The sequence below is a fragment of the Puma concolor genome, chromosome E4, assembly GCF_028749965.1.
Source record: "Puma concolor isolate L17-30 chromosome E4, mPumCon1.1.hap2, whole genome shotgun sequence".
In the NCBI taxonomy this organism is placed as follows: domain Eukaryota; kingdom Metazoa; phylum Chordata; class Mammalia; order Carnivora; family Felidae; genus Puma; species Puma concolor.
The window spans coordinates 11,849,981-11,916,102 of NC_141683.1; the positions used below are offsets into that span (position 1 = coordinate 11,849,981).

General features: G+C 46.6%; 1 protein-coding gene across 2 annotated transcripts; it reads right to left on the reverse strand.

The window, feature by feature from the left end:
- Positions 1-4,829: 4,829 nt before the first annotated feature.
- On the reverse strand, positions 4,830-45,614 carry MTARC2 (mitochondrial amidoxime reducing component 2). Of its 2 annotated transcripts, XM_086694420.1 has the most exons (8): positions 45,119-45,607; positions 39,242-39,415; positions 34,901-35,063; positions 33,806-33,946; positions 16,966-17,027; positions 16,807-16,878; positions 14,901-15,031; positions 4,830-5,723 (listed from the first exon to the last, which is right to left on the reverse strand). In XM_086694420.1, exons 1-7 carry the CDS (start codon positions 45,403-45,405, stop codon positions 14,905-14,907), a joined length of 1,026 nt encoding a protein of 341 aa, XP_086550546.1. In that variant the 5' UTR covers positions 45,406-45,607; the 3' UTR covers positions 4,830-5,723; positions 14,901-14,904. The 2 variants fall into 2 exon arrangements, with proteins under 2 accessions (XP_086550546.1, XP_086550547.1); XM_086694421.1 differs by lacking the exon at positions 16,807-16,878 and having other exon boundaries at positions 45,119-45,614.
- Positions 45,615-66,122: the final 20,508 nt, after the last annotated feature.

A 66,122-nucleotide genomic window follows, 5' to 3' on the forward strand; every position in this document is an offset into this window, starting at 1 on the left:
GTCCGACTTCAGCTCAGGTCATGATCTATCTCTCAGTCTGTGAGCTCGAGCCCCGCGTTGGGCTCTGTGCTGACAGCTCAGAGCCGGGAGCCTGCTTTGGATTCTGTCTCTCTCTCTTTGCCCCTCCCCACTCATACTCTACCTCTCTCTCAAAAATAAACAAAAGTTTATTAAAAAAATTAAAAAAAGTTTAATTATCCTGACACTTGAAAAAGAATGAAACTGCACCTCTACCTTAAATCAGACACAAGAATCACCAAAATACGTGACAAGACACCAAAAGCAAAAGCAAAATAAAGAAGTCGGACTAGTCAACCTAAAATGCTTGTGTCTGGCAAAAGAAACCATCAACAAAATGAAAAGACAACCTACAGAATGGGAAAAATTATTTACAACTCATGTATCTGATAAGGGGTTAATATCCAAAAATTATGAAAAACTCCTACAATTAAATTGCCAAAGAAAAAAAATCCAATTTAAATATGAGCAGCATTGGGCACTTGGCTGGCTCAGTAGAGCATGCAACTCAATCTCGGGTTCAAGCCCCACATTGGGTGTAGAGATTACTTAAAAATAAAACTTAAAAAAAATTTTTTTAATGTTTATTTATTTTTGACAGAGAGAGAGAGAGACATAGCATGAGCGGGGGAGGGGCAGCGAGGGAGACACAGAATCCAAAGCAGGCTGCAGGCTCCAAGCTGTCAGCACAGAGCCTGACGCCGGGCTGGAACTCAGACGGCGAGATCATGACCTGGGGCAAAGTCCGACGCTCCACGGACTGAGCCACCCAGGCGCCCCTAAAAATAAAATTTTAAAGGGGCGCCTGGGTGGCTCAATCAAACTACTGACTTTGGCTCAGGTCATGATCTCCAGGTTTATGAGTTCAAGCCCCACATGGGGCTCTGTGCTGACAGCTCGGAACCTGGAGCCTGCTTCGGATTCTGTGTCTCCCTCTCTCTGCCCCTCCCCCACTTGCACGCCTGCTCTCTCTCTCTCTCAAAATAAACATCAAAAAATTTTTAATAAAAATTAAAAAGTGAAATCTTTTAAAAAATGAAAACTTAATAGACATTTTTCTACATAAGACATACAATCGCAAACAGGTACTTGACATCACTCAGCAGGGAAATGGAAATCAGAACCACAGTGAGGTATCACCTCACATGTGTTGGAATGGCTATTATCAAAAAGAGGTAAGTGTTGGGGAGGATGTGGAGAAAAGGGAAGACTTGTACACTGTTGGTGGCAATGCAAATTGGTGCAGCCACCATGGAAAACAGTATGGAGGATCCTTAAATTTAAAAACAGAGCTGCAGGGCGCCTGGGTGGCTCGGCCAGTTAAGCATCTGACTTCGGCACAGGGCACGATCTCACGGTTCGTGAGTTCGAGCCCTTATGTCGGACTCTGTGCTGACAGCTCGGAGCCTGGAGCCTGCTTCGGATTCTGTGTCTCCCTCTCTCTCTGCCCCTCCCCCTCTCGCACTCTGTCTCTCAAAAATAAAATAAACATTTAAAAAAAGAATTAACTAATAATAATAAATAAAAACAGAACCGCCATAGATTCCAGCAATTCCACTTCTGGGTATTTATCCAAAGAGAGTGAAAACACTAAGATTTATGCACCCACATGTTCACTGCAGCATTATTTCCAATAGCCAGGACATGGAAACAACATAAAGATCCACTGGACAGATGAACAGATACAGAAAATGCGGTGTGTGTATACAGTGGAATATTACTCAGCCTTATTAAAAACAAATGAAATCATGCCATTCAGGACAAAGTGCATAGACCTTGAGGCTATTACGCTAAGTGAAATAAATCAGAGAATGACAAATACCAAATGATCTCATTTACATGTGGAATCCAGAACAAAACAAAAACATAAACAGCTCACTGATACTGAGAAAAGACTGGTTTGCCAAAGGCAGGAGGTGGGGAGGTGGGCAAAACAAGTGAAGGTGTCAAAAGACCCAAACTTCCTGTCATAAGATAAATGGGTTTCTGGGGATGTAACATACAGTCTATTGACTATGGTTAACAATGCTGTGTTGTGAAGGTAAAAGTTGTTGAGAGATTAAATCTTAAAAGTTCTCAACACCAGAAAAGAACTTGTAAACTGTGTGAGGTAATGGGTGTTAGCTAGACTTAACTGTGATCATTTCATAATACACACACACATCATTATGCTGCACACCTTACATACAATGTTGTATGTCAATAAGAAAAAATAAGGCAATTACCCCCTCTCTCTGCCCCACCCATTTGTGCTCTCTCTCTTTCAAAAATGAGTAAACATAAAAAATTAAAACATAAAAAAAATTAAGACATAAAAACAAAAAGGGGGCACCTGGGTGGCTCAGTCAATTGAGCATCCGACTTCGGCTCAGGTCATGATCTCGCAGTTCGTGAGTTCGAGCCCCGCGTAGGGCTCTGCGCTGACAGCTCAGAGCCTGAGGCCTGCTTCAGATTCTGTGTCCCCCCTCTCTCTCCACCCCACCCCTGCTTGTGCTCTGTCTCTGTCTTTCAAAAATGAATAAACATAAAGATTTTTTTAAAAATAAGGCGATTGCAATAGAGATATTACAATAGGTCTCAACTCTGAACACAGCAAAGACAAGTGGGGATTTACAGCCAACATGCAGAGAGTGGGGATCAGTGGATGGAAAATTTCTTAACAGGGACCATCAAGGATAGGAGGATTCTTGATAAACCGAGTTCGCAGGATTCTTGCTGAAGGCAGGCCGAGGTCTTCCACAGCAACGGTGGATGAGGAACTCAATCCAATAATGAAAGTGATCAGAGATCAAGGGTGAGGGTGCTCTCTCAACTGATTTAGGAGGATTCTTGCTAAACTGGGCTATGCAGTCCTGGCCAGGGTCAAGGTTGAGGCCTAGTGGAGAAGGGGCTTCAGAGGAACCTGACTAGTTTGGTCAAGGAGAGAGGCACTGTCAGGTTAGGACGGTACAATTCAAGATCCACCAGAATCGTCAAAGATTAGGGGGAAAAAAAGAAAAGAGAAGTGAAGAGGAAAGAAGCGCCTGGGTGGCTCAGTCGGTTGAGCGTCCAAACTCCACTCAGGTCACGATCTCACGGTTTGTGCGTTTGAGCCCCGTGTCGGGCTCTGTGCTGCCAATGCAGAGCCTGCTTCGGATCCTGTCACCCCCTCTCTGCCCCTCCCCTGCTGGTGCTCTCTCAAAAATAAGTAAACATTAAAAAAAAAAAAGAGAGAGAGAGAGAGAGAAGAGAAGGAGAGAAAATTGCCCACACGAATGGAGATTACCTTAAATCGATAAAGGGAGAGTCCCCAAAGCACAGCGAATCCTTTTTCCCCGTTGACAATACACACTGGGGGCCCTTTAGTGCTCTGGGAAGATCTGTCCTTGAACGTTGTTCTTCACCATAGTTATTTAGGCCTAAACAGATTCGATGTGTCCTATTCTCTCTTCCAAATCACAAGTCACCCTCTCCCTCCCTGACTCCAGTGAAAGCCAGGAACTGTGTTCAGAGTACAGAGGTCAGAATTGCTTCAACTGCTAACGGTACATCAACGACCTTGCTCCTTCTAGGAATGAGCTGGAAGAAGGGGATTCAGTAAATCTAGCTTCGTACGAAGAAACGTTGATTGATGGTGAAGTGTGCCATGAGAATAGAGTGAAGGGCAACACTCCCCGGCATGACACAGGACTCACCCCCATCCTCCACGTTCTCCACAGACGAGAGAGCTCATGGGCACTAATTTTGTGTATTTCTGTTTATCCCCCTCCCTGATTTCTATTCAGAAATTTATTTTTTAAATTTGTATTTATTGGGGCGCCTAGGTGGCTCAGTCGGTTAAACATCCGACTTCAGCTCGGGTCATGATCTCGCAGTTCATGGGTTAGAGCTCTGCATCGGGCTCTGTGCTGATAGCTCGGAGCCCGGAGCCTGCTTGGGATTCTGGGTCTCCCTCCCTCTCGCCCCTCCCCTGCCCGTGCTCTTTCTCTCAAAAATAAACATAATTTTTTTTAATTTGTATTTATTTATTCATTTAAATAATCTCCACACCCAATGTGGGGCCTGCATTCACGACCGCAAGATCAAGAGTCACATATTTTTCTGACTGAGCCAACCAAGCACCTCTCTTCTAAAATTTTTTTCTCTTCAGAACTTTAAAAAAAAAAAAAATTTTAATGTTTACTTATTTTTGACAGAGAGAGAGAGAGAGAGAGAGAGAGAGAGAGAGAGCATGAGTGGGGGAGGGGCAGAGAGAGAAGGAGGCACAGAATCTGAAGCAGGCTCCAGGCTCTGAGCTGTCAGCACAGAGCCCGATGCAGGGCTTGAACTCACAGACCACGAGATCATGACCTGAGCCAAAGTCACTTCGCCGACTGAGCCACCCAGGCGCCCCTCTCCAGAATTTTAAAAGGAAAAATCTGCTTCTCCATTTCAATGGCCGACTTTACAGTTGGCATGATTTTTCAACGTCATCATTTCCAAACCTTAGCCGGGGACAGAGCTAACTTAACCCTTTCTCCTCACAGGGCGCTGGGAATGGAGGTTCATTTCAGTCCCAGAACCCAGACAAGGAAGAGCTGCTCTTCACTGGCCACTGGCCAGTCTCCTCGCCGTCACTGGCCGTCGCGCCTCAGGTGGATCGTGTCGCTCACGATGCACCCCGACCCCCACCAACCGCAGGAGGTAAACGTCCGTGGAGCCCGCTCATTCCTTTGCAAGGAAGCTCTCTGCCACGCTACTCAGAAAAGGGTCAAGAAAAATGCATGACAGTGACCGAAATTCTAATATAAAATGAAAAAAAGCCATGGAAGCAGACTCAGAACTACCAAAGGGAAAGTACAACTGAGATTCACATTTATTAATAATAAACCCCAACACTGTAAGTGGGTTAACGCATCCACACATTACTTCAGTGAGGATTTTTGTTTAGTCATACCAAAATAGTTCATTTCTTTTTTTTTTTTTTTTTTTTTTGCACCGGATTATTTGTACCTAAAAATTAACTGCACCTAAAAAAATGCGCTCGTGCCCCTCATGCCTGCTCTCAACATTCCATTCGTTTTAAAAGCCCATGTTTTCTTTGTCATACTTGAAATTCCAGGCAGTGGACCTGGTGGTTACAGACAATCGAAAATTGTCAGGGCTTAATCGAAAATGAAAACAAGATCTACAAAATAACTTCCATACTCAAGTACAACCCGATTCCCTAATTTGGGGTCCAGAACACATGAGCAAATGTTGACAGGATTCAACCGCCGTGTGAAGGCCAACATCAAGGATTTGTGGGAACACGTATAAGGCACATCAGAAAACAATGATCTTGTTTCCCATTTCTCCTAAAAATACGAACGACAGGGGAGAGGATGTAAACACGTGGGAAAAAGAAATCTGCGGCTTTTTGACTGATTCTTTAGACTTTCTTTACTCACCAACAGTAACGTCAGGGGTTAAAAAGTGTCATCGCTAGAGCAACATTCCAAATAATTTCATAGACAATTTTATTTATTTAAAGAGTCCTCATTACATCCAATCTATATACCTCCTTATTGCTGAATCACCTCTAATACTTTGCCTGCATTAACGTGGAGCATGCGTAACTTCAAAAAGTTACAAAGAGATTCGGCTCCAGGGTGAAGACGGTCAAGGGCTAGGTAGCACAGGACGTGCCGAGGTGGTGTTGGCAGCTGTCGGTAAAGTCCTCATCAAAGCCTCCGGGACGTGGAAACCTGAATAAACGACAAGGACCTCTGATTATTTGGTTTTTTCTCCTACAGGTCATAAATAACTCACACACTCACAGAACAGTCACTCAATATAGTTAAAATGCAGGAAACGTGAACCCATTTGTCCCGGGCCAAATTACCTTAATGGAAAAGAGCAGCCTATTAAGACTGAGTGGCCCGCCCAGTTCTGGCAAGGGCCCAGAGCCCGGATCTCTCTCACATGACATGAGGTGGCACACGAGGGAAGAACACTTTTGAAAGCCATTAGTCAAAGGGCGCCTGGGTGGCTCAGTCGGTTAAGCATCTGACTTCAGCTCAGGTCATGATCTTACACTCCGTGGGTTTCAGCTCCGCGTTGGGCTCTGTGCTGACAGCTCGGAGCCTGGAGCCTGCTTCAGATTCTGTGACTCCCTCTCTCTCCGCCCCTCCCCAGCTTGCACTCTGTCTCTCTCTCTCTCAAAAAATAAATAAACATTAAGACAATAATTTTAAAAACATTAAAAAGAAAGCCATTAGTCAAGATGTTAAAGAATATGTCTGTTTCCCACAAGTCAATAATTCCACTTTAGCAATCTACCTTACAGAAAACTTGATTTGAAAGTGACTCTGCATACAAAGATATATATTATAATATTATTTACAACAAAATTGGATGTAGTCCCAGTGTCAAATACTCTAAAATGGTGCTTATTTATTTCTACAACGTAATGCTATGAAGCCATCAGAATGACCTTTGAAAAGGCTGGAGGTCTTTGGAAATGTGTATGATACATACTTCTGCATATATTTATCATATATGTATGATATATATCTGCATACATATATGATATACAATATATATCTGTATGATATATATTATACATGCATATATTATGAATTATATGTACATATTACATATATAGACACACACACACACACACACACAAATTATGGCTACATTAAACAAACAAAAAAAAAAACAGAATTAAAAAAAAACTTTTTTATGAGAGAGAGAGTGGAGCAGGGGTAGACAGAGAGAGAATCCCAAGCAGAATCCACACTGTCAGCACAGAGCCCAACGTGGGGCTCGATCCCACACACCATGAAATCATGACCTGACCCAAGATCAAGAGTCGGACTCTTAACCAACTGAGCCACCCGGGCACCTCCAGAATAAAATTTTTAAACAGTGACACGGGGTGATTTCTTTCCTCAACTTTGCTGGTATTTTCTAAATCCACCATGAGGAGTATGTATTGCATTCATAATGGAACAGGTAAACTCTCATATAATTAAGTTTTAAATTTTAAATGGATAAGTAACCCCAGTGCAAATATTAACTGCTATTTTTGTAAAGCTTTAATCAACCTGTCATATTAAGGATTCAGAATGCAAAACCATAGTAGGCTCACAAAGTAGATAAGTAACGTTACCATTATTTTTAAAGCCAAACAGAAATGCCCAGCAGAGAAGAAAGTTCTCTATGCTTCCGGGGCATGGACAGCAGGACAAGTGCCTGTGGTGTGTAGGGGCGGGGGGCGGGGGGCAGTGCTGGATAATAAAGCTGAAAGGGAGTTTGGGGCCCAGTGGCCAACAGCATCTCTGTCACATGAAGGGTCTGGGCACTCACACATCCCTCACCACACCCACAGCGTGCACCCTACGTACATCTTACGCCGGTCACCCCTGCTTGGCCCTTCACATCCCCTCTTGGCTCCAGTCCACCCCACGCGTGTGTTAAAGAGCAAAATTTAACTGAGTGAAATGGAAGATCTAATCGACTTTATTAAATGATTCATAAATCAGGCAACATCACATCTAGCAAGTAGAGGGGACTTGTGCTAAACAAAGGAAGGTTTTTAAAGGCAGAGAGAAGATGAGAGAGAGAGAGAGAGAGAGAAAGAGAGAGAGAAAAGAAAGAAAGAAAGAAAGAAAGAAAGAAAGAAAGAAAGAAAGAAAGAAAGAAAGAAAGAGGACGGGGAAGGGAGGGGAGGAAAGGGGAGGGGAGGGAAGGACTTTATTAGCAAGGAATGTGCTGTTTAGGCAAGGGTGCGCCTGTTTAGGCAAGGGGTCTATCCAGCAATTTGCTGCTACTGACCAAGAAATTCCACGTTGCCTGGTTGAAAATTACATTCCTGGGGGGTTGAAACTGCAGTCAGGTTAGGCAGTAAGTCTTGGTTTACTGACTCGAAACCTTAACCTAAGTGAAGCCATTGTGGGGCTGTGGTTTTCTTGTTAACAATTCCCCCTTCTTTTTTTCTTAATTTTTTTTTTTAACGTTTATTTATTTTTGAGACAGAAAGAGACAGAGCATGAACGGGGGAAGGGCAGAGAGAGAGGGAGACACAGAATCGGAAGCAGGCTCCAGGCTCTGAGCCATCAGCCCAGAGCCGGACGTGAGGCTCGAACTCACAGACGGTGAGATCGTGACCTGAGCCGAAGTCGGACACTTAACCAACTGAGCCACCCAGGCGCCCCTACAATTCCCCCTTCTTGATCAGACCCTCAGCTTAACAGAGTTGTGCTCAAAATTTAAGGAATTTGCACCACTGTCAGCTGTGCTCTGTAGTTCTCGAACCTTCTGTTGACCCTCTGTGTAGCATTCACAGGTCCGATGTTTTTGCTTTTTCTCTGTGATATTCACACACTCGAGGTTTACATACTTCAAGTCTATCATCCTCTTTGGTCCTTTTCTGAAGGGGCACACTGATAACCCATACCGACTGGCCGTCGAATGATTCCAAGGTACAGGTGCGCAAAGGGTCTAGAGAGAGGGAGGTCTGGGGTCTCTGGGAATGAAAACGGTTTCATTTTGTTTTGTTTTATTTCAGACTTTTGCAGTTTTATAGATGTCTCTCCACCAACGTCTGTGTGTAATTGGAGTCATCTTAAATGTACTATGGTGGGTGAAAGAACGCAAAAGCTGAAACATGGGGCTGGTCAGGGAGCCCGGGAGAACCAAGCGGCCTTCTTGGGTTTCCCATAATTCCGACTGTTCATTTTGTCTACAGCCACTGTCTGCCCGCCTTCATTTTCCTACGTCAGGAGTAGACCGCTGCCATGTTGTAAGGACATCAAGGTGGCAAAAGCCTGGCAATGAGGGGCCTTTTTGTTTTTTTCCAGAAGAACAATGGACCTCATCCACTTGCCACAATTTTACAATGCAACATAAAGAAGGCTTAGTATTACTGCTTATTTGACAATGCTTCTCATGTAATGTGACGTATCAGATAAGTCCAATTAGTTTATTAGCAAATCTGTTAGGAATGTTCCAGCTCAAAAAGACTTAAGCAGACCAAAAGTCCAGGGGGAAAAAAGAAAAACTTTGTCTTTTTAACAGACAGAACCCCAAATTCTAATTTTGCACCAACTTAGTTTTGATATTAAAACTTATTTGTAGGGGCGCCTGGGTGGCTCAGTCGGTTAAGCGTCCGACTTCGGCTCAGGTCATGATCTCACGGTCCGTGAGTTTGAGCCCCGCGTCGGGCTCTGTGCTGACAGCTCGGAGCCTGGAGCCCGCTTCGGATTCTGTGTCTCCCTCTCTCTCTGCCCCTCCCCTGTTCATGCTCTGTCTCTGTCTCAAAAATAAATAAGCGTTAAAAAAATTTTTTTAAATAAATAAATAAAACTTATTTGTAAATAAATTAATTTTAATGTTAGCCAGGTTGACCACATTAAAATTCCTTTTCAAGGACTCCTTTTCCACAAACCTTCTACAACTTTATCGTTACTATTATTTTTTACATTTTGATTTTGTGCTATGTTTTTCTTCTTTAAACAATGAGCCTCACCTTAGGACAAAATTATTTTCTTTTCCCTCAACAAAAAAAATAGATTTCTATTTCTTATACCTTCTGTTACTGAAAACACATCCTACATTCCTGGCATATGGAGATGTTCTCTTATTAATTTTAGTAACTTTAATTATATATATGAACTCAAATTTTTAACCTTTAGAAACATTAACTAAAATTAAGCAGTAAGCAATTATGAACTGTTACACCAGTGTTCTTTAGATATGTAAATTTACCAATACATTTTTTAATTTCTAGACACATGGGAGTAGAGGCCCCTTTTATTATTATTATTATTATTATTATTATTATTTTAACCTGTATTTATTTTTGAGAGAGAGAAAATGAGCAGGGCAGGGGCAGAGAGAGAGGGGACAGAGAATCCAAAGTGGGCTCCGTGCTGACAGCAGAGAGCCCCATACGGGGCTTGAACTCACGAACCATGAGATCATGACCTGAGCCAAAGTCAGCCGCTTAACCAACTGAGCCACCCAAGTGCCCCTAGAGGCCACTTTCAGGAATGAGAGAGCAAGACAAAAGGGTCCCCAGCGACCACCTGGCTGAATACAGACAGGCCCATCAGGTGACCCACCTCGAAATATCCATAAGCCCTAACTGACCAATAGGCTACTTACAACCAGGCACAAGCACCAAAAAAGGGAAAAAGGGAAAATTCCATGTCGCCACACCTCTTCCTCTTCCCCCTTTAAAAACAGCCCCAGCAAAAAAAATAAAATAAAATAAAATAAAAAATAAATAAATAAAAACAGCCCCAGCAAAAAAATAAAATAAAATAAAATAATATAAATAAATAAATAAAAACAGCCCCAGCCCACTGCTTCATTGCAGACAATCTCTCCTCAGCTGTCCTTCCTGCTACCCCCTTGAAGTGTATTCAATAAACTTGTACCTTTGTTCTGCCTCAGGTGAACTCTTTGTTTGTTTGTTTTGTTTTGTTTGTTTGTTTGTTTGTTTGTTTGCCTCAGGTGAATTCTTGATCATGGCCCTTTCCACCAGCTTCCACCTAATCATTCGTTCCGCATTTGGGGGCCCCCATCCGATTGACAACAGACACCATGATGTGCTTTTTCAAAGTACAGCCTTCCAATGAAGCACAAACATGCTTATTAACAGACCCAAATTTATTTTTAGTTTCTCTGTAATAAGGAAGCCAAAGTAGATAAACCTAGATTTAATCATTAATGTTCCAGTATTTTATCTCATTTGGAAATAATCTAGATACTCAAGAAATTTAACTTAGCAAAACTTGTTTCAGTTTACAAAAAGATTTGGGGAGACTAATTGTAAGTACACACACCATAATATAGAACTGTTGTGAAAAACTGCATCTACAGGCTCTTATTTCAAATTTATATCTGAATTTATATATAAATCAAATTTATATCTAAGTCATTTGCTCTGTTACAAGGAAAACCACAGGCCCAAAATGGTGTCACGTGGGGTAAGGCCTCAAGTCAGTAGACTGAGGCTTAAAACCTAATCTAATTGCCCCAGAAATGTAGTCTTAATGAATCAGTCAGGAATTTTCTGATGGGGACCAAGGAATCACCACCTAGGCCCTCTCCATCCCCCAAAGGAAGCTGAAGTGATCTTCATGTCAAGACCTCCTGTTCCTGCCTGGAACTATCTATCCTTTTCTTTTGCTAATAACTTTCTTGCCCACCCCCCCACCCCCACCATTTCTATAAAAACCCTCCATTTTGAACAACTCCTCGGAGCTCCCCACTACTTGCTAGATGGGCTGCTGCCTGATAAAGCTAGTTAGGTCTTCAAATTTATTTGGTTGAACTTTGTTTTTTAACAGCTCCCAACAATTATGTATAGATTAGCCGCGAAGGGGTGTCTGGGTGGCTGAGTAGAATTAAGCGTCCATTTCTTGGTTTCAGCTCTGCTCATGATCTCATGGTTCATGGGATGAGCCCCTAATCAGGCTCTATGCTGACAGCTGTGGAAACCCTGCTTGGGTTTCTCTCTCTCCCTCTCTCTCTCTGCCCCACCCCCACTCATGCTCTCTCCCTCTCAAAATAAATTAATAAACAGAAAAAAGAAAAAGATTAACCACAAAAACTATGAGACATGAGGAGAACTCATTCATTCTCCCAAGCTATTATGCTTTTGTTTACAAATCCTCTAAGCGATAACAAGTACTTATTTAGCTAGTAAACTCAAGTAGGACAAAAGTTTTATATTTAATATTGATAACTCTAAAAGACACGTCTATTTTAATAGACCAACAACCTTGGGTTAGCTTTAACACCAAATATTTCCTCAGATCACGTGAAGCTGGAAAACATTTGGGTTAGTTTCTATCTTTTTGAGAGTTCTAGAATGTCCAATCCTTACAAATGCTTGCCTTCACACCAACCAAATGGAGCTCTTTTACAAATTAATTTTAGCACTACCATCCAGAGGTAGGAAAATACGTCACATTCATAACATACACACAAAACACACAGATGTAAAAACCTTAGAGTTACTAGTATTGCTGACGAAGAGCTTTAAGATTTGTATCTGTGTCTGGAATTAAGGAGGCCTGCTAGAGTTTGGGCACAAGTGCCCTTAGAGTAGTTTATATTTTCAAAAAGGCCTCTCTTCTTTTTTCTTTTCTCCCCTTAGTCTCAGGTACCTGATTGTGGGCTATGCTTAAATTTCAAAGACATGATAAGATGTGTACAACTTTAAGGAACACAGAAAGAATGGAAGGTCTGCCAAGGACTTTTGTTTCCTTAGGCCAATAATTTATAGGCTTTTTAAAATAGACAGGAACAGCTTTGGGACTGGTAAAGGAACAGGTGAATTTTGAATTGCCTCTAGAGCTGACTTGTATTTTGCAAAAGATCTGTCAGATAAGGACAGCTGTTTTCAATTCCTTAAAAAATTTGGATTGCAACTTAAATGATAGTAGGGGTTGATCCATGCATCCAACTACATTATCCCCAATTTGCTTTTCTCCCTCTTGGTTTATAGTTTGAATTTTAAATATTTCTGGCAGGAGCGCCTGGGTGGCTCAGTTGGTTAAGCATCCAACTTCAGCTCAGGTCATGATCTCGCGTATTGTGAGTTCCAGCTCTGTGTCAGGCTCTGTGCGGACAGCTCGGAGCCTGGAGACTGCTTCCGATTCTGTGTCTCCCTCTCCCTCTGCTCCTCCCCCCACCCCACGCTCTCTTGCTCGCTCTCTCTCTCTCAAAAATAAATAAACATGAAGTATTTCTGGCAGTACTGAATAACCCCCCTTGGATAAAAGATGGTCCTCAATGAGGGGGCAATGGATATTACCTTCCCCAAAGCTAGAGTCAGTCTCAAGGACAGCTAAAAGAAAGAACCAACAACCCCAAATTCCAGACAGGCAGAAAGCCAAGACCAGTTAAACAAAACAAGACAAGCAGAAAGGCAATGGTTACCCCTGGGAGAGAAAGGATCTATAAACAACAGGTTTGGATTTGGAAAGGAAGGGGCAACGTGAAATTGTATTTTTCTCTCTCAGCTGGGCACTACAGACAGATTCAGAAGAGCGGATTCTGGTAAGAATGTTTACCCTTTGCTGACTTCTGCCAGTCTTCCTAGGAGGCCCTTTGCAATGATGACAATAAAAATCATGGCTAATATTTACTGAGCATTTCTTATGTTTCTTGTAGAGCCTGCTTTTAGGCAACAGGCTTGAGCTATGGAAACTTGAACAGGGCAAAAGGGCCCCCAGCGAACACGGAGCTGGATGCAAACAGGCTTGTTAAGCTTTAAGCCCTAACTATCTACTTAAAATTGGGCACAGTTCCTAACACTGCCAAAAAGGGGGAAATTCCACACGTCCCCACACTCCATCACTCTGCTCTATAACCATAGCCCCACCACCACCACCACCACCTCGTGGCAGACAGTCCCTCTTTTGGGATCTCGCCCCTGCTCCCTTGCTGTGTATTCAATAAACTTCTACCTCCTTTGTTCTTCCCTGGGTAAATCCCTTCCTGGCCCATGCTAGCTGCCCCCACCTGAGATGCCCCACATTTCTGTTGCTGTGCTGCAACTTAATGTAAATTAATCCTCAAAATCACTTTGATTGTTTTAGGGAGAACTATCTGTATTCCCACTTTGCAGATAAGGGTACTAAGGCTAAGAGGTTAAATAACTCAACCAAGTTAGGAAATGGAGCTGCTAGGATCATGAACCCAAGTCTACCCGCTGCTGGATCTAGACTGTCTGGACTGTTGCCCCACATTGTCCTCAAGGATTGTCAAGTGAGGGGCGCCTGGGTGGCTCAGTCGGTTAAGGGTCTGACTTCAGCTCAGGTCACGATCTCATGGTTCGTAAGTTCAAGCCCCGCATCAGGCTCTGTGCTGACAGCTCAGGGCCTGGGGCCTATTTCAGATTCTGTGTCTCCATCGCTCTCTGCCCCTCCCCTGCTCATGCTCTGTCTATCAAAAATAAACATTAAAAAAAAAAAAAGATTGTCAAGCGAGAAGGTGAGAAGGTCAGGCCAGAATTAGAAAGAAGGATGGTCAAGAGTTTCATACATGAGGTAACTTTCAAAACTCAGTTTGGTTTTTTGAGAAGAGTCATTTGAGAAAGTCTTCCAAATGACTTTATTTCTATAATTTGGGGGTCAGGCATTATGCTCCAGGCATCAAGGTTTTATTTGGCCTGATGAAATCAGTGTGAGAACATGATTTTATGCCTCACGATTCAGAATCCAGGCACCTTGATGCACTGATACTTTTCAAACTTTAAATCATATTTTAAAAATAAATTTTTAGGGGCTGGGTGACTCAGTTGGTTAAGTGTCTGACTTCAGCTCAGGTCATGATCTCACAGTTCGTGAGTTCAAGCCCCACATCAGGCTCTGTGCTGCCAGCTCAGAGCCTGGAGCCTGCTTCAGGCTTTGTGTCTCCCTCTCTCTCTGCCCCTCCCATACTTGCACTCTGCGTCTCTCTATCTCTCCCTCTCTCAAAAATAAATTAAAAAAAAATTTTTAATAAATTTTACAAAAAGTATTCAATGTTTTTCTCCAAGTTGATATTGAATAATGAAGCACTTCCCTTCCTTTCACTAACAGAGACAGAAAAAAAAAAATCAATACAGAACTCTGGTGACCTGCTCACCTTTATTTCCTTATTCCTCAATGAACTGAGAACATCTACCTGTCTTCTGCTGGGGCTCCTGCGTCAGCATTTTATAAGCCAATGGGAAGTGTGAGAGAAGCCCAGTTGGACTAAATCAGATTGCTGAGGGAAGAAAAAGAAAAGGCACTTTTCCAACTCCCAAGAGCAGGACCCAGACCGCTCATTCTGCTAAGAGTTAAAGCAGCAAAACATAAAAACATGTCAACACTGGAGAACGTGGCCATGGCTTTGAGGCGCTGCGTTCCGGCAGCAGAGCCAGCCCTTCACCATACCATGTCACGGTACCATCCGATACACGGGGTCACCAACGTTCAAGCTGCCGACTTTCTCCACTGAGTAGTAGACCCCAAAAAGTGGGGACGACTTGTAGATCTGCTTCTCAGAAGGATCACACAGGCGGTAGCTGAAAGAAGCAAAAATTCACCGTCAGGCACAAAAGGGAAATAGGAATCTAAGTGCTCTCAACAGAATTCGGGTTTTCATCCTCAGGTGACCTATAAATAAACAGCAAGCCTTTTCTGCTCCTTGGACAGAGAAGTCTGGGGGCAATTAGTCAAACCGCACATAATCCTGGTTTTTCAAGAAGCATCCTCAGATGTCTCAGAGTCTAACCAATTTTTCCCTGGCTTCAGCTTGAGGCCAAAAAGAAAAAACTTATATGTGTAACTCAAAATAAGTAGTACATTAAAAAATAAATAAACGGGGTGGCTGGGTGGCTCAGTCGGTTAAGCGTCCGACTTCGGCTCAGGTCATGATCTCACAGTTCGTAGGTTCGAGCCCCACATTGGGCTCTGTGCTGACGGCTTGGAGCCTGGAGCCTGCTTCCAATTCTGCGTCTCCCTCTCTCTCTCTCTGCCCCTTCCCCACTCACTCTCTTTCTCTCTCAAAAACAAATAAACATTAAAAAAATTTTTAATAAAAAAAAAATGGCATGGGGCTTGACTATTGGCAAAGGTTTTTTTTTTTTAAAGCCCTATCTAAAGAAAACTAACTGAATCTCAAAAATCAAAAAACAAAACAACTGTATATTTGAATAATAGACCCCAAAGAGTGGGAGTCTATCATTAACCTCTTCTTCTAACTTAAACCCATTGAAAACAAATAATAAAAGAGACCAAAGGGAAACAAAATAGAATACACCTCCCCAAAAACTGTTAACTTAGTTTTAAAAACACGTTCTGCATTTATAACTAAAGTCAACCCAAATTCCTTAAATATCAAAACAAAACACCCTGCCATAAAAGAAGTTCCTCAATAAACAAACTGACAACTCATTGTGTTCCAGTATTTCTAATATTTCATTATACAACTTCAATTAGTCTCACATTCCTTGATGTTGAGTCTAATAAACAAAAATAATTACAGTATTTGAGGTCTTAATTTAGAAATACATATTGAATGTTATTAAAAATTGATGTGAGAGGGGCACCCGGGTGGCTCAGTCGGTTAAGCGTCTGACTCTGGTTTCTGCTCAGGTCATGATCTCACGGTTTTGTGAGTTCAAACCCCACGTCAGGCTCTGTGCTGGCAGCTTGGAACCTGCTTGGCATTCTCTCTCTCCCTCTCTCTTTACCCCTCCCCTGCTGGCTTTCTCTCTCTCAAAATAAATATATAAACTTGATAGCGGCTCAGGTCATGATCTCACGGTTTGTGAGATTGAGCCCCGAATCGGGCTGTGTCCTGACAGTGCGGAGCCTGCTTGGGATTCTCTCTCCCCCTCTCTCTTTCTGCCCTTCCCCTGCTTGTGCGCTCTATCAAAATAAATAAATAAACTTAAAAAAAAAATTGCCAAAAGTACTAGAAGATTAGTCCATAAAAAAAGAGAAGGCACGGGGCGCCTGGGTGGCTCGGTCGTTTAAGCGTCTCAGGTCATGATCTCACGGTCTGTGAGTTCGAGCCCCGTGTCGGGCTCTGTGCTAACAGCTCAGAGCCTGGAGCCTGTTTCAGATTCTGTGTCTCCCTCTCTCTCTGCCCCTCCCCTGTTCACGCTCTGTCTCTCTCTGTCTCAAAAATAAATAAACGTTAAAAAAAAAAAAAAAAAAGAGGAGGCAACTTCCACTAACAGACACATACCAACCAGAAGGTGGAGTGAAAGGTGCTCACACAGGGCACCTACACCCACAGGTAATTCTAGGATGGGGATAATATTAAAAGTACATTGGACACATTGCTGTTTACCTCTTCAGGGTTTCCAGTGGCTCCTTCCTGTCTATCACTCCGGTATCTGGGTCTACAGTGGTCAAAATGCACCTGTCATTCAAAAACCAAGAGCTAGGTAGAGCCACAAGCCAATGAACGTGCCACACCCCAGAGGTTGACTCTCGAGAGAACGCTTACCTGGGGCAAGCCAAAACCTTTTTCATCTCTACGCTGCCAATGAGGAGCTCATCCCAGGTATCCTAAGAGGAAAGGATAGGTCATCTTGTGATTTCATTAGTCTTCAAAGCAGTTTATTCTTTGGCTGCTACCAACTATGAAACAAGAAGAAGGCAGCGAGCAAGACACCAAGAAACATGTCCCAAAGGGACGCAAGGGAACACAGCACATCGGTGAGTCCAGGATCCAGCTCCTCACTCCCGGTCTCAGAAACCGGACTCTATCAGTACGGCAAGAACAGACCTTATTTGGGGGGCAGTTGGCCATGAGATTCATAAGTGAACTAGAAGGGCAACTTATTGATATATAATGAGAAATGTATAACTTGCAAGACAATCCCACTTTGTCCTTAATAGCTAAGCTACAGTGGAAGCCAAGTTAAAACCTGATGGTTCTTTGGGGGCGCCTGGGTGGCTCAGTTGGTTAAGTATCCGACTTCAGCTCAGGCCATGATCTCACGGTTTGTGAGTTCGAGCCCACATCGGGCTCTGTGCTGACAGCTCAGAGCTTGGAGCCCGTTTCGGATTCTGTGTCTCCCTCTCTCTCTGCCCCTCCCCTCTCTGCCCCTCTGCCTCTCTCTCTCTCTCTCTCAAAAATAAATAAACATTAAACATTTAAAAAAATCTGATGGTTCTTTGACAAGTGGGACATCACCCAAGGGAAGTCAGTTATGAGATTCACACATTCAACACTTCCACATCCACGGAGAGGCAGCCTGCCCTGGGGGCGGGGAGTGTGGGCAGAGTCCACAGTCACGGGCCCTGCCTTGCTTTCCCGCCCTTGAACAGTGGGTAGTGCCGACATCTGCCTCAGGGCTTTAGTAAATCCTCACAACTTTAAAGAAGGAACTATTATGATCCCCATTTTGCACAAAGAAACACAGACCTGTAGAGATTGCAAAATGTTCTCAGGGTCACAGCCAGCTAGGTTTGAAAACTTCAGATTCTGAGGGCAGGGCTTCTAACCACCCAGCTTGTAAATCAATCTCTGTCTCTATTCATCCGTCTACACATACACATATGTACATGTATATACATACAGATGGAGATCATACAGATGACATTATATATACATAGATATATATACTCATACACACACACACACACACACACACACACACACACACACACACACACGTATAACGAGGGCATGTCATAGGACTCTCTTGCTAACAGAGAGCCATCTGTTATTGCATCACATGCGATAAGAATGTCCCTTGAGAACTTGTTTCCTGCTCTCAACCCAAGTGAGGTTTGGAAGCCATAGGTCCAAGGGATTTGGTGAGAAGTCAGTCTCCAGGTAAGGAAATGAGGCATCATTTCGTCTCATCTGGTCCTTTACTTTTACTCCCCCTCAGGGGACATGAGAGTTTCTGCTGGAGGCAGGGCAAAGCAGTGGGGAGGGACTAACACGTAATGTTTCCTCTTCCACCCCGATAACCAGGTTCCAGTCATGCTCTGGCGCTCTTGCAGGGGTGCATTAACCACCCAGGCCTAGCAGGGTGACTTAGCAAACACAGGAAAGGCACTCCAGTACCTAATGGGGTCTTTCCACCTCACAAATCTCCTACAGGATACGAGCACAGCTGACGTAAAGCGGTCTCTGTGGATGCCCTGGGTTCCCACCCACCATTTATGAAAGCAGTGCTGTGAGGAAATAGAGTCTGTGTTCCCGGGGCGCCTGGGTGGCTCAGTCGGTTAAGCGGCCGACTTCGGCTCAGGTCATGATCTCGCAGTCCGTGAGTTCGAGCCCCGCGTCAGGCTCTGTGCTGACAGCTCAGAGCCTGGAGCCTGTTTCAGATTCTGTGTCTCCCTCTCTCTGACCCTCCCCTGTTCATGTTCTGTCTCTCCCTGTCTCAAAAATAAATAAAACGTTAAAAAAAAAATAAAAAAAAATAAAGTCTGTGTTCCAAACAAGCAGTCGACGGATGAACTACACAGCCCTCGTAAAAGGCAAGGATCACCAGGTAACAAACAGAATCTCTGTACCCTATTATGCGCCCTATGCGAACAGCAAAACTGCAAGACAATCAGAACAGGTGGCTCACCTGGCAGAATGTGACCCCGACCCCCCCTCAACCCCCCCTCCCCTCCCCCCTACCTGCCACCACCACCCCCCACCAGGAGCGTGACCAGTAATATGGCCTCTGCACAGGTAAGTGATGGGCGCGGTGCTACCCTGGCCTGGGGGCAGCCCAAAAGGATGGATTTGGCCACACTTGGCCACACGAGGGTGCTGTGGCCCAAAGAATGTGAGCCCATGGGTTCCCAGCGGGTTGCTTGCCCTCAAGTACCTCCCTTCCAATGCCTTCGTACAAGGGATGGTGAATTTCATATTTTAAGCCACAGATCTGTGGAAACTCTACTTCATGACTATGATATGAGGCAGGAAAGTCTGAACAGTTCAGTTGGGGTTCCTAGCTTAATAAAACAGATTCAATCTTGCTCTTTCACTCTTAGAGAACTGTAGGACCCAGTTTAGAATAACATACTGTCTGCATTCACAGAAATTATCTGAGGCTCCCCAGTTCTAATCACCTATGAAAATATTAATAACTTTATATAATAACATCACTCTCATCCTAATCTGATCATGGCTGGCATTTTGGGTGCAAAGGGTTACTTACAGTAAAAAAACACTAAGCAAGTTTAAATGTAATTAGTAACTCACTTCTTAGATGAAAATAATAAGACCCCCTTATTAAAATTAGTGTGAACTGAGAATGCATAAAATTAGGGGTGCCTGGGTGGCTCAGTCGGTTAAGCATGCGACTTTGTCTCAGGTTATGATCTAATGGTTTGTGAGTTTGAGCCCTGTGTCGGGCTTTGTGCTGACAGGTCAGAGCCTGGAGCCTGCTTAGGATTCTGTGTGTGTCTCTCTTTCTCTACCCTCCCCCCCCCCCCCCCCAGTCTCTCTTCTCTTCTCTTCTCCTCTCCTCTCCTCTCCTCTCCTCCCCTCCCCTCCCCTCCCCTCCCCTCTTCTCTCTCTCTCTCTCTCTCTCTCTCTCTCTCTCTCTCAAAAATAAATAAGCAGTGGGGCACCTCAGGTCATGAGCTTATAATGGTCTGTGAGTTCGAGCCCTGCATTGGACTCAGTGCTGACAGCTCAGAGCCCGGAGCCTGTTTCAGATTCTGTGTCTCTCTCTCTGCCCCTCCCCTGCTCATGCTCTGTCTCTATCTCAAAAATAAATAAAAACATTAAAAAAATTTTTTTAATAAATAAATAAGCATTAAAAAAAATTTTTTTTTTAATTTTTTTTTTCAACGTTTATTTATTTTTGGGACAGAGAGAGACAGAGCATGAACGGGGGAGGGGCAGAGAGAGAGGGAGACACAGAATCGGAAACAGGCTCCAGGCTCTGAGCCATCAGCCCAGAGCCCGACGCGGGGCTCGAACTCCCGGACCGCGAGATCGTGACCTGGCTGAAGTCGGAAGCTTAACCGACTGCGCCACCCAGGCGCCCCTAAAAAAAATTTTTTTTTAAAAGAAACCCTGTGGCATTCTTCCTACACATACACACACACACACACACACACACACACACACACACACACACCACGCACGGAGTGTCCCTTTCTCTGGGCTCCCTCGAGTGTGGTTACACATCTCAGCCCTTATCTGTACCTCAACCATCCAGCTACTGAGCCCTTGATCCTGCTTCGTCCTGAGACCCCTGCAGTCAGACACAGTGACTTCATTTCTGTAATTTCAGCATCTATCTCAGAGACGAGCACCCAGTAAACCCTCGATAAACGTCTGTTGCAAGCATGAGTGTTCCAGAATCTAGGCCAATGTGTTAACTTGCAGGGAACAAGTTTCCTTAGCTGAAGTAAAACTTCGCGTCACAGCCAAACTTCCTTCACCGACTAACACAAGATGCCATACACTAGGAATTAGCAATTTACATGAGATGCGACTTTTCACTTAGCAGACTTAGTAAGGATTACAGGCATCGATGCTGGCAGGGGCATAAGAAAAAAGGCGCTCTTCTGCTCAGCTTGTGGGAACATAAATCGGTATGATCGGTATGCTTCTGCAAAGCAATTTGGCAATATATACGGAAAGCCTTGAAAGTTCTGACTTAAGGGTGCCCGGGTGGCTCAGTCAGTTAAGTGTCCAACTTCAACTGAGGTCACGATCTCAGGGTTCGTGAGTTCCAACCCCTTGTCGGGCTCTGTGCTGACAGCTCGGAGCCTGGAGCCTGCTTCGGATTCTGTGTCTCCCTCTGTCTGTTCCTCCCCTACTTGCTCTCTCTCAAAAATAAACATTAAACGGTATTTTTAACAAATAAATAAAATTCTGAGTCAGCATTTCTTAAGAATCAGTTGAGAAATGTAGACAAAGACTGTTTTACAAAGCTGCTTATTAATTATGTAAGGGGAAATGGAAAACCACCTACAGGCTCAATCACAAAGAAATGGCTAAGTGAGTCATTGCAGAGTTCAAAGATACACTAATACAGAACCACAGAGGAAGTGGTTCTTTTTTTTTTAATTTTTTTTAATGTTTATTTATTTTTGAGAGAGAGAGAGAGACAGAGCGCGAGCAGGGGAGGGGCAGAGAGAGAGGGAGACACAGGATCCGAAGCAGGCTCCAGGCTCCGAGCTGTCAGCACAGAGCCCGACGCGGGGCCTGAACCCACAAACTGTGAGATCATGACCTGGGCTTATGTCAGACACTTAATCGACTGAGCCACCCAGGCGTCCCCAGAGTAAGCCACACTTAAGAAATTACCTTTGTGCCAAAAAAAAAAAAAAAATTTAACTTTATCTGAAAAAGATTCTTGAATTGAATCATTGAAAAGCTTTCCCCTAGGGGCGCCTGGGTGGCGCAGTCGGTTAAGCGTCTGACTTCAGCCAGGTCACGATCTCGCAGTCCGTGAGTTCGAGCCCCGCGTCAGGCTCTGGGCTGATGGCTCGGAGCCTGGAGCCTGTTTCCGATTCTGTGTCTCCCTCTCTCTCTGCCCCTCCCCCATTCATGCTCTGTCTCTCTCTGTCCCAAAAATAAATAAACGTTGAAAAAAAAATTTTTTTTAAAAAAGAAAAGCTTTCCCCATCTCTGCAGCCCGGGTTCCAGATTCTCTCCGAGGCTTTCTCGTGTATGCTGGAGAACACTGGGTGGAGACGCAGTGCGTTTTATCCTGAAAGTGTAAGTCTCCTCCTGTTACACGCTGGCTGGTGTATGTTCCTACAGAATCAAAGGAGACACACTCCTGTAAACCTCCATGCATAATAAATGTGCCAGGAGGAATTCGTTGTTTGGGAAAATCCAGGCAGAAGGGCAGGACGGAAGCCTCAGCCTTTCTGCCAAGCTAGCCTCCATTCCCTGGAGGCCGCCGAACGGAAGCAACGGCAGCCACAAGCTACGAAAGTGGAGAGGGGAGACCCTGAATCCTGGCTGTTTGTGCATCTCTGAGGTGCGTGCACTGGGTTGGATACTCTTCGGGGCTGATGCGGCTGAACCTGTCCCAGGCTCCTCTCAGGGAGGTGAGAACCACGAGGTTTCCAGTGCCTCGTGGAGTGAGAGACCCCAGTCTCCCCTCAGGCTCAGCTCCTGACGGATGCTAAGGGGCCCCACACCCACCAATAGCAGAGTTGGGGAGAAGCAGCCACCGGTTCCATTCCCAAAGGCAGCAGCCTGGGGGCTTTGAACTGCTCTTCAGCACCCACGGCCCACACTGAGAATCACAATCCTCCAGCAGACGAGAGAGAGGGATGAGTGGGGAGGGGGGAGTCCCCCGATGACTCCTACCTCCACTATTCTTCCATCATCACTACCTCAGCATCTGTATTTGTGGGCTATTCTCTAGGGTAGCTTTTAAAGCAAATGGCCACTCTTCGAGGACACGGAGAAAGAGGAACCCCCGTGCACTGTTGGAGGGAACGCAAACTGGTGCAGACACTGTGGAAAGCAGTGTGGAGGTTCCTTAAAAAATTAAAACTAGAAGGGGTGCCTGGGTGGTTCAGTCGGTTGAGCGTCCAACTTCGGCCAGGGTCAAGATCTCGAGGTTCGTGGGTTCGAGCCCCGCGTCAGGCTCTGTGCTGACAGCTCGGAGCCTGGAGCCTGCTTTGGATTCTGTGTCTCCCTCTCTCTCTGCCCCTCCCCTGCTCACTCTCTCTCTCTCTCTCTTTCTCTCAAAAAATAAACATGGGGCGCCCGGGTGGCTCAGTCAGTTGAATGTCTGACTTCGGCTCAGGTCACGATCTCATGGTTTGTGAGTTGGAGCCTCGCGTCGGGCTCTGTGCTGACAGCTTGGGGCCTAGAACCTGCTTCGAATTCTGTGTCTCCCTCTTTCTCTGCTCCTCCCCTGCTCATACCCTTGTCTCTCTCTCAAAAAAAAAAAAATAAATAAAGATTAAAAAATAAGCATTTTTAAAAATTTTAATTAAAGTAATAATAAAAAAATTAAAAACAGAACTACCATATGATCCAATAATTCCAATACTGGGTATTTACCCAGAGAATATGAAAACACTGATTCAAAAAGATACATGCACCCCTATGTTCATCGCGGCATTATTTACAGTAGCCAAGATCCGGAAGCAGCCCAAGTGTCCATCAATACATGAATGGTCACAAAAGAGGTAGTATACGTTTACAATGGAATATTACTCAGCCACAAAAAAGATCTTGCCATTTACCACAACATGGACGGACCTAGAGGGTATTAAGCTAAGTGAGATAAGTCAGACAGAGAAAGACAAATACATACGATTTCACCCATGTGGAATATAAAAAAAAAAAAAATAGGGACTCCTCGGTGGCTCAGTCAATGAAGCATCTGACTTCGGCTCATGTCATGATCTCACGGTTCGGGAGGGGATGGGTGAAAGAAGTAAAGGGGATTAAGAGATACAAACTTCCAGTTACGAAATAATTCAGTCACAGGAGTGAACAGTACAACGTAGGGAATACAGTTAATAATACAGAAATAACGTTGCACTGTGACTACCCTGATCGTGGTGAGCACTAAAACGCAGAATTGCTGGACCACGATTTTGTACACCTGAAACCAACGTAACCCTGTATGGTAAGTAGACTTCCATTTTATGATAAGTACCTTACCTGTGATGCACAAATGGGTATGTTTGTGGGATCATACCTGCTCAAAGGGAATACCCACGTACTTTTGTCATTGAAGGCTTTTATTTCCTTCGTGATCTGAAAAGTTAACATATCTTCAGGCACAGGTAAAATATGTTAAGCACGATTCGGTAGCCAGATCCCCGCCCCTAATTCAGTTCAACAGTGTAAAGGTTTGCTCATTCAGGACCAGGGATAAGTAAGAAAAAGACAGTGAAGGAGATCTTGAGAAACCAACCTCATGTGATTGTTAGAAAGATTAAACGTGCTCACTTATAAAAAAAAAAAAATGGAACGTAGAATGTACAAAGGAAGTGTTTAAAAAAAAAAAGCCAAGAAAGAGGTCATCTTGGAGAGGTTTGAGAGAGATTTGTGATAAAGTGCCTTTACTGATCTCTCTCTCTCTCTCTCTCTCTCTCTCTCTCACACACACACACACACACACACACACAGCCTAACAGAAGAAAAAGACAAAAGAAATTATACAACATTAGGGCTGCAAAGAACCTTTAAAATCCGTTAGCAAAATCTGTCAACTTTAAAATCAGAAAACAGGGGCGTCTGGGTGGCCCAGTCAGTTAAGCGTCCGACTTCAGCTCAGGTCATGATCTCGCGGTTTGTGGGTTCGAGCCCCACGTCAGGCTCTGTGCCGACAGCTCAGAGCCCGGAGCCTGCTTCGGATTCTGTGTCTCTCTTTCTCTCTGCCCCTCCCCCGCTCATGCTCTCTCTCTCTCAAACATAAACACACGTTAAAAAAAAACCTCTTAATAAAATCAGAAAAGAGTGCTCAGAGAGGAGTAAGGTCAAGCTCACAGAGTGGCCCCTCTGGTCTCCACATCCACTTGCAGCTCCTGTAATTACCTTGCTCCCAGGAAGACCCCAGGCCAGGGGCTCTGCACGCTGCAATCATCAGGGGGGCCTTACAGGCTCCTCTGCCCAGGCCGCCCCAGGGACCCAGCATCAGGCCTGTGTAAACCCCTCCAATGTGATGTGTAGCCAGTTTGGAAACAGCTGCCCAGGAAGACCTCAACACATTCCTTCTTAGCCAACATCCGCTCATCTTCCCGGCCATGGGCTTCCCAGGGGGTGTTTCATTTGCCCGGTGGGTGCGGGGGAGGACGAAGCAGCGTGGGGCCATGCGGAATCCCACAGAGGTATTCTCATTTCGTGGTGACCGGAAAGGAGCTGAAGCCCTAGGACTTTGCTTTCCATTCTTCAGCTCCCCCTTTTCCGGACCCTAAACGTCTCTAGAGTAAATGCCTCAAGTTACTGAGATGTAAACAAAAACGCAAATGCATAAGGAGCTCTCCTTAAGTAAAGGTACCGACTCCACTAGCAAATCCTTTAAAAACGTGGGTTACTCTGCCCCCTACCCAGGAGTCCTGTCTCCCTTTTCATCATTTTGGCTTTTGTAAATAAGGACAGGCTTGTGCAAGGGCCTTGCTTGAGGCTCCTAACAAAATGGGCAGGTCAGGAAAGCAGCCCAGACGAGGGCATGGGTCCCCTCACTTGAAAGGCAAGCAGGAATCGCCTAAGGGGGGGCTGAGTGTGGCCCCTGAATCCTCACCCACATTCCTCACGCCTCGTCTTGGTGCTTTTCATTCAGAAAGAAAGAAAAATGACTGTTTGGGGCTTTCAGCTTGCTTCTAGCAAAGTCCATGAACATGAGATTTGGGCTTAACTTCTTTCTGCCAAAGAACATTATGCCACAGCACAAATCGTCACCGGCCACAGGCCAGTTAGGCGACGTGAGGAAAGTAACTCAACTTCTCCGAGTATCAGCTTCCACAGCTCCATAAGAGAGGTGAAGGGGCGCCTGGGTGGCTCAGTCGGTTAAGCGGCCGACTTCGGCTCAGGTCATGATCTCACAGTCCGTGAGTTCAAGCCCCTCGTCGGGCTCTGTGCTGACAGCTCAGAGCCTGGAGCCTGTTTCAGATTCTGTGTCTCCCTCTCTCTCTGACCCTCCCCCGTTCATGCTCTGTCTCTCTCTGTCTCAAAAATAAATAAAAGTTAAAGTTTAAAAAAAAAAAAAAAGAGAGAGGTGAAAACACTACCTTCTTCGATGACTACCGAACATTGTTCACCCTGAACCAACGTGAAACATGACATCTTATAACTGCCGAAACTCGGAAGGAACCAAGATATCCTTCAGTAGGTGAATGGATACGTTACACTGCGGTACGTTCCGACAACAGAAAATTATTCAGCGCTAAAAAGAAATGAGCTATTAAACCATGAAAAGACACGGAGGAATCTTAAATGCGTATCACCAAGCAAAACAAGCCAATATGAGAAATCTACATACTGTAGGATTCCAAACATGGGACACTGGAGAAAAGGCAAAACTGCAGAGACTATAAAAAGCTCAGTGGTTGCCAGAGGTGTGGGGGTGGGGCAGGGAGAAGGTGAACAGGCAGAACACAAAGGATTTTTAGGGCAGTGAAAACACTTGCAAGTTTTACAGTGTTGGGGGTGTCATTATACATTTGTCCCGACCCGCAGGATGTACCACAGCAAGAGAGAACCTTCAGGTGAACTGTGGACTTTGTGTGACCATGATGTGTCAGTGTAGGTCCATCCTTAGTAAAAAAAAAAAAAATGTATCATTCTGGTGAGCAACTTTGCTAATGAAGGGGGCTGTGCATATGTGGGGGCAGGGAGTCTATGGGAAACCTTCACAATTTCCTCTCAATTTTATTGTTAACCTATAACTGCTCTAAAAAAAAAAAAAGTCTTGGGGTGCCTGGGTGGCTCAGTTGGTAAAGCGTCCAACTCTTGATTTCGGCTCAGACTGTGATCTCCCGGTTCGTGAGTTCCAGCCCCACGTCGGGCTCCGGGCTGGCAGTGCTGTGGGGCCTGCTCGGGATTCTCTCTGTCTCCCTCTCTCTCTCTGCCCCTCCCCCACTAGTGCATGTGTGTGCTCTCTCTCCTTTAAAATAAATAAATATTTAAGAAATAAAAATAGGGGCACCTGGGTGGCTCAGTCGGTTGGGTGTCCGACTTCGGCTCAGGTCATGATCTCACGGTTTGTAGGTTCGAGCCCCGAGTCAGGCTCTGTGCTGGCAGCTCGGGGCCTGGAGCCTGCCTTGGATTCTGTGTCTCCCTCTCTCTCTCTCTGCCCCTCCCCTACTCACGCTCTGTCTCACTCCATCTCTCAAAAATAAATGTAATTTAAAAAAAAATTTTTAAAGAAAGAAAAATAAAAGTGTTTTTAAAAAAATTACATTAAGGGGCGCCTGGGTGGTGCAGTCGGTTAAGCGTCCGACTTCAGCCAGGTCACGATCTTGTGGTTCGTGAGTTCGAGCCCCACGTCGGGCTCTGGGCTGATGGCTCGGAGCCTGGAGCCTGTTTCCAATTCTGTGTCTCCCTCTCTCTCTGCCCCTCCCCCGTTCATGCTCTGTCTCTCTCTGTCCCCAAAATAAATAAAAACATTGAAAAAAAAATTTTTTTTTAAATTACATTAAAATAAATAAAATAAAAATCACATTTCACACTGTTTCTTAATGTTCTTTCACACACACATACACACACACACATGCATGCACACCCCGGATATAACTTAAACAAAATTTTTGCAAAACCATTTTTTTTAAGTAGGCTTCATACCCAATGTGGGACTTGAACTCACAACCCCGAGATCAAAAGTCACATGCTCTTGGGGCGCCTGGGTGGCACAGTCGGTTAAGCGTCCGACTTCAGCCAGGTCACGATCTCGCGGTCTGTGAGTTCGAGCCCCGCATCAGGCTCTGGGCTGATGGCTCAGAGCCTGGAGCCTGTTTCCGATTCTGTGTCTCCCTCTCTCTCTGCCCCTCCCCCATTCATGCTCTGTCTCTCTCTGTCCCAAAAATAAAAAAAAAAAAAAAAAAAAAAAAAGAGTCACATGCTCTTGGGCTGGCTCAGTAGGTTGGGCGGCCAACTTCGGCTCAGGTCATGATCTCACCATTCGTGAGTTCGAGCCCCAAGCTGGGCTCTGTGCTGACGGCTCAGAGCCTGGAAACTGCTTGGGATTCTCTCTCTCTCTCTCTCTCTCTCAAAATAAATAAACTTGAAACAAACAAAAAAACCAGATTACCACATGTGAACCTCCAGCATAGTGCCTGTGACTTAATACACACATGACAATTGTGAGTGTTGTGGTTACTGTTGTTTTGTTCCTGTTTTATATGGTGTTCTTATCATTGCTACTTCAGGAATGCCTGAAGCCAGGCAGAGGACGTTCTTATTCCAGGATGGAGACTTCTAAGCTAAGCCCCCAGATAAAATCCCAACTCGTCCCAAATCAGATTTGGGGGAATGAAAATGTGGGGGATGATGGTTTGCAAAAACTTTATTTTCCAGCAGCTGCAAAGGAGAGCGTACTGAGAGCCCCCAGTCCACACAGCCAGGGAGTGATGAGGGTCAGGACCCAACCACAGCCGCCTGGCTTCAAGACCTACCACCTCTCTGGAAGCTTCTGGAAGAACAGAAGTGACAGAGTGACAGTGACAGGGAACACACCAAATCTCTGGCAGGCTCTCCCCAGTCCTTCCATACTGCGGAGTGAGAAAGGATATGAACAACATATTCCGGGGAAAAAAAAAAAAAGTCAAGTCCTGTTCACCAGAATAGTGAGCAAAGTTCGGGAAACACTGACCCCTGCAATGGCCAACCACACAGATAAGAAGCATTAGTCAATTGTCCTCTTTTTAAATTCCACTGCTCTGCCTTCCCAGAACCCTCACGCACTGCACTGGCCCAAGAAACGCCACCTTTGAAAATGTGCTTACTATTCAGAGTTACGTAGAAAAAAGTACAAAGTACTTTTCGGGTCACAAAGAGTAAATGTTGCACAATGCATTCTACTATTGCTCTGGATTTTTGCGATAAATAATGGCCTGACTTTTTGCACCATGCTTAGATTTGCTATTTTTTTATTATTAGTTGCTCTATTAAATATTTATGAATATTATCATTAATATTTCATACAGTCCCACTAATTGAAAGGTTATGGTTGTACAACTGCACCAGGTAGACAGGTTAATGCATCAGGCCCTTAATTATTGGGCTTCCTAATTTCAGGAAGAATAAACCGGCAACATTAGCATCATTTTATACCAAGGATTTTTTAAAATGTGTACCATCAGAGGACTTTTCTAGAAAAAGAAGAGTATTCTGCCTGGGGTGCCTGGGTGGCTCACTCGGTTAAGCGTCCAACTCTGGCTCAGGTCATGATCTTGTGGTCTGTGGGTTCGAGCCCTGCGTCACAGGCTCTGTGCTGACAGCTCAGAGCCTGGAGCCTGCTTCAGATTCCGTGTCTCCCTCTCTCTGCACCTCCCCTGCTTGCACTGTGTCTCTCTTTCAAATATAAATAAACATTTAAAAATAAAGAAAAAAAAAGGAGTATTCTGCCTTAGGTATTATGTCAGAAAGCCCATCACCATGCAGGAATAAAACAGAGAACAGGGGCGCCTGGGTGGCGCAGTCGGTTAAGCGTCCGACTTCAACCAGGTCACGATCTCGCGGTCCGTGAGTTCGAGCCCCGCATCAGGCTCTGGGCTGATGGCTCAGAGCCTGGAGCCTGTTTCCGATTCTGTGTCTCCCTCTCTCTCTGCCCCTCCCTCGTTCATGCTCTGTCTCTCTCTGTCCCAAAAATAAATAAACGTTAAAAAAAAAAATTTTAAAAAAACAGAGAACACAAGGTCACTTAACATTTTTTTTAATTAAAAAAAATAAAACTCCACCTACTCAAATTGCCTAGGAGGATGAGATTAGGCTCACATTAGCCTTAGGTTCACTTTGACAAGTTATTGGAGAACAAAATTCTTGGCAGATTCCAGGAAAGCAAAAATCTTTAGCCAGGAATCTGGCTATAGGGCATCTTTTTGGGGCGCCTGGGTGGCTCAGTCGACTAAGCATCCAGCTCTCAGTTTCTGCTCAGGCCATGATCTCACTCACGGTTCATTAGTTCGAGCCCTGAGCCACACGTTGGGCTCAGTGCTGACCGCGCAGAGCCTGCTTGGGATTTTCACTCTCTGTCTCAAAATAAATAAACTTAAAAAAAAAAAAAAGTATCTTTTCTTCTTATTCCCCTGGCTCAAAATCTTACTAAAATTAGTATCTTCAGGGGCACCTGGGTGGCTCAGGCGGTTAAGCGTCTGACTTTGGCTCAGGTCATGATCTCACAGCTCTTGAGTTCGAGCCCTGAGTCAGGCTCTGTGCTGACAGCTCGGAGCCTGGAGCCTGTTTCCAATTCTGTGTCTCCCTCTCTCTCTGTCCCTCCCCTGCTTGCACTCTGTCTCTGTCTCTCAAAAATTAATAAACTTTAAAAAAAATTTTTTTAAATTCGTATCTTCAGTAGAGATAAATCAAGAAAAATTGTATTCCCTAAAATAAAATTCCTCAGAAAATGATGGAGCAATTATAGGATTCCTGTGACAGAATTTTTGCTTCATGTACTGATTTCTTTTTTGTTTTTTCTTTTTTTGAGAGAGAGAGAAAGCGCGGAGAAGGGGCAGAGAGGGGGACAGAGGATCCAAAGCAGGCTCCGCGCAGACAGCAGAGAGCCCGATGTAGGGCTCGGACTCCCGATCCATAAGATCGTGTCTTACTTCGGACACTTCGACTGAGCCACCCGGGCGTCCCCACGGACTAATTTCTAATCCAATTCCCGGCCACTTGCATTACCGCAGAGCATGCAGCATCGAAGGGCTCCACCCTCGTGCACACACTACTAGACCACGGGGGAGAAACAGGCAGGCTAGGCCCCTCTCTCGCACCAGACCCCTTCTAGGCCCTGTACCTAACGGCTATTTTGTTTTCTGAAGGAAGCCCCCCAGATTGTATCAACTCCAAGCCCCACAAAGTCTGGATTTATTCCTGGGGAGAAAAATCGAGACTCTTCCCTCAAGGTGCCGACAGCCCAAGAGCATCAAGGTCCCTTCCTGTCCTGCCTCATCTGTAGCCGCCGGCATGAGACTCCCGAGGGCTGGGGCCTCCAGGGCGGTCATGGGCCTTATCACGAATTTCATGCGGGCTCCAGGTAAGGCCCACTAATCTACAGCTTTTCAAAAAGACCCTCTGGTGATTAAGCACCGCACTGGTGTTCCAGTCTTGGGTCTCCCTTCCTTCCGGGGCACATTCTAGAGAGCTGCCAGAGTTAACAGCAGGCCTGGCACACTGTGCTCCCCTCAGTAACATCTGCTTGAGGGATATAAATACGAATTGCTTCCTTGTTCAAAACCATCACCTGCTCTCAATATCCACAATATAAAATGCAAACCCCTTGGCCTGGCGGGCTCCAGCCAGCTCTGGGTCCAGCCTCCTCCTGCCACTTCTCTTTCGCCCCCAGAGTTCTGTGCTTCTGAAATGCTCCTGGGCACCCCTCAATGCCATGGCCTCGCGTGCTTTTAGGTCTTCAACTGGCTGCCTCTGATCCCCACAACGACCCTCGCTCACCCTTGCAGGCACACAGAGCACACACAGCTATACACATACACAGCATGGCTTCGAGGTGGCTTGATCTGACCCACCCCCACAGCCCCCTTCGACAGGCAGACTTAGGCAGTTCTACTTCTAAACATCCTAGGCACCGGCTAAGCATGTGCATTACAGTTCTTCTCACACCAAGCTGTCATTGCCTTGACGCTCTTCTGCTCATATCAGGGAATTCTGAAGGGTAGGATCTGTATCTTTTCACCTCTGTATCCAGGGCTCCCAGGCACAGTGCCTGGCCCATTATAGATTATCAATTTGGGGAAAAAAAAAAAACATTTTGGGGACACACCTGGATGGCTCAGTTGGTTGAGCATCTGACTTTTTTTTTTTAATGTCTATTTGTTTATTTTTGAGAGAAAGGGAGAGCACAAGTTGGGGAGGGGCAGAGAGAGAAAGAGGGAGACACAGAATCTGAAGCAGACTCCAGGCTCTGAGCTGTCAGCATAGAGCCCGACGCGGGGCTCAAACCCATGAACCGTGAGATCATGACCTGAGCTGAAGTAAGATGCTTAACCAACAGTCTCTTCCTCTCTCTGCCCATCACCTGCTTGTGCCCTCTCTCTCTCTCAAAAAATAAATAAACTTTAAAAGAAAAACATTTTGGGGCGCCTGGGTGGCACAGTCGGTTAAGCGTCCGACTTCAGCCAGGTCACGATCTCGCGGTCCGGGAGTTCGAGCCCCGCGTCAGGCTCTGGGCTGGTGGCTCGGAGCCTGGAGCCTGTTTCCGATTCTGTGTCTCCCTCTCTCTCTGCCCCTCCCCCGTTCATGCTCTGTCTCTCTCTGTCCCAAAAATAAATAAAAACGTTGAAGAAAAAAAAAAAATTAAAAAAAAAATAAATAAATAAAATAAAATAAAATAAAATAAAAACATTTTAATGAATGTAAAGAGAAATTATAGGAAATAGATAACATATGACAGGATAACATCAACAAGTAGAAAACTTCTGTATATACTGCTATTTTTTAAATTACCAAATAAAGTGCCTAGTATGAAAGAATTTATACTACACTGGATGCAAAGATTTATTCTTTTTTTTTTTTCTTTTTTCTAGAGAAAGAGCAAACACAAGCCAGGGAGAGAAGCAGAGGGAGACAGAGAATCTTAAGCAGGCTCCACGCTCAGCATGGAGCCCATAACCCTGGGATCATGACCTGAGCTGATATCAGCGGGTTGAACCACCCAAGGGCCCCTCAATACAAAGGTTTATTCTAAAGGACAACACTTATCAGCAAATAGGGGCACATTTTACTCACACAAAAGGGAATGTGGCCACCCAAGGGGGCAATGAATGGAGAGCCTCTCCCCTCAGAGTCAGCTATTTGGGATTTCTAAACTGGAACCACGACTCCTACACCTCAGAAACTGGAGTTACAAGTCTGAGGTGCTAATGCCAGAACCATCCATTACATGACCAACAAGTGGGTAATACCTCCCAGCTTCAATTTCCTTATAGAAAGGAGACAATAGTACAGGCCTCACAGGGTTTTTGTTGGGATCAAATGAGTAATTTATATGAAGTAATACATTAGTTCGGTGCCTGGTACTCAGAAAACACCCAATAAATGGATTTGTTGTCATTACTTCCAGGGTCCATAAAGCTTAGCCCACCCCCAATGTTTAATAGGACTGCCAACATTTCTTAGCATAGAGCAACACCCAGTTATGTATTTCCATACAGACTGCAGGACAGCTGGGCTCTGATGTGCTTGTCCCTTAGGGCTACAAGGGGCTGTGTCTGGAGAGGGTGGAAATTTCTGCCCTCAGCCATGCAGGAGAGCATGTGGGTCCTCTGGGAGAGAACTCAGGCCATGGCATACAATGTCTCCAGGGCCCTGTTCACAAGCCAGATCTCCTGTATCCTCTCGGCCTCCACTCTGGGGTCTGGGCCTTCCAGGAATCTCAAATCCTTGAGCACTCCTGGCTGTTCTCTTAATCTTCATTTCCTTTTAGTGATCTCTGAGCTATAATGATACAGTCTAGCCTCATTTCAGACTTAATGCAATGTGGAGATCTGATTGCTCACTTTGGGGCCCAGGCATGAAAGGGTGAGCAGCGCACCCCTGAGGCCAGCAAGGTGATGGTGGCAGCAATAGGGACACAACTCCACAAGATTAAGGTAAGTCTCGGGGAAGAAGAGACCCCCATGGAGGGTCTGAGTTGGCGCTGGGTAAAGGGAACAGCGGTTTTGTTAGCGTCTTGATCAGCACGTTAGAGCTTAATGCACAGAAGCTATGAGCCTCTTACCTCCTCAAAGGCATCGCAGCCTGTCACCACAATGCTGGGTCTGAACTGGTCCATTTTCAGTTTCTTCTCCAGCCTGGTATTCAGATCCACCAGGGAGGCTTCCGAGAGGAGCATGATCGGGCTGCAGTCTGGGTAGGCCACCTGAGCCAAGAACATGGCACCATCAGGCCTCACTGGCCCGTGAAATGCCTCAGCCCAACAGAAAGCTAAGCAAAGTCTGGAAGTGGTGTGTACAGGGGGCACAATGCAGAGGGACAGTGGTGTTCAATGAGGGGAGAAGACCCCGCGGTCTTGGAAACAGCCAAAGTCAGTGCCACCGGGCCTCGAAGGGGCTCCCCTCACACACACACAAGGCAACAGCCAGGGCTCAGGGCAGCGTCACCTTCCAGGACTCGCCCTGCTCCTCACTCCAGTGCCCAGCAGTGACCCCCTTCCCACAGCACTGCTGTAAGACAGGCTGCCAATCCACCACACTGTCCCCATAATTTCTTCAGGCGGCACCCATTCACTCCACGTGCATTTATTAAGCACCTGCTCTGTACCGAGCACTGTTCTAGGTGGCGAAACAGCGGTGAACAAAGCATTCAAAAAGCTTGTAGTTCAGGAAGGGGAGGGCTGCCTAAGCGGCTAGCATTTTAAACCTTCTCTCACTGCAAAATCAAAGGCTGTGGTCTCTGGGCTACGGCTGGCCCAGAGGTGGCCTCCTTCAGAAGATACCCTTTCAGTGCCCAAAATAACTATACCACACTGATGGCCAAGGGAGCCCTGGGAGAAAGCCCGCTTCTGTAATTTTAGGAAACCTGGTTCAGTCCCAAACGAACCTCTCACTTCACCTTCCCAACCTGTTTTCTCCTGAGCCCCCCACCTCCCTGGGGGTCACCCCTAGCTTCTCCCTCCACGGTACCTGCCGCAATCTATCCTCCACGCTCCACCTGGAGGCCCTTCCCTCTCTGTCCCCAACACCTGCCCAGAACGCACCCTCCATCCTCCTCCCCTGGGCCATGACTACACTCTCCTAACTGGGATCCCAAGAAGGAAGCCCGACACAGAGGGGTGACTGGCAGAAAAGCCAAGGGCAGCTCTCTGTAAGCTCACCTGGTAATTCGGTACAAGGGTAGAGAAAATTTTCTTCGATGACCTTCCCTTCATGTGATCCTCAAACTGAACCAACCTGAAAGCTTCTGTTTTCAAGAAGCTGGTGAACCACTTAGCTGCCTGGTCGCCACAGTCCCTGCCCTTGATGTCCATCCCAAACAGCCTGGAAGGGTCACAAGAGAACACCAGAGTTATTCTCCTGCCTCAACACCCTGAGAGATTAACGCTAAAGACAGAACAGCTTGGGGGCACCTGGGTGGCTCAGTCGGTTGAGCGTCCGACTTCGGCTCAGGTCACGATCTCGCGGTTCGTGAGTTCGAGCCCCGCGTCGGGCTCTGTGCTGACGGCTCAGAGCCTGGAGCCTGCTTTGGATTCTGTGTCTCCCTCTCTCTCTCTCTGCCCTTCCCCCGCTCATGCTCGGTCTCAATCTCTCTCAAAAATACATAAACATTCAAAAAAAATTTGTAAAGACAGAGCAGCTGGACTGCACGTCTTCAGGCCAAGGGCCAAAGCTGAACAGAAGCAGGAGGGGAATCTGCAGAATGTGCTCCAGGGAAGAGCTTCTCAAAACCTAATATGCCTGCACATCACTGGGATCGTGTGAAATGCTGATCCAGAAGGTCTGACTGGAGCCCGAGCCTGTGCATGCCTGACAGGCTTCGGGGCGGCTAAGCTGCTGGTCCACGGACCACACTTTGAGTAGCAAGGATGCAGGATGCTCTCAGAAGGGACTCTGGTGTGGCAGATGCAGCCTGAGCTTGGAGTCTGGCAGCACCTGAAACTCCACCGTGCTCTACTCTGTGATTTCACGCCAAGCACTCAACTCCCCTGACGCTGTGTTTCCAGTTGTAAACTGGAGATAATAATACAGTACTTACCCACAAGGCAGGCACAGATTCCATTAGATAACACAGTGCTTTTTCTGCTTGAGCACTACTAAAAAAAAATGTTTAAAAGCTACGCACCCCTCACAGAATTGCAAGTGGACATGTAAACTATTTTTATGGTAAGTTTAATTTGTTGTGGAAGATATAAGTTCCGTTGAGTTATAAATATTGACATTTAAAATAAAATTATTGCAGGGCCGCCTGAGTGGCTCAAACCGTTAAGCATCTGACTCTGGCTCAGGTCATGGTCTCGAGGTTCTTGGGTTCGAGTCCCGCATCAAGCTGTGCGCTGCTTGAGATTCTCTCTCTCTCTCCCCGCCCCTCTCCTACTTGTGCTGTTTCTCAAAATAAATACTTAAAAAAATAAAAATAAAATTATTATAAAGTGTATTATGTCTACTAATATACAAATATATAAAATTATGCCCTGAAAGCATGCAATGGAATCCAAATGCCATGGTGGTTTGACACCCACTCCCATCCATTTTAAAAACATATGGTTAAGGTCTTCTTTAATAGTCCACATTTTTTTTTTAGAGACAAGAGTGCCGAATCTTAACCACTAGACCGCCAGAGACAGTTTTAGAGAGAAAAAGAGTATACTCATGATTAGACAAAAAGTGGCGGGGCAGGGATTAGGGAGGGAGAGAGAGGGAGAGAATTTTAAGCAGGCTCCACACTCAGCACAGAGCCCAACATGGGGCTCGAACTCATGAACTGTGAGATCACGACCTGAGCCAAAATAAAGAGTCAGATGCTTAACTGACTGAGCCACCCAAGCACCCTACTGTTTGTTTTCAAATAGGCTTCAAGCCCAGCACAGAGCCCAACACGGGACCCAAACTCACGACCTGGAGATCAAGACCTGAGCTGAGATCAAGAGTCGGATGCTTGGAGTGCCTGGGTGGCTCAGCTGGTTGGGCATTTGACTTCGGCTCAGTCATGATCTCATGGTTTGTGGGTTTGAGCCCCATATTGGGCTCTGTGCTGACAGCGAAGAGTCTGGAACCTACCTCAGATTCTGTGTCTCCCTCTCTCTCTGCAATCCCCCACCCAACTCGCACTCTGTCTCTAACAAAAGTAAATAAACATTAAAAAAATAATTTTTTTTCAAACAAGCCCTGTGCTCTCCGATGTCCCCAGTCCCACTCTGACCCTTAGACTCACTTTCTTTTCAAATACGCCTCTCCAGCCCCCTGTCAAATCTCCATGCTGCTCTCAAGTTTCCTGGGCTCTTTTTTCTCTCTCTCTGTCTCTCTCTCTCTCTAACCCCTCTTCAGGGAGCCATTGCTTGACCTCTGATTAATTCTTAATTCAGTCCCAAAGCCTTCTCAAGGTCCCCTCCTGGCCTTCAGCCTTGCCCCTAAAAGTCTCCTCAAACAACAAATTACTTGGAACAGACTCGACCCCACTGTTCATCAGTTCCCAGAGCACCTGCTCCTGGATCCAGCACATTCCTCAACCCCTGACAGCAACACCCGTGGTTGAGCACACGCTTCTGCCCCCCAGCTTCTGTCCCCCAGGTGAGCCTACTGTGGGCACTTTGAAAAGTAGAAAGCAGCCGGTGGGTAAGAGAATACTAACAGCGAAACCTCTTTCTCATTCCCAAACGCTGCCCTTCCACTGGTCCCTTCTGCCCCATCCCTGCAGCAGGAGGTACCTACCCCTCAGCCATTCGAGGGGTAACCCCTCGGCTTCTCCTATTCTTCCAGAATGTTATGCAAAATCCACGCTCTTCCACATTTGACACAAAATGTTCCATCATCCTTTTTAATTTTTTTAATGTTTATTCATTTTTGAGAGAGAGACAGAGCACACACAGGAGGGGGGCAGAGAGAGAGGGAGACACAGAATCCGAAGCGGGCTCCAGGCTCCGAGCTGTCAGCACAGAGCCCGACGCAGGGCTGGAACCCACGGACCGCGAGATCATGACCTGAGCTGAAGCTGGACGCTTCACTGACTGAGCCACCCAGGCGCCCCGAAGGGTAGTTTTAAGCTCAGACACTTTGCTTGAAAAAGTATACAATCAGGGCACAGGGAGCACTCTGTGGCCGTCCTCTGAGCCTTGGGAACCTATGGACAACCTCAATTTCCACATGCTGAAAATGACAGTGCCCCAGCCTCTAGGACTTCCGGGCAGCACCGGACAAGGCTCCCATGAGCCGTGGCATTTGACAGCCCTGCAGGGGTCCTACAGACTGGAAGGAAGCCCAGGGCTGGAGACTGTCTAGGAGGCCAGAGGTGGGAATCTCCCACATCTGACTGGTGCAACAGGTGCCTCAGTCTCAATCCCAGACCTGAGAGGCTGCAACATCACCTCGAGAAGCTCCTGCACCCCTCTCACCCAACCCTGAGATTCAGCTGGTATAGTCTCCACTCACCGCCTCGTCTGCCTGGCTGGGGGCGGGCTGCCACTGCTGAAGCGAAGCCCCTCCGACTTGAATAAACAGAGACAAACTCTAAAGACTGGCCCTGTGTCCACCCCCCCCCCCCCCCGCATATGTATCAATCACGCTTTCGTATTTCCTGTCTTTTTGATGCTTTGACATCCTGGGATCTTGCCAACGTGGAAGGAACTGTCCTTCCCAAGTCTGGTCAGTTCCTATGGGTAGTAAACGACCCACCTGCAAGGGCGCCTTTCGTGTGCATGACAACCTATCCAGAGCCCCCACCCCAGCCTCCTCCCCTGTCTGCTTTTACGTTCCAGGCCACTGTCACCCTGCCTGAATACTGAGGGCCAGGTACCAGACAAACAGGGACAGGACCTCTATGCCCCAGAGCCCACTGGAATTACTCAAACTAGCCAATCCTAAAGCTGTTTATCCTGCCGTGCCCGGTACCTCCTGTGGAAACCACAATAAAGGCTCTTGCTCACGTTCCCCCTGACCTCCCACCCTACCTCAGCCCCCACCTCCTGACCAACCCTGGGGTCCCTCTATGTGGCCCTCTATGACATGCCAAGCCGCCTGTTTCCAGGGATCTGTATGTCCTTACACATCATGGTCATTTCCACATCTGCACTCCTTAGCATACCTGATTAAGACAAATCCCAGGGACCCTGGATACAGCTCTCTGCCTCATCCACTCGCACCTGACCACGGGATTGATCCCAGCCCAGGACAAACCTCTTAAATATTTCCTTTACTGGGGCACCTGCCTGGGTGGCTTAGTTGGTTAAGCATTAGACTCTTGATTTCGGCTCAGTCATGATCTCAGGGCTCATGGGATTGAGCCCCGAGTCGGGCTCCATGCTGATAGCATGGAACCTGCTTGGAATCCTCCCCCACCCCTCTCTCTCTTTCTCTTGCTGTCAAAATAACCATACATCTTTAAAAAATATTTTCTTGACCAAACTCATCAGCTACTATAGACACTGTAACAAGACAGGGTGCAGGGAGAAGCCCGCAGGAAAATCAAGTCCGCTGCAGGTCCCCGGAGGCCCCAGGCAGCGCACCTGCAATCATGCAGCTTGTTTGAAGAAGGCAGCTTGCCCGGCAAAACCAGCTGGTCCATGCCCGGAGCCCTGAGGATCAGGCGGTCGCCCTCATAGGTGATGGACACCAGCACCAGGCGAGGCTCCTGCCGGGCGGTGACCATGTGCCCATCTTCCTTAATCACCAGCCAAAACCTGCCAAGGAACAGACGAGAACACACTCAGAAAAGCCTCTTCCCCCTTCTCAGTGGTTTCCATCTAGCTTTCTATTTCACCAAAACCCTCCCCCTGCCCGCACTCAGGATCCAACCATCTTTTCCCAGACAATTATCCAGACCTGGCCAAATTCTTTGGGTCCAAAACATGGTGCCCCCAAAAGGAGCTTCTTTACAAGAAACAGCCCTGGGAGAGAACATGTGCCCAATGCGTGAAAATCCCCAGTTCTTGGGGCACTTTGGTGGCTCAGTCCAACTTTGGCTCAGATCATGATCTCGTGGTTCATGAGTTCGAACCCCACATCAGGCTTGTTGCACTGAAGCTATTGTCAGCATGGAGCCCACTTCAGATCCCCTGTCCCCTCTTTCTGCCCCTCCCCTGCTTGTGCACTCACATCGTCTCTCTCTCTCTTTCTCTCCGAAAAATAAACATCAAAAAAATAAATAAATAAAAAGGGGCACCTGGGTGACTCAGTCAGTTAAGCGTTCAACTTTTGGCTCAGGCCATGATCTCACGGTTTGTGGCTTTGAGCCCCACATCGGGCTCTGTACTGAACAGCTCAGTACCTGGAGCCTGCTTTGGATTCTGTGTCTCCCTCTCTCTCTGTCCCTCCCCTGCTGGCACTCTGTCTCTGTCTCCCAAAAATAAATTTAAAAATGTTAAAAAAAATTTTTTTTTGAAGAAAAGAAAGTCCCCAGTTCCAAAAACCCAGAAAATGAAGCTGATTTAGGGACCTTCCCTTCACCGCTTAAGTAATTATGGTGCTCAGTTTGGGGCTTTGCTTTGGTCAGAAACTTCCCTGTGTCTGTTCAACACTCCTCCGAGCCCCTGGTCGAAGCGAAATGTCTTCTAGGTCTTTTCGCTGTGGAACCAGATGGGGCCAAAACTGCTGGCCCAAGTCATCTAGAACCCTAGACAGATTCTTGTTATGTCCGTGATTCTGAAGGATGCAAACGGGCCTCCGCTCTGTTTAACCTCCCATGGCCCGCAGATCTGTCGTCAGGAGACCCCCAATTAGCCTTTCTTCCTTGTGCGCATGTTCTGATTCAGAGAATGAAAATTCTCACAAACCACAAGTTAGATCAGAACTCGACTCATCTCTAGAGAGCTGCTATTCCGGCCTCGGTTTTCACACTACATCCTATCTGGGGTGGGGGTGGGGGGGATGGGTAAGCTGGAAAGGGGAAGGGAGGCTGGTCCGGGGAGGTCGCCTATGCTTTGATCTCCAGCAGAGTGCATGTTTTGGGTTATTCCACACACACTCTTTGATTACTAAAAAAAAAAAAAAAGAAAAAAATTTAAAAAGCGTTCTGCCCTCTAGAGAGTAAGTTTCAATATCCTTTTTTTTCAACATTTTTAAATGTTTACTTGTTTTGAGAGAGAGAGAAACAGAGTGTGAGCTGGGGAGGGGCAGAGAGAGAGGGAGACGCAGAATGCAAAGCAGGCTCCAGGCTCTGAGCTGTCAGCACAGAGCCTGATGTGGGGCCCGAACCCACGAACTGCAAGATCATGACCTGAGCCAAAGTCAGATGCTTAACTGACTGAGCCATCCAGATGCCCCTCGATACCCATTTTAGACAGAACACAAGTGCAGCGGGTGAGGAACTCTGCGGGCATTGATGTACAAGCAGCAGCTGAAAGCTGGGGCTTTCCAAACGTGAGTAGGACAAAAAGGACAGAGCCTTCCAGAATGAGGGGCAGCTCCTCTAAGAGAGACATTTCCAAATATGACTGGAACCAAGTGGGAACGCCTGCAAGAACCTGATGAGGATGTCTGATCTCAGAGTGCAGACAGCTCAGTCCCTGCCCTCACCGGACCCTAGTGGTGTCCCTTCCCCCCTCGCTGGCACCTGTGCCCTGTTAACCAGCATGCGTGTTGGTGTCCAGGTATGGCAGGGGAGGTAGGACCGTGCAAAGGCATCTTAGGAACTGTCTCGGCTGTTCCCATCCCGGACCTGGTGACGCTGGGCAGTAGCAGGCTCCATCCCTCTGAGAAGCCACCTCATTCCTTCTAGGTAAAGAAGGTTCCCAGGGTTGTCTGGCCTACTCATCTATGGGGTTCTGTGGCCAAGGGAATCCCTGCTCCTCCGTTACAGCTCCATTCCCCCCGGGGCTGGGCCCTGTTCCTATTTCCAGCCTCATCCGTGGGTGCGGAGTTCCGGGTGACCCTGCTCTGGTCAACCCCACCACCGCCGGCACTCCGAACTGGCCGCAAGTCTTAGCACCAAACAAGACTCCCTCTGAGATCTGCACACAAGCCAGACCCATGTCCCAACAGGTGTCTGCAGGTTATTTCTGACAGCGAGTCCCTCGCTGAGCTGAGTTTTCTCATCCCGCCCCCGCTTCCCCCGTCCACCTCCACTTTAGCCCTTCCCGCGGGCTCACAAGCGCCGCCCTGCGCTCCCGCCGGTGGTATTGCAGCACAGGAGGTCACCCCCGGGTGTTCACAGTGAGAAAGGCGGGGGGGGGGGGGGGGGGGGGGGGGGGGGCGGGGGGGGGGGCGGCGCTGGACATTTTACGCCACCTGCTGCAACCGGAAAGGCAAGTGGCGGCTTGCAGGAAGTCTAACACCGGGACGGGACAGAGACACCGACCCAAGATAAAACGCTGCTGCCTGTAACATACCGCGACCACCCTCATTACCCTGTCCACTGGGGTAATGCCATTTGTCATCTCTTGCACACAAACGATGCCCAGTGAATGAACAATCATCTCTGTTCTGCCAGATCTGAAAGAACGTTAAGTCTGGATTGTGGATTCTTCATGACCAAGTTGTCCCAAAATGAACACCTTCCTTTACGCATAAAGCATGGGTGTGTGGTTTAAGAATCAACGCAGAGGCTGCAGCTCATATTCTCCAAAAAAAAAAACAAAAAAAAACACCCAGCGGTGCCCTGAACAGCCACAGAGGTGGGAGAGCAGAGCCCAGGACAGCTGGAAAACCTTATTTCTAAACTTAGAAATCGGCCTGGGAAGTGGAAGTGCCTGAGCCTGAAAAAGGGGGGGGGGAGGGGGGGAGCACGGACCTGGTGACAGCAGGAGGGTAAAGTCAGGAGGAAATGACACTCGGGATAATAAATTAGAAATCTCATTTCTCCAGGAGATCAGTCTGTGCACAAAACATAAAGGGCTGGCTTCAGCAGGGGTACGGCAGATGCACGAAAGACTGAGTCATATATGCCCACTAAGGAGAGCTGGATTTACAAGGTCAAGGAGGGCAGCCAACCCTCCCCCTGTCTGTGCCAATCAGGCAAGGCCAGCATTCTGCTAGGCGGCCTCTAAACCAGCTCAAAGTTCAAGCCAAACATTCACAGATCTGTTCAGAGCTCTGAACAAAACAGTTCTAGAAATCAGAGACACAGAGCCCTTTAGAGAGGAAGAACCCACCCAGCTTCTTAGAAGGGTTCCAAAGACACAGGTTCAAAATGGAATTAAATACGAGAGGTCTTTTCCTGCGTTAAAGGCTAGTAGTAGTTTCGTTATGAAAGTCTTAGGTTGAGAGAACAGCGGTCACTTAGCAGAGTTCTTTCCAGCTTGCTTTCGATTACCCTTCAATAAATGAAACCTAGATTAAATAGCCTCTTTGAGATCGTCAAGTCCAACCCCTCTCTTTAGTGAATGAAAAACAAAAATGAGGTGCAGGGAGGTTAGAAGACTGGGCCCGGGTCTCCTGAGGCTCAGTACAACCTTTGCTTTTTTAAATCACACTGCCTTCAGAAAAAAGCGTGTGATTGCTGCACCCACAGAGCTCTGAGTTCAAATCCCTCCAGCACATAACTGTTTCGTGATCTTGGGTTAGACGCTCATCCTTTCTGATACTGTGTTTTGTTTTTGTTTGTTTGTTTTGCAGAGTGGAGATAATATCTAGCCCACAAGACTGTGATGAGGCTTGCATAAGATCATCTACGTGACAGGATTCAGCTCGGGGTCTGAGGCATCCGATGCACTGAGTCAATGTTCCCCTGCCTTGCCCTGTCTCATCCCAGTCTCCACACCCCACCACCGCACCCAACCCCACGCATTTGTTGTTCAAAACAAAGTTGTTGTTTTTTTTTTTTTTTCATTTACGGAAGAAAGGGGTTGTTTTGAAAGTGCAATAATCACAGCAAAGCAGTGACAACCAGAAGTGGGAAAACAGTTATTAGACGATCAAGAGACACGGATAGGAACCGGAAATCCCTCTTGAGAAATCACTTCAGTCCTTCAAGCAGGGAAGGAAGTAGCACAGCCACTTTCTCTGGATGTGCATCATGAGAATTCGCTCCTCGCTGTTTTTGGAGTGTGTCCAGTATCACTAAAGTGAAGTGGTCTTCCCAGCAGTAAGAAGGCTTTTCTAATCGGTCACGCTTGAACAAGCTGCGACCAAGCTCTTCTCCTTACTGGCCCCCAGACACCACCCTCTCATCACAGAATCAGATTCCCCCGGGGAGATTTAGACACGACTTGAGATGGCTTCACTCTTGGTGATTCTGATCCCATAGGTCTGGGATGGGACTCCCAGGACATTAAAGTTTTAAAAATCTCTCCAGGATTAGAAATCCGGAAGGAGGTGGATGGAAACTCCCCAAGAGTTACACGGTTGGCATACACGGTATTTCTCTAGGACAGGGTGTGGAGTTTTTCAAAGCTGTGAGCGTCCACATTTGTTAAAGACAGCTGTCTTCGGAGAAGAGTGAATCCATGTGTCGTAGAGGGACCTCAGGGCAGCAGACGGCCGCTGCTAGAAGATTCCTTGAACAATCACCTCGCAAACCTCCTCCTCCCTATACAGAGAGGACCACAGCAAAACCATCCCAGATAGGAAGGCATCTTAACTGAAACAAACAAAAGACGGGGATTCTGTTCTTCCTTGTTCACTCTTTCTAGAGTTTAGCATCCTTCACCATATCGAGCGAGCCTTCCAGATATCCTGCATAATTCTGCGTCAAGGAGTATGTTTCTGTAGCCTCACCTTTGGGATGAGTTAAACGACAGGATACCTTTTTCTTTTCTGAGAGAGGAGAAATGAAATTCCTATGCGCCAGGCCTTATGTGGGTGGAAACTTTACCTAAAGTTCTTCCTTGAGGACCACTCTGCCTCTGGAGAGAGGGGATACACTCTTCCCTTAATGGCAAATATTATGTTTGCAGCCCCCCATACTCCATCTCCCCAACACAAAACTTCACTCTGCTCATTACTTACGAAAGCGGGTCAAGTCTCCCCACCTCCTGGGTCTCCTAGGCACCTTCCCCAGGACTAGAGACCTGTGAGGAACAAACTCCAGCAAGCCCAAAGCCAATGTCCTTGAACAAGACTTGGTTTCAGCGTTGCTGCGGTCCGCCCACGAGTGCTCATAGCATTTTATTTTCTACCACTGTGCTACAGACCTAAGATAGAATCAGAAAGTTCAGAACTAGCAAGAGACTTGGGAGACAACCGGGTCAGCCCCGTCCTTCTACAAAAGAGGAACCTCTCATCTAGAGAGGGGCAGGGGTTTGCCCCTACCTACCTACCTACCTTTCCAAATCTGAACAAGACAGGAACTGACCTTCCCAGGTAAAGGATCAAAGGCAAGGCGTCCAACAGGCAGCCCAGGAAACGCCGGAGGCAAACCTCTACTCTCCCTCCCGCGAGCGGGCCCCCACCCGATCCCCGGCAGGTTTCGCGCAGCCCCGGCCCGGTTCGGCCCGGCTTGGCCCTACCTGTCCCGCAGGTGGCCGCAGCGCAGCCCCAGGGCCGTGCACTCCGCCGCGCTCACCGCCACCCCCTTGCAGGACTTGACCGGGTAGATCCAGAGCTGCGCCACCGTGCCCACCTGCTGCAGCCGCCGGCGCCGCCTGGACCGCGCGCGGCGCCAGGCGACGGTCCCCAGCGCCACGGCGGCCAGTCCCAGCGCGGTCACCGCGAGCCAGCCGGGCCGGGGCTGCGCGGGGAGGCGCGACGCGGGGAGGCCGAGGCGGCCCAGGGCCGACGAGCCGGCGGCGCCCATGGCGGAGCGGGAGCGGGCGCGGCGGGGGGGGGGGGGGGGGGGGGGGGGGCGCGGAGGCTCTGGAGGTTCGGGCGCGCGGGACGAGCCGCAGTCGCCGGGTCGCCGGCCCTCTAGTCCCTGCAGCACGCGCCCAGGTGGCAGGCGGCCGCGCGGTAACCGGACGTGAGACTGCAGCTCTCCCCAAGCTGCGCGCGCCCCCTGCCTGCGCCGCGACGGTCCCCGCGCAGGACCACCCCTCGGGCCGCCCCCGCGCTCTCCACGCCCCTTTTCGCGCGCGCCCCTCGGCGGCCGGGTAGCGCGCTCCCAACTGAACCCGGGAAGCAAAACCGCGGGCGGAGGAGCGCGAGGTTGTGAAACGTTTAGCAACTACTTGCTCTGGCGGATCCCTCCGGGGACTGCGGGACTTCCCTCCCCCCCCCCCCCCCCCGCTCCCCGGAAACCTCTGCACCGACAGCGGACCCAAGGCCAGCGTGGCCTCTGGCAGGGTGAGGCCCGGTCCCCGGGGTGACCCCGGCCCCCCACCTCCAATAAAATGCCTGCCCGAGACGGAGCTCCCTGCTGCAAGGACGCTTCACTGCTTGTTCCGGCCCACATCTGAGGACACACCCTGACCTCCAGGTCCTAGAACATTCGCTCAGAAGGGCTCACAAGTGTGAATCCTTCCTCTGTCCCTCTGAGATGTGCATGTATCTTCTGCAACTCAGAAATGTCTTTCTCAGGGACCTGAGAGCCTTTCTTTTGAAAGAGAGTTGTCGAGAAGGACAGGGCTTGTCTCCGGTGTCTGTGGGAGGACGGAATCCTGTCTTCAATAATTGCCAGCTGGCAGACACAGCCTTTTGTCGTTTTTCACTTGAGCGCCACACCCCCCCCCCCTTCTCCCTTTAACCTGCCCAGTCGCTTCTGCCCAAATGGCACTGGATCTCAGCTCTTTCCCCTCCTATCACTAGTTACTGAATAAGATTTGTTTTCCCTGCTTTAATGTCTGGCTGTAGTTCATCTTGACCAGCTCCATTCATGCAGGCTATTTAGTGAACAGGGGATTTTCTTAGACTAGTTCAGGTTTGAGGCTGTTTATTATAAAAAAAAAAAAAAAAAAAAAAAAAGGCGGGGGGAGGGGGGCGCCTGGGTGGCTCAGTCCGTTGAGTGTCCGACTTTGGCTCACGTCATGATCTCTCGGTCCCTGAGTTCGAGCCCCGTGTCAGACTCTGTGCCGACAGCTCAGAGCCTGGAGCCTGTTTCGGATTCTGTGTCTCCCTCTCTCTCTGACCCTCCCCCGTTCATGCCCTGTCTCTCTCTGTCTCAAAAAAAAAAAAAAAAAAAAAAAAGTTAAAAAAAAGGTTCTTAAATTGTGGCACAGTTCTGGGAACATTTAAGAAGGCAACCATGAACCACCTCCCAAATCTGCATCAGTCACCCTCCGGGGAAGAGGGCCACCTTCCACGGTGGCGGGAAGAGGCTGGAGAAGGGAAGGGAGCTGGAGGAGAAAGGCTTCCTCTCACTGTTCCTTGTGAAAGTGAAAGTCAAACCCCCACCTGAACTTCCCCATCTCCAAATATATATCTAACTAAAACACGGGTGGTTAGAGTACCGACCCAGGAAGCAGAGGGGGAAAGAAGAGTCTAAAAGGTGAATATTGCCCTTGTCCAGCCAGCCCCTCGAAGGGAAGATGGGTTCCCGGCAGCCAACAGAGCAACCAACAGAAATATTAATTAGGGCCACCCAGTAGTACTTCTCTCCCGGGGAGATGTGCAAATCAGATGATCGGAGTGTGGTGATAATCAACCTTCAACTCATATAACAGGTCTTATGGGTGACACAAGCTAAAATAGTGTAGCAACTTCAAAATCTCAACAGTCTAATAAAGTACAAATTTATTTCTCGCTTAGATCCCAGTTCGGTGCAGGCCAGCACTGGAGCCCTAGTCAATGCAGCCATTCAAGGACCCAGGCACCTTCTGGGTTGTTGCTCTCCCTTCACCTAGACACTGGACGACCTCCGCATTCAGCCAGTGAAAGGAGAAAGAAAACAAGGCTCTGGAGTCGGAGGTTTTAACACTTTTTTTTTTTTTTTGAGAGAGACAGAGCACAAGTGGGGGAGGGGCAGAGAAGGAGACACAGAATCTGAAGCAGGGCTCAAACCCACGAACTGTGAGATGGTGACCTGAGCCAAAGTCAGACGCTTAACCAGCTGAGCCCCCCAGGCGCCCCTGCGAGACAGGTTTTATACGGGGTGGTCCTAGAAGTAGTGCACGACTCTTCTGCTTACCCCCATCCAAGCACACAGCCACATCAGTAGAGAGGCCGAGAGGCTCGACGGTGTTCAGGGCTGTTCACGCAGATGTCGTAGAGCTGAATAAGAGAGGGAGGAGGGGATACGAAATCTAGTCTATCTGTTCCCAGCCAGAAGAGGTGAATCTGGAACTGATAACACGAGCACTCTCTACCCGTGCTGGTGCAGCACCCAGAGCCTCTTTCGGAGAATAGCCCCCTCGGGATTATTTCTATACAAACGTGCTATTACATGGGCCTCCTGTGTTGAAGGAATCCACCTTTACCACGCGGACCATGAAACCAGAAGTAACAGTAAGGCAACCAACCATCTATGACGTGATTTGATCCAAGACCTTATGTGGCAAGAAAAGTCCTCATTGGATAGCACAAAGTGGCCCAATTAGAGCTCTAAGAAATTATAAATGGGAGGTGCACGCAGGAAGGAGGGTCACTGAACAAATCTCCAGCAGCCCCATGTTTCTGAGCAGTGATCTCTTGGGCCCACTATGCTCCACTCTGCTCAAATCCTTTTCTGTCTTCCTCCCTGTCTCTAAGTAGACGACCTTGCTTCCAGATTTGGAGCAATAGAAGGCATCATCAGAAAAGCCTTCCTCCCTCCCCCACTCTGTGCCCCTAAATGTACACACTCTCATTCACCCCTTTTGTGCGCCCCTTCCCCCCTTTCTCCTGTTCGGTCGGTCAGATGTGCTTTCTGCTGCCTGAGGCTCACTCAGCCTTGGCGCCTGGGATCCCGTGCCTGCCCTGGGATCTACTGACTCAGCATCACCTTTCTCTCCTGAGCCTTCAGGAGCTTTCTCTCATTGACTTAAACACACAGAAGGATTTTCCATCATTTACAAACACTCCCTGATCTATCCCCTTCCCCTCCTGTTTACAATCACACTTTTGAATGGATTGTCTACAGACCCTGTCTTTCTCACCCCTCACCTGCTACTCCATACAATCTGGCTTCCATCCTCACAACGTCTTGAACTGCTCTTTGCCAAGCCAATGTACATGTCCCTCTCTCCCCTGTTCTGCTTTTATAGGACCTGGTAGTTGTTTTTTGCCCCGATGATCACTATCTCTCTTTCATCCCAACTTACAATTTATAAATATTTCAAACCTACAGAAAAAGGGCTCCTGGCTGACTCAGTCAGTGAAGGGTGCAACTCTTGATCTCCGGGTCATGAGTTCGAGTCCCACTTTGGGTGTAGAGATGCCTTAAAAAAAAAAAAACCTACAGAAAAATTAGAAGTATGATACAACTACCTAATCGAAATTCTTCATCTGAATTATATAAATCCTTCATCTAAATTATACATGATTAGGGGTGCCTGGGTGGCTCGGACAGTTAAGCATCTGACTGCGGCTCAGGTCATGATCTCGTGGTTCACAGGTTCAAGCCCCCACGTTGAGCTCTGTGCTGACAGCTCGGAGCCTGGAGCCTGCTTCAGATTCTGTGTTGCCCAGTCTCTCTCTGCCCCTCCCCCATCATCCTCTGTCTCTCTTTCTCTGAAAAATAAATAAAACAAATGTATACATTATATGTAGTTAACTTGCCGCATGTGTTTCTCTTTATCTCTCTTTCTTTCCATTGTATGTATATATATATATTTCCTAAAACGTTTCAAAATGGGTTGCAGACATCATGGCATTTATTTTTAAGTATTTGAGCATCTTCTAAAAATAATAAAATAAAGCCTTGGATTGCGAGTAGCTTGTTCTGCGAGTGGTCCACAACATGAGGAAACCTTTCTAACCAATTTTAACTTGATAAACAAGCGATGTCTTGCGATATGAGTAGTATGTGATGTCAAATGGCACATGATCACGACTGAACCAATGATTCCAATGAGATTGGTTCCAACTGAGCCAATGAGAGAGAGACAGAGAGAGAGAGAGAGAGATCTTGCTGTGGGATTGTTGGCGATCGTCTCCCATGCTCAGATGCTCGGTCTCAGGCCACAGTGTTTGGCAGAAATAGATGCCCACAACTGGCACCACGTATTTTTTGCCACTTCAACGTTCCTATGGACAGTCCTTTGCTTTTCCATATAAGAGTAAGCTTAGGAATGCTTTGCTTCATTCTAGGTCAGGCCGCCTGCAGATGTATAATTGATTTCATTTCATTTAACAGTATTTCATTTATCGAATGCTCGTACAGTTTTCTTCTAGAGAAAGGCATATGTTTGCCCCCCACCAATGGCTCTGTTTTCATGTTAATCGCAAGTGAGTTTCTGGACTTCAGGGAACACCGGCTCCCAAAGAACAATGACATCTTCTATTTGAGTTTGGAGGGAGGGTATTGGTGCGGAGTTTGCCTCTTGCTCCTCATAGAATGACATAACGACATTAAAACTGTAACCACAGCATGAGCCACATATGTAAATTACATGAAGACGGGTGCATTTAAATATCTGCAAAAGGTGTGGCCTTGCTAATGAGTAAGAATTTTAAAAGAATACAAAACGGAATGGACGTAGCAGTACGCTGATTGAGCTCAGTCAAGTGCTGTGGCAACCTGGCTGACATTGCAAAATCATCAGTAGTGAGGATCAGCGGCATAGGAGAGCGGCTACCCCATTAATAGGACATGAACTTGAAGTTGTTTATTGGCATAATAGCTGGTAAAAGGGCTCCACCTGCTAGCCTGGGGATCAGAAAAATCTTTTGGGGTGTCTATAGCTCTAGAGTCCCCTGTCTCAGCCAAAATATTTACTCAACTTAAAATCTCATTCACCTGCAATAAGATCTCCAAAATTCAAACTTAATAAAATAACAGGAAGATTTAGAATTTACTTGAGACATAATGCAGCAGTAAAAGTTATTACAATAGTGTTACACATAGGAATAATCTTTGCAGGTTTGGTAGCTCAAGTATTTTAATACTTAAGTGAGTTTAATATATAAGAGAATAGTGAGGAATGTTAGAATATCTAAAAGATTAGGGAAGTGGGTGGGGCGCTGGGGCGATGGGTGAGATAGGTCATGGGTATTGAGGAGGGCACTTGCTGTGATGAGCATCCAGCATTGTATGGAAGTGATGAACCACTAAATTCTACACCTGAAACTAATATTACATTGTATGTTAACTAACTGGAAGGCAGATAAAAACTTGGGGGGAGAAAAAGAATATCTAAAGGATTAACCTTGAGATTCCAATTTAAGTTGTGCACTTGCTTGCTTGATTTAGATTTTTTTTGGTGACTAAATATCATAACTAAAAAATGTCCTAGGGGCATCTGGGTGGCTCTCTCGGTTGAACAGCTGACTCCAGATTTCAGCTCAGGTCATGCTCTCATAGTCTGTGGGATCAAGCCCCACATGGGGATCTGCACCAACAGTGCTGAGCCTGCTTGGGATTCTCTCTTCCTCTCTCTGCCCCTCCCCCACTCATTCTCTTTCTCTCTCTCTCTCTCACTCTCTCACTAAACTTAAAAAAATTAAAAGTTAAAAAAATTTTTTTTAAAGAATTCCAATATTTATACGTTTCATTTATTAGATTGTAAGAACTATTGAAATTCCTGGAAATCTCTGCTTATTAATCAAATAGTTGAAGTACTTAGAAAGAAAAACATTAAATTTACAAATGCAATTCAAAAGTCTTTAATGCCAAACATGAATCAAAAGCCCCTTTAAAAGTGATTGTTAAAAAAAAAAAAAAAGAATGAATGATAAAAGAAGAATAAGCTATGTAAAGTGAGTTTAAAATTTAAGGAGATTGGGGAGGCTGCCTGGCTCAGTCCCTTAAGCATCCAACCCTTGGTTTTGCCTCGGGTCCTGATCTCACAGTCCTCCCTCCCTCTCTCTCCGCCCCTCCTCCACTCACACTGTGTCTGTCTCTCTCAAACAAATACATAAACTTCAAAAAAAAAAGTTTAAGGAAATTTTGGGGGCACCTGGGTGGCTCAATGGGTCAAACAAACAACTCTTGTTTTCAGCTTAGGTCATGATCTCACAGTTCGTCAGCCTGGAGCCTGCTTGGGAATCTCTCTCTCCCTCTCTCTCTGCCCCTCCCCCCACCCTTGGGCGCATGTGAGCACTCTCTCTCTCCTCAAAATAAATAAAAATAAAACATCTTAAGGAAAAAAGAGGGCCAAGAAAAATTTAAGGAGATTTTGGGGGCCCCTCCCTGGCTGGCTCAGTAGGTAGAGCATGTGACTCTTGACCTCAGGGTTGTGAGTTTGTGCCCCACATTGGGCATAGAGATTACTCAAAAATAAAAATCTTGAAGAAACGTTGAAGGAGTTTTTTCAAAAATTGTATTTAGTTAACAGGTAGTGCAATATTGGTTTCAGGAGTAAAATTCAGTGTTCATCTGTTCATCTGTTTTGTTTCTTAAATTCCACATATTAGTGAAATCATATGGCATTTCCCTTGCTTGAAGGAGATTTTTGAACTTGAAACTTAAGGAAATAAAATAACAACAACAACAAAAAAGTAGCCTTTTTTAGGGCTTTAGGGTCCTTGCACAAAATATATACATAGCTGGGCTTTCGTGACACCCCAGAGTTACCATACGTAAATTTTGTGTGAGAATCTGTATTCATATAATAGTAATGGTATCATCAAAACACCTTGCTTTACAATTCATGGACTAATTTGGCATGCAGAGAGGTCGGGGCTGAAGTCTGAGAGAAAGCTTGCACGTTGCCCTGGGAAGGTTGGGGGCACGGCAAAGACTAGAGACAGTGGGGTGTCCATCTCGAAAGTTCCCACTGGGAGGATTAATCCAGGCAAATTCATCACGGTTCAGAATCTGCCTTTTAGCCTTTTAAAGTAGAAAGTCTAACTTTTCAGTATCCGGGGGTTGACGTGGACTCAGGGACACGAACCCTTGCTGAAAAGACTCACAGGAGACTGATGATGAAAACATCAGCGCCATTTTACTCATTCATAATAAGAAATACGTCCTCACGCTTGCACATCAGTGTGACCAATAATGCCTCTTCCTCCCAATGAGGCTCGAACAGGGAGAACAACCGCCTTGCGTGTTAGGCGGGCGCCCCCTGCAGGCTTCCAGAAGGAGACGCGTCCAGATTGTTACAGGGGGAGTTTGGGTGGGGACACCACGGAGGTCATGCCTTAGCTGCCAAACGTCAGTCTCAAAACTCCCTGAGGCTGAGAACTCAGGTTTCTAGAACAAGTACAATGGCCAATCATCGTCCAGAGACAGCAACGTTCACTGTTGCCCCTGTCGTGGGCTAGACTTTGGTCTTTAGTCTTTAATAATGACTAAAGAGTTTCAGATCTCAAGGAGCCAGAAGCCTGCCTGGGATCTGCATCAGTAAACAGGGAATCAAGAGAACTGGAGGAAGGGAGGAATGGGAGCTCCTGGAGCCTCACCCACAACGGGTCCCCACTGCGACAGAAAAACTGAGGCCAGGCTCATGGGAAACATACTGCTAATTGATGCAAGGGTCTCGGGAGAGTCTGACAGAGAACATTTTGAGCGGCTAAATTTAGTACAGGCTGGAAATTAGGGGGCAAAGGCGGGGTTGAGGGAGTGGGCTGGGAAGATAAACAAACCCAGGTGGCAGGAAGAATTCCACTGTGTGTAAAAGAATATGACCTTCATCCAGAGGATGTTTAAAAATGAGTAACTAGTTACTGATAAGAGAAACTGAGTGGCTGGAAACAAGGGACAGGTGGACACTTTTCGTTTGTACACATTGATACCTTTTGCATTTTGAGCCATGAAAATCATGACTTATTCAAAAAAATTCCACAAATTCCAAAATAAAGTATTTTGGGGGTGTCGGGGTGGCTCAGTCGGTTGAGCGTCCAACTTCGGCTCGGGTCATGATCTCACAGTCTGTGAGTTCGAGCCCCGCGTCGGGCTCTGTGCTGACAGCTCAGAGCCCCGGGCCTGCTTCCGATTCTGTGTCTCCCTCTCTCTGACCCTCCCCCGTTCATGCTCTGTCTCTCTCTGTCTCAAAAATAAATAAAAACGTTAAAAACTTTTTTAAATTTTTGTTTCCAATTTTTAAATAAACATTAAAAAAAACACTTTTTTTAATGTTTATTTATTTTTGAGAGAATGTGAGCAGGGGAGGGGCAGAGAGAGAGAGGGAGACACAGAATCCAAAGCAGGCTCCAGACTCTGAGCTCTCAGCGCAGAGCCGGACGTGGGGCTCAAACTCACGAGCGAGCGGTGAGATCATCACTTGAGCCAAAGTTGGACGCCCAACCAACAGAGCCGCCCAGGCACCCCTAAATAAACATTTTTTAAAAGTATTTTTACAGTATATTTTTTAATTATACTACTTACATGAGCCTAGCTATGTACTAAGCTCTAGGTGAGCAGAACAGACAGCAAACCTACCCTACCAGCTTCCAACCTAGGAGGTGTTTTTCAAAGCAATATATCTCATCAGAGACACAGCCTACCATTGGGTACAGCCAATGTCAAGAGATATATAAACAAATCATTATAACATAAGCAAAGTGATCGTTATACTAGAGATTTGGGCTTAGAACTTTGAAAGCACAGGTTGGTGGTGGGCAGTTTACTAGCCCGAAGGCTTGGGGAAGTATCACAGAATCCGGATTTTGGTGAAAGGTCACATGTAAACTGGGTTTTGAAGAATGCTTTAAGAACTTTAAGAGCTTTAAGAGCTTTAAGAACTGGAAAAGAGAGGACGACCTCAAAGAGGACTAGAACTTCCTGAAAAGGACTGAAATGTTTCTGGAGGAAAATACTTTTGGAGATAGTAGGAGGTGAGGCTATCAGGCAAGATGATGCCAAATTGTGCAGGCTTCGCATGTTGGAGGAATTTCTTTCCTAAAGGTGGATGACTTTCTCTCCTAGAAAGTTCAAATATACCTCCACGGATGATGGTATTCTGGCAGCTGGTGACTATGTAGCAAATTTAGGATAGATTTATATTTTTCCCAAATAGCAGGGGAAAAAATAACTTACGAAAACAATTTTTGTATTTTGTATTTTTCTTCCCATAATTGTTACTGAAACCTCCCAGTTTCTGTTGATTAATATAAGAGGTTAAAAAAAAAAAATCAGTATAACAAGCAAATATGGGAAAGTTCCAAAGCAAGTAATTGCTTGCTCTCTTTTTTTCTCCTTGTCAAATATGTTCATAGTTGTGATTTTTATATGTCATTGAAAAGATTTCCATTACCAAGATGTTCTTTGTTTATGTGTTGGAATTAACTGTTATCAATGTTTGGTCTCTTCCACAAAAATCAAGGCTTCCTGTTGGTTTGCAGCCCAAACTCTCCCCCACCGCTTGTTTTCTTTGGCTTTTACAGTTGGTTTTTGGTTTTGGTTTTGGTTTTTCAATCGGGAAGTTCCTAGCTGGTCTTGAAAAATTAATACCACATAATGCGACGTCTGTGTTCTGCGTGTCGGCAATCAGCGGGACCTGACTGGAACCTGACCCTTCAGACAACATGACCTTGACCTCCAAGTTCAACCCTACGGCCTTTGGGTTTGTCCTGGGTCTGCGAGGGGTTCCACCAGGGGGCGCTGTGATCAGCGTTTTGGAGAGAAAGGCGGGGAGGAAGTGCCCGGAGCCGGTTCCACAGGCGGAGAAAGGAGGCCCTCCTTTCCTTCCTGGAGAGTGAGTCCTAAGGCACAGCTTCCTGTGGCCCAACACAGTGAGGGGTCAGGGAGTAAAAACCAGTCGCAGGCCAAGTATTTTGAAATAGAAGGGGAGAAACAAACCCACACTTTATATTACCCCTGACATTGGAATAATGCTTTGGAGTCAATAAACGTTTGTCAGAGACAGAATGTTATCTGGTCCTTCCAGCAAATAGAGGAGAAGGTGTTATACTTGCTTTAGCCAAGTCCCTTGGACCCTCGGCTCGCTTCCTAAGAGCACCCACCCCGCAAGAAGAGGCAGGTCCCCTTGGTGGTGGCTTCCTCACATGTCCCTTGATGGGGAGAAGGAGGGGGAGAGACAAAGCCCCGAAAGAGGATGGGGAGTCAAGGACGCGTGGCTAGAAAAAGGGAGCAAGGAATGGATGGGCCACGAGAAAAAGGCGGACGTGTATCTGTCCCAGCAAACATCCTCCAAGTAAGACTGCCTTCCACCTGCTGGGAGGTCAGCCTGTGTATCTCAGGCACGACGAAATCTCAATGTGTATTTAAAATATAATTTTTTAAGAGAGAGAGAGAGAGAGAGAGCGTGCGTGCACTCATGAGCAAAGGACAGACAGAGAGAAAAAGGGACAGAAGATCCAAAGCAGGCTCTGCACTGAAAGCAGCTAGCCCAACATGGGGCTTGAATTTGCAAACTGCGAGATCATGACCTCAGCCGAAGTCGGACGCTCAATCGACTGAGCCACTCAGGCACCCATCAGTCTATAGTTTATAGGGAGATGATGCAAGGGGTTCGTTGGCCTCTACCTGTATACAGGAAGGACACTGATGTCCCTTTGATGTCAAAGGCAAAGTTGTGGGGTTGCACCAATGACGCTGAGGCCCCCCTCACATGTGGCCAGTCTGGTCCTGGGTGTCCCCCAAGCTTCCCAGTGGCCACAGCCAAATGTCCTTGCAGCTTGGATTTTGAGGATGTTATCAGCCAGGATGCAGAATCCTACTTCCTCTCCGTTTTCAGTTGCTTTTTCTCTGTGTCTGTTTTCTTTGGCAGCTGCGGGAAGATTTGCTTTTCATCTGAGCAGCATGTGCACTGGTCAGAGCGAAGGACGAAGGCTACAACAGGATACAGTCATCTGGGAAGGGAAGAGAATCTCCCTGCTTGGGGCTTCCTTTCCAAACACAGCCACGGCCCTTGTAAAGTAATGGCCTTCCAACCTCTCTCTCTCCACTCACTTCCCCAAGAAAACATCAGGCAGAGTGCCTCCTCACACAAGGTTAGCCTCAAAATAACCTCTGTTTCCCAGGCTCCCTTCCACTCTATTTATTTATTTAAGCTGCAAAAGTCTTGAACATCTTTAGTAATTGATGTGGAAATATTGGGGCTTGGAGCTGACAGCCAAGAAAGAATTCTTGACATGTCTTTGGAGCAGAAAGGTGGTTTTATTAAAGCGCGGGGACAGGACAGTGGACAGAAAGAGCCGCAATGGGCCGGTGACGGATGATTGATTATATTCTGTACTTTCAAGCTGGGAGGGAGTTTGGCACAGCACAAACCTCCAACGTATTTTGGAAACAAGGTTTCCAGGGCGGGGGGAGGGAAGGGAGGTTGGGGGCGGGTAGCTATCGTTAAAAAAGGGTCATTTATTACTGCTCAGTAAAACCTTAGTCATGAGACCCTTCAGATGTGTGCCAGTGGGCCATATACTCAGAGGATAATTGCTAACATATTTGGGGGGTAGAGATAAAGGACATTTCCAAAGGAACTTTTTTTTTATATGTTCAATAGACTTACAGGATCCTGGGGCCTTTTGCCCTTAGCAAAGTGTCCAAGGCAGCTAAGCTCCTAGGGGAATGCCACTCTGCCTGTCTCAAGGACTTGTTAATGGGCTGTAAGTTGTTAGGAAATTTAAATTTTATCTTTGGCTTTCGTTTCCCCTATCAGTCACTATGACCAAAAACTAATGACACAGGTACAATCTACTCTAGGACACTTGGGTTGCAAGCACAGTCGTGTTCTTTTTCTTAATTGAGATGCAATTCAGGGTGCCTGGGTGGCTCAGACTGTAATGAGTCCAACTCTTGATCTTGGCTCAGGTCATGATCTCATGGTTCAGTTCGTGAAATCGAGCCCCATGTTGGGCTTTGTGCTGACAGCACGGAGCCTGCTTGGGATTTTCTCTCTCCCTCCCTCTCTGCCCCTCTCCTGTTTGCATGCATGCACATGTGTGCACTCTCTCTCCCAAAATAAATAAATAAACTTCAAAATGAAAAAAAAATTTTTGAGATGCAATTCGTATAACATAGAGTTGACTGTTCTAAAGTGTACAATCTAGGGGCGCCTGGGCGGCTCAGTCTGTTAAGTGTCTGACTTCAGCTCAGGTCATGATCTCACAGTTCGTGAGTTTGAGCCCCGCATCGGGCTCTTTGCTGACAGCTCGGAGCCTGGAGCCTGCTTCAGGTTCTGTATCTCCCTCTCTCTCTGGCCCTCCCCCTCTCATGCCCTGTCTCTCTCTCCTTCAAAAATAAGTAAAAACATTTAAAAAAATTTTTTAAAAATTGATAAGATGTACGATCTAGAAACCAATATTGCATTGTATGTTAACTAAAATAAATTAGTTAATTAAAAAAAATTGAATAAAGTGTATAATCCAGGGGGGTTTAGTATCATTACCTCTATCCCATTCCAGAACATTTCCATCACCACGAAAGAGAAGCCTGGTACCTCTCCTCCACCTCCTTTCTCCAGCAACCACCTGGCTCTCTGTCTTTGTGGATTTTGTTATTCTGGACATCCCATGTTAATGGAATCCTACAACATGTGGCTTCTGTGTTTGGTTTTTTCATTTAGTAGAATGTTTCCAGGGTCCGTCTCTGTTGTACCATGTGTCAGCACTTCCTTCCTTCCTGTGGAAGAGTAATATTTCATTGAATGGATATACCACATTTTGTCTATCCATTCATCAGTTTCCACACTGGGGTATTATAAATAATGCTGTTGTAAATATTTGTGTATAAATGTTGTGGGAACATATGTGTTTGATTCTTTTGGATATATTCTGGACTGGAATTGGTGGGTCCTTGGTCACTCGACATTTAACTTTTTTGAGGAAATGCCAAGGTTTTCCACTGTGGTTGCCCCATTTTACATTCTCACCAGCAGTGTGTGAAGTTCCCTTCCATTTTCCCCCAGTTTTATCAAGGTATAATTAATGTATAACATTGTGTTCACTTAAGGTATATACAATATAATGATTTGATACATGTATGTATTGTGAAAAGATCACAATTAACATCAGTCACCTCACATTTAAAAAATCACCTTGGGGCGCCTGGGTGGCGCAGTCGGTTAAGCGTCCGACTTCAGCCAGGTCACGATCTCACGGTCCGTGAGTTCGAGCCCCGCGTCAGGCTCTGGGCTGATGGCTCAGAGCCTGGAGCCTGTTTCCGATTCTGTGTCTCCCTCTCTCTCTGCCCCTCCCCCATTCATGCTCTGTCTCTCTGTCCCAAAAAATAAATAAACGTTGAAAAAAAAAAAAATTAAAAAAAAAAAAAATCACCTCAGGGGCGCCTGGGTGGCTCAGTCGTTTAAGCATCTGACTCTTGAGCTCTTGTGTTTTGGCTCAGGTCATGACCTCACGGTTTCGGTTTCGTGAGTTCAAGCCCTGCATCGGGCTCCAAGCTGACGGTGCAGAATCTGCTTGGGATTCTCTCTCGCACTCTCTCTCTGTCCCTCCCCCACTCACGCTGTCTTTGTCTCTCCCAAAATAAGTAAACTTTAACAAATAGTAGTTTTGGGTTTTTTTTTTTTTTTTTTGAGGGAAGACAGAGAGTGAGTGGGGAGGGACAGAGAGTGAGTGGGGAGGGACAGAGAGAGGGAGACAATCTGAAGCAGGCTCCGCACCAACAGCACAGAGCCCAAAGTGGGGTTTGAACTCACCAACTGTGAGATCATGACCTGCGCTGAAGTCAAGTGCCCCCTTCCCCCTAAAAAACACTGTTGAAAAATCACCTCACATAGTTACAATTTTTTTCTTTCTTGTGATGAGCACATTTAAGATCTATTCTCTTGGGACGCCAGGTGGCTCAGTTGGTTAAGCGTCCGACTTTGGCTCAGGTCAAGATCTCAACGTTCTATGGTTCCAGCCCCACGTTGGGCTCTGTGCTGACAGCTCTGAACCTGGACCCTGCTTCGGATTGTGTGTCTCCCTCTCTCTCTGCCCCTCTCCCCTGCTTGCGTTCTATCTCTCAAAAATGAATTAACATTAAAAAAAGATCTGCTCTCTTAATGGGGCGCCTGGGTGGCTCAGTTGATTGAGCATTTACCTGTTGATTTCAGCTCAGGTCATGATCTCATGGTTGGTGAGATGGAAACTCACTCAGAGACTGCTTAGGATTCTCTCTCTGCCATTCCGCTCCTCAAAATAAATAAACTTTTTTTTTTTTTTAAAGATCTACTCTCTCAGCAACTTTCAAATATACAATACAGTTTTGTTAACTACAGTCAGCATGCTGTATGTGACATCCCTGATGAGGTTTTTGGGGGTGATGGTGGGTTTGTGGGGTCCGGAGCCGACCGCCAAGAAAGAATTCTTGAAGACATCTTTGGTGCAAAAAGGTGACTTTATTAAAGCACAGAGACAGGACCCGTGGGCAGAAGGAGCTGCCCTGGGACCATGAGAGACTGGTTATATACTATGGAGTTGGGGGGGGGGGCGGGGAGTAAAGTCCTGGGGAAGTTTCCAGTGAGATTTTCTTACGCTAAAGAAGACCCACAGGATACAGGAGGCCTAGCTATTGTCAAGCTAAGGTTGTTTTTCCCTCCAGCAAAGCATTAGCATTAAGACAGTAGGGAGTTCCTGGGGAAATGTTTTACTCTGCTGGCCTCAAGTAGTTGTTGATGGGCTGCAGGTTATAAGGAAATTCAATTTTATCTGCCATTTCCTTCTGCCTTTGTTTCCCACATCAATCCCCACGACTTATTTACCCTAAGCCCGAAAGTTTATACCTTCTGACCCCTTTTCTTTCTTATCCCTTATCAATGTCTCTTTCATGCATTCTTTAAAAAAAAATTTTAATGTTTTTATTTATTTTTGAAGGAGAGAGACAGAGCATGAGCAGGGGAGGAGCAGGGAGAGAGGGAGACACAGAATCAGAAGCAGGCTCCAGGCTCCAAGCTGTTAGCACAAAGTCCAATGCGGGGCTCGAACCCATAAACTGTGAGATCAGGACCTGAGCCGAAGCCGGGCACTCAACCGACTGAGCCACCCAGACGCCCCTCTTTTATGCATTCATAACCCAAGCAATCAGGGATTGTTTAGATGGGCTTAGCTGAACTTACATGGTTAAAGATGTTACACAAAATCAGACACGCGAAAGTGGCAAGGACAGGTTTCCATCAGTAATAGTGTTACGGAACCAGGCCGGAATGCTGGCGGAAAAACCAAGTGGCACTCGGAGATCTCGGTGGATCGGAGATTTATTTAACACCGGCGGGCTCAGAGGAGACATTTCTCCAAAGATCTGAGCTCCAAATTAAGGGGGAAGGGTAATTAACAGTTGTCAGCTTCCATATCTGTGGCGGGTTTTCCCTCGAGCGGCAAACAGGGCAAGAAGAACCCGGAAGAGGGGTCTCCAAGCCAGAGACCAGAGCTTGTTTTAGTCCCCTGGGCCATCTTACGGTGTAAAACTTTATTCATTTTCCCAACATTCCCCCCTTTGATGCCTTTTTAAAAAATCTTTTATTAGGCATCCCTTTTTTAGCTCTAGGGGTTGGTACCCTCAGAGAGCTAAGATGCCTGCTGCAGTTTGGCGAGCAACAGTGTTTTCAATAAAACGTACCAGGGCATTTAGTATACGGGGGCCGACGGTCACAAGTAAAATTATGGAAAGGAGGGGCCCCGCCAGGGCAGGGAGCCAGGATGCCCAGTCTGTGAGATCCCATCCTTTCCATTGATTGATACTTTCCTGTGGTCTACGTTGAATTCTTTCCTTGATTTCCTTCACCTTAGTATTAACTATTCCCGACTGGTTTATGAAATAGCAACATCCCTCCCCCAGAAAGATACAAGTCCCTCCTTTTTCTGAAGTGAGGAGGTCGAGGGCTCGCCTATTTTGGAGGGTCACTGCTGCCAGGGAGGTTATCTGGCTTTGTAAGGTTACCAGGGATTTTGCCAGCTGTCCCATGTCCAGCTTGTTGGTGCAGTCTCTGTTAGCCCAACAGCAAGAAGCAAGATCAAGGCTATGACACCAGTAAGGGGCAAGGGCTGGCTGAGTTGCATCCGAACCCGCTTGGGCTCGGTCCACACGTTGATTCCTCAAGCTTCTGCCATGCACAGGCCAGCCGGCTTCCGGGGTGTGGCTGGAGCAGGGCTGGAGATCGCAGGGGCCAGTGTCTTGTTGAGGGTCAGTTTAAGCGGGTTGACTAGATCTGGATCACTTCGCCAGGTTGAGGGTTCCTCTGAGTTGGCCTTCTTAGCTCTGGAGTGATGGAGCCATGGGGTGATACCTGAAACTGAATCCTCTGTTTGGTGGTATATCTGTAAAGTTCACCTCCAAGTCTTCGAAAGGGGTGGTTTTCTGGTAACTGTCAGATCAGGTTGAGGGAAGATATGGTTTGCATATTTAGAGATCCATCCTGTTTTCCAGTTGTTTAAATAATCTTATGCCCGTGGGGTCTTATTATTATCCCCACAAGCCCAGAAGATTGTCTATATGTGAAATACCGTGACAATTTTTCTGAAGTTTACCTCAAGTTGTCTAGTTTAGGTCAACAACAAACATTTAAAGACAATCAGAACTAGAATTTAACGTCCATAATGGTGCATTGTTGAATCAGTTTTTCCTCTCTAAAAACCCCCCTTTCCAGAGATAGCCAAACTGAGACCAACGCATTTGTAGAACAAATCCAGTCTTAACAAACCTGGCTTAATTATTTACATAAGCTCAGCAGGAATAGTGATTGATCAAAAGGATCTTTTAAAGTTTGCTTTGCTGGAACCTTTTAGAAGGAATCTCCACGTTGAACTTTTAGCAGCCTCTCCAGGCCAGAAGTCAAGCCAGATACTTGTTATTAGACAGGCCTGCAATACCTGTAGAATTGGGGGAATTCCTCTTCATGAGGTCCCTGAGATAGCCTGAGGTTCCTGCACCTGCCAGGAAGTGGCCTTCTTTACTCACCTGGTGAGGCTGCTGGGAACTCTGTTAAGTAAGGCATCAGGCCAACATTTCCAAGGGGCTTTATGGCTCCACGTTTCATAAAGCCAACCTTAGTTCCTTAAAGCTGTGTGGTCATAACTGAGTCTATGAATGTCACTCTCAAATATGACATTCAGTCAAAGCCTTGGTAAAATAACCAGTATTTCCAACGGTAACCTGTTACAAGATGAGCAGATTCTTATTGAACTTATGCAAACAATTGTAATTGCCATGAAAGAAAGAATACTCACTGAGAGTTTTTGAATTTCGGGGGAGTTATGCAGAGAGAAAAGATAAATGCTTCAGTTTACAAATGGATACTTTATGACATTTCTGTATATCATAGATATCTTAAGAGAAAGTTTCCTTAATTTGGAAGAGCAAGCATTAGAGAACCGGCATTATTTTCAGCAAGAATCACAAAACTATAATCTTCCTCAGTTCATTTAATCCCATGTTCCTAATTCTTGTTCAATTTGAATGCAGCTTTTTAGTTCTGGAAATTCTTACCCATTTTAGTACTAATCTTAAAGATGTCGAATACCTGTATTTGTCCCCAAAGTCCCTTTTATAAATCTTCTTGAAGAAGAAACACATTTTGTGAGAGATTAAGAACAATTATAAATGACAAAATCTCAGAAATAGACATTGTTAAGGATCTGACGAGAGTACATTATGATGCAACTGACAAAGAAATTCGGTTATTTCTGGGACACATAACACTTCAAGTAATCAGAATATTAAGTGATGACCTTATACCAAAACATTAAAACCTTAGGAATTGCATATATATTTGGACAGTTACAGCATTCAAGAGCAGATCAACAGTCCAAGAAAACTTTGTCATTTGAGCAGAGAGAAAAGAAGAATTTCAACCTTATACCAGTATACTTTTAAAATGCCATTCATCTCAACCTTAGTCCATCCTGAGCATACATAAAATTCCTTTCCAAAGATTTCCCTTCATGAACTTTCTGCAACTTTCCTTTGTCTTCAAACTTTGTCCCAAAGCCATTTCTCTCCAAACAACCAGTCTCGTTTAGGACAAAATTACTTTCTTCTACCCTCAACAAAAATGTATTTCCATTCCTTGGATCTTTCTTACATACCTCCTACTTTCCTACATACAGAATTGCTTTCCTCATTTCCATCAGTCTTAAGCACACTTAGCAGAATTTTAACTCTTAGGAAATCTTAGTCTCCAATTGAGGACTGACTTAGTAACCAACTGGGAGGTGTTTACACCAGAATTTTTAGATGGTAAATTCATGAACCAATTAAGTACAAAGCATGCTTTCCAGTAGGTCCAAATAGCCTTAATTTCTCTGCAATAAGTTAAAAACACAAGCCTATGTTCAGTAATCAAAGCTTTAGCAATTCATTCTACTTGGAAAAGACTTTGATGTCCAAGGAAGGGGGTGCATTTTACTCCTTGACCTTGAGGATGAGAGGAGGAGCCAACGGTGCCCGAGGCAACGAGGAAGATATAAGGAACCTGTTATGTAGACCACACCCAAGTTGGTGCATAAACAGCAGGGGGAGGGGAAGGCAGAAGAGGCAAGGTGCCGGTAGAAGGTGGAGAAGGAAAACCTAATTCAAAACCTTAACTCAGACAGAGGAGCAGACGCCATGTTTTTTTTTTTTTCATCAAAGTGGAAATATGGAGTCCACATCATGCCAGAGAAGACCGGGAATTTCCCCGAAACAAATGGAGTTTCAAGAACTGCTTGGGAACATTCTTTAAAGTTCCCATCCTGAGGTAGACTAGCCACAGTTGGCTCCAATTATAGCTGTTAACTTGGGAAATGAGGGAGAATCCCTCACATCTATTAAGGAGAGGAACAGGGATAGAGAATCAGAGTCCCCTTCAGTCTGATTCTATCTCGGCCAGACCAATAAGGTCCCCTTCCCGAGGTTCCTCCTGATATCAGCTGGGTTTCTGGGACTTTCCCTGGTTGGGACATTTATTCTTTTAATGTCCTTTTTGCTTGCAGTAGGCTCATTGACCCCTTGCTAAGAAGGTTCTGGGCCTCCCCCTTTTGGCAGCTAGACCTTTCCCGTTGTTGTGGCTCTTTTGTGCCTCTGGAGCAAACAGGGTATAAGCCTCCCATAGGCTCTTATAATAATCTCCGGGGGAGGGGCGCCTGGGTGGCGCAGTCGGTTAAGTGTCCGACTTCAGCCAGGTCACGATCTCGCAGTCCGTGAGTTCGAGCCCCGCGTCGGGCTCTGGGCTGATGGCTCAGAGCCTGGAGCCTGTTTCCGATTCTGTGTCTCCCTCTCTCTCTGCCCCTCCCCTGTTCATGCTCTGTCTCTCTCTGTCCCAAAAATAAATAAATGTTGAAAAAAAAATTAAAAAAAAAATAAATAATCTCCGGGGGAATCCCCTTGCCGCTGGGCATATTCATGCACTTCTCAGCCCCTGCTCTGATCCCCCGGAGGAGAGCATCTTGGTACCAGCAGATGTGGACCGGCATCTGGAGAGCGTCTGCACCTGGCTAAGGGTGCAATCTGGCCACTAGTCCTCGTGGGGGAGGGTTCTCCGGGTTGGGAGGGGAGGGATGGTGGCCGAGGAGAGAAAGTCAGGGGAGGAGTTTCAAGCTCAGGGGCAGCGGGGTGGGAGTCCGGTCATAAGGTGGCAGAAAGACGGGATCTTCCTCCGGGTCTCCTGCAAACACTAGGGGAGCGGTGGATCGCTTCTTTGGCTCCCTGGGTGAGTCTCCAGATAAAGTGACTAAAACCTTTGCCTGGCTCTGCTTGCTATGGATGAATCACACCCAAGGCAGAGGATTTCGGGCAGTTTCAAGCCAGGAGTCGATGTACGGAAATTGATCAGGGTGACCTGGGTCTCTGGAGACAACATGCCAGATGCAGCGGACCATTGGGACATCCAAGGTTCCCTCAGAGGGCCCTCCTACACCAAAAGTGGGCCATTCTAACTCACATAGGGTCCTTAACATGCCGGGGGTTATCTTAATTCCACAGTCTCCCAAAAACCCCTTCTTTGCTCTGTCTCGACCCCATAAGGTTCCCGTGAGGCAGAGTCGCAAAGACAGAGGGATAGGGGTGTCCCCTCTAACGGGACCAGTCAGATGCCCATCTGGCTGTGTCCCGAAGGAACTTAGGTGACGCTTAGCCGAAGCAGTCTCCGCTTTGCGACTTAGGATCAGAAACTATTCTGATGCCACCGTAGGCTGTGTGCCATTCACCCCGGAATCGCGGACGGGCCCACTCAGACTCTGTGCTTTTGGGGACCTTAAGGGTGCCCGCCCCTGGAGCCACAGAATCGAACTCGGCAGGCAAGCTAGACGGAGTCGCACATTCACACTCACATACACACCAGAGGTTATTACATTCCCTCCCACAGAATGTCTACCTGTGAGACCTCTGAGGTCTTCGGGGAGGGATTAGGTCCCCCTTCCACTCTTGCCAGTGGGCCCGACTAGATTGGGCCCCAGCCTTACCAGTTCCGACGTCGGGTCGAGGTCCTCACCTGCCAAGTCTCCTCCAGTCCGGCGGGAACAACGGAGAGGGGCTGGCCTAAGGCGGCTGAGAGGGAGACTGCGAAATTCAGGCAGGGTGCACCTTCTCCCTTGCGATCCCTAGTTCCATCGCTGCCTCGCCCTTCTCCCCAACCGGTGGCAACAATGGGCCAGTGCAGTTGGGTTTCTCGGTCAGGCAACCAAGTA

Excerpts from the sequence above, each read along its gene's own strand:
- MTARC2 (XM_086694420.1), bottom strand. The coding sequence starts at position 45,405 with ATGGGCGCCGCCGGCTCGTCGGCCCTGGGCCGCCTCGGCCTCCCCGCG. Across the intron at positions 35,064-39,241 it reads AACAAGCTGCATGATTGCAG|GCTGTTTGGGATGGACATCA; the intron begins GTGCGCTGCCTG and ends TGACCCTTCCAG. Across the intron at positions 15,032-16,806 it reads CCACTGGAAACCCTGAAGAG|CTACCGCCTGTGTGATCCTT; the intron begins GTAAACAGCAAT and ends TGCTTCTTTCAG.